Source organism: Bufo gargarizans, chromosome 1 (assembly GCF_014858855.1).
Source record: "Bufo gargarizans isolate SCDJY-AF-19 chromosome 1, ASM1485885v1, whole genome shotgun sequence".
In the NCBI taxonomy this organism is placed as follows: Eukaryota; Metazoa; Chordata; class Amphibia; order Anura; family Bufonidae; genus Bufo; species Bufo gargarizans.
The window spans coordinates 246311896-246383984 of NC_058080.1; positions in this window are offsets into that span (position 1 = coordinate 246311896).

The window sequence follows — 72089 nt, forward strand, 5'->3', positions numbered from 1 at the left end:
ATAAAGAAGGGAGTGATATTTATTTCTTAAATATCTGAATTTACATTTTAAAATTCTTACATTAACAAATGCTGGACAAAATAGCACAGCATGATGAATTATTTTTGTACAGTAAAATGTTGGGTCACTTGATGGAAACCCGAAGGACCCCATTAAAGTCAAAGGGGTCCATCAGGTGCCATTGAAATCTTGCTTGTGCTGTTTTGCAGTTCTTTTCCTTTAACGGAACCAAACAGCTTAAATAAGAATGCCGATGTTAGCCCGGTTTAAGGATAAAGCAAGGTGGAGAACATCTCACAGCATGAAAAGATATATATAATTTGTAGGAGGTATAAGGTGGAGAAAATCATAGCATCTCTTTCAGTATGAAAAGCCAGATGTGTGCATACCTAGAGCAGTAGGTGGCAGCAGAAGGCAGCATCAGAAAATCATGTCTGTCGAACACTCAAGAAAGAGACATGGGCAAAGGAGATGCCGCAGGCAGAAGTGGGACAAGTTGTACACCACAAGTCATATCATCTTATTGCTTATGGTGTATCGCAAGAATTGCATAGTACCGTGGGCCAGAAAAAACAATGTGACATTGATTACTTTTGTGTTAATAAATACAAAAGTATTAAGGGAGTGGTACCTTTATAGGCTAACCAGAGAAAAAACATATTGCAAGCTTTCAGAGCACAAAGGCTCCTTCTTCAGGCCTTATTACAGATATAAGACTGTATGTTACAGCAAAACATGTACATGGGGGTAGGGGGGATCCCTAATTAAGATAAGGCTGAGCAACAAGGGCATATGGTCAGTGGAGACAATGTAGATTAGGGATTGGGAGTCGAACTGAGGAAGGTGTAAATTTTGTCTAAATAGTGGGTCAAAACATTAGGGGTGAGATTTAGTCCATCGCTTAATGAGTGGAATGTAGTCATCATTTTAAATTCACAAGTTTTTCTGTCTGTATCATTTTTAAAATTCCCTTTGAGAATTAAAACCTTTAAGTCATCCATGAAGTGTCCAGAAAAATGGTTTCCCACAGTTGTATCAGCCTTGTGGTTTATCTTAAATCTGAGCGGGTTTATTCTGGATCACTGATTCTGTACAGTGTCCTCAATATAAGTTCCTCCATTAGGACACCTTGTACAGTGTATTATGTACACCACATTGGAGGATTCACATGAGAAGTTCTCCATAATCTTATAGGTCTGTTGGCTGTTGGACATGCGTTCTGTATTTGTGGATAAGACATGTGTACAGGTCTTACATTTTTTGTGGTTGCATGGAAAAGTGCCCATCTGTAATGGTGATGAGAAGATACTGTATTACATGCACTGTGTCTGGTTGTCCAGCAGGTGGCAGTTTATCTGGCAGAGACCCTTAGATAAAATGGAACTTACCATTCCATTCTTCCCCTTTTGGGCAGAAGTGGGCTAGTTCTTCTTCCTACCAACGAATGGGGTTGCAGGAAGCTATAGGCAGTTGATAGAAGAATTGGAAAGAGAGGAGACATGTCGCAGTGAGGGGAGCTCCCCTCCCTGCAGCAGGAGTCCTGGGAAGCATCTTGTAGAGTACCATGACTCCTTGCAGTTCATGGACTGATTATTGCAAGGGGGTCAAGAGCCAAAAGCACCCCACTCAAAGGTACCAGAACTGACATAAAGTCCAGTAACCAGACTGAAGCCAGAGATTAGCACAGCAGACAAATATAAAGCCAAATATTCTAGTTCACCTGTCAGTGCACACCAAAACCTGCTGGAACCAAGAGAAACATCAAGTGTTGTCTCGATGCAAGTTTATTCAAGTAAAACTGTTAAACTTTATCCTGGACTCTACTTATTCTCCACCAACTACAACTCACTTATTTGAATGCTACATAGCCTAACCCTGGGGAGCAATGGTATTCAGGTAGGAGCACCATGACACACGCAGAACAAGTAAGGTCGCAACATATCACTCGTAGAGTTGAGCGGACACCTGGATGTTCGGGTTCGAGAAGTTCGGCCGAACTTCCCGGAAATGTTCGGGTTCGGGATCCGAACCCGATCCGAACTTCGTCCCGAACCCGAACCCCATTGAAGTCAATGGGGACCCGAACTTTTTGGCACTAAAAAGGCTGTAAAACAGCCCAGGAAAGGGCTAGAGGGCTGCAAAAGGCAGCAACATGTAGGTAAATCCCATGCAAACAAATGTGGATAGGGAAATAAATAAAAATAAAATAAATAAAAATTAACCAATATCAATTGGAGAGAGGTCCCATAGCAGAGAATCTGGCTTCACGTCACCCACCACTGGAACAGTCCATTTTCAGATATTTAGACCCCGGCACCCAGGCAGAGGAGAGAGGTCCCGTAACAGAGAATCTGGCTTCATGTCAGCAGAGAATCAGTCTGCATGTCATAGCAGAGAATCAGGCTTCACGTCAGCCACCACTGCAACAGTCCATTGTCATATATTTAGGCCCAGCACCCAGGCAGAGGAGAGAGGTCCCGTAACAGAGAATCTGTCTTCATGTCAGCAGAGAATCAGTCTGCATGTCATAGCAGAGAATCAGGCTTCACGTCAGCCACCACTGCAACAGTCCATTGGCATATATTTAGGCCCAGCACCCAGGCAGAGGAGAGAGGTCCCGTAACAGAGGATCTGGCTTCATGTCAGCAGAGAATCAGTCTGCATGTCATAGCAGAGAATTAGGCTTTATGTCAGCCACCAGTGCAACAGTCCATTGGCATATATTTAGGCCCAGCACCCAGGCAGAGGAGAGAGGTCCCGTAACAGAGAATCTGTCTTCATGTCAGCAGAGAATTAGTCTGCATGTCATAGCAGAGAATCAGGCTTCACGTCACCCAACATTGGAACAGTCCATTGGCATATATTTAGGCCCAGCACCCAGGCAGAGGAGAGGTCCCGTAACAGAGAATCTGGCTTCATGTCAGCAGAGAATCAGTCTGCATGTCATAGCAGAGAATCAGGCTTCACGTCAGCCACCACTGTAACAGTCCATTGTCATATATTTAGGCCCAGAACCCAGGCAGAGGAGAGAGGTCCCGTAACAGAGAATCTGGCTTCATGTCAGCAGAGAATTAGTCTGCATGTCATAGCAGAGAATCAGGCTTCACGTCACCCAACATTGGAACAGTCCATTGGCATATATTTAGGCCCCGGCACCCAGACAGAGGAGAGGTTCATTCAACTTTGGGTAGCCTCGCAATATAATGGTAAAATGAAAATAAAAATAGGATTGAATGAGGAAGTGCCCTGGAGTACAATAATATATGGTTAAGGGGAGGTAGTTAATGTCTAATCTGCACAAGGGATGGACAGGTCCTGTGGGATCCATGCCTGGTTCATTTTTATGAACGTCAGCTTGTCCACATTGGCTGTAGACAGACGGCTGCGTTTGTCTGTAATGACGCCCCCTGCCGTGCTGAATACACGTTCAGACAAAACGCTGGCCGCCGGGCAGGCCAGCACCTCCAAGGCATAAAAGGCTAGCTCTGGCCACGTGGACAATTTAGAGACCCAGAAGTTGAATGGGGCCGAACCATCAGTCAGAACGTGAAGGGGTGTGCACACGTACTGTTCCACCATGTTAGTGAAATGTTGCCTCCTGCTAACATGTTGCGTATCAGGTGGTGGTGCAGTTAGCTGTGGCGTGTTGACAAAACTTTTCCACATCTCTGCCATGCAAACCCTGCCCTCAGAGGAGCTGGCCGTGACACAGCTGCCTTGGCGACCTCTTGCTCCTCCTCTGCCTTGGCCTTAGGCTTCCACTTGTTCCCCTGTGACATTTGGGAATGCTCTCAGTAGCGCGTCTACCAACGTGCGCTTGTACTCGCGCATCTTCCTATCACGCTCCAGTGCAGGAAGTAAGGTGGGCACATTGTCTTTGTAGCGTGGATCCAGCAGGGTGGCAACCCAGTAGTCCGCACAGGTTAAAATGTGGGCAACTCTGCTGTCGTTGCGCAGGCACTGCAGTATGTAGTCGCTCATGTGTGCCAGGCTGCCCAGGGGTAAGGACAAGCTGTCCTCTGTGGGAGGCGTATCGTCATCGTCCTCCCTTTCCCCCCAGCCACGCACCAGTGATGGGCCCGAGCTGCGTTGGGTGCCACCTCGCTGTGACCATGCTTCATCCTCATCCTCCTCCACCTCCTCCTCATCCTCGTCCTCCTCGTCCTCCAGTAGTGGGCCCTGGCTGGCCACATTTGTACCTGGCCTCTGCTGTTGCAAAAAACCTCCCTCTGAGTCACTTCGAAGAGACTGGCCTGAAAGTGCTAAAAATTACCCCTCTTCCTCCTCCTCCTCCTGAGCCACCTCCTCTTCCATCATCGCCCTAAGTGTTTTCTCAAGGAGACATAGAAGTGGTATTGTAACGCTGATAACGGCGTCATCGCCACTGGCCATGTTGGTGGAGTACTCGAAACAGCGCAACAGGGCACACAGGTCTCGCATGGAGGCCCAGTCATTGGTGGTGAAGTGGTGCTGTTCCGCAGTGCGACTGACCCGTGCGTGCTGCAGCTGAAACTCCACTATGGCCTGCTGCTGCTCGCACAGTCTGTCCATCATGTGCAAGGTGGAGTTCCACCTGGTGGACACGTCGCATATGAGGCGGTGAGCGGGAAGGCGAGCAGCGGCAGGATGTGAACGCTGGAAGCACGAACAGACGGCCTGCACTTTATGCAGCAGCTCTGACATGTCGGGGTAGTTGTGAATGAACTTCTGCACCACCAAATTCAGCACATGCGCCAGGCAAGGGATGTGCGTCAAACCGGCTAGTCCCAGAGCTGCAACGAGATTTCGCCCATTATCGCACACCACCAGGCCGGGCTTGAGGCTCACCGGCAGCAACCACTCGTCGGTCTGTTGTTCTATACCATGCCACAACTCCTGTGCGGTGTGGGGCCTGTCCCCCAAACATATGAGTTTCAGAATGGCCTGCTGACGTTTACCCCGGGCTGTGCTGAAGTTGGTGGTGAAGGTGTGTGGCTGACTGGATGAGCAGGTGGAAGAAGAGGAGGAGGAAGCCGAGAAGGAGGAGGTGGCAACAGGAGGCAAAGAATGTTGCCCTGCGATCCTTAGCGGCGGAAGGACGTGCGCCAAACAGCTCTCCGCCTGGGGCCCAGCTGCCACTACATTTACCCAGTGTGCAGTTAGGGAGATATAGCGTCCCTGGCCGTGCTTACTGGTCCACGTATCTGTGGTTAGGTGGACCTTGCTACAGATGGCGTTGCGCAGTGCACACTTGATTTTATCGGATACTTGGTTGTGCAGGGAAGTCACGGCTCTCTTGGAGAAGTAGTGGCGGCTGGGAACAACATACTGTGGGACAGCAAGCGACATGAGCTGTTTGAAGCTGTCTGTGTCCACCAGCCTGAATGACAGCATTTCATAGGCCAGTAGTTTAGAAATGCTGGCATTCAGGGCCAGGGATCGAGGGTTGCTAGGTGGGAATTTACGCTTTTTCTCAAATGTTTGTGAGATGGAGAGCTGAACGCTGCCGTGTGACATGGTTGAGATGCTTGGTGACGGAGGTGGTGGTGGTGTTGGTGGTACATCCCCTGTTTGCTGGGCAGCAGGTGCCAACGTTCCTCCAGAGGTGGAGGAAGAGGCCGAGGCGGCAGCAGCAGAAGAGGCCGAGGCGGCAGCAGCAGAAGTGGCAGAGGCGACAGCAGCAGAAGAGGCCGAGGCGGCAGGAGCAGAAGAGGTAGCAGGGGGAGCCTGAGTGACTTCCTTGTTTTTAAGGTGTTTACTCAACTGCAGTTCATGCTTTGCATGCAGGTGCCTGGTCATGCAGGTTGTGCTAAGGTTCAGAACGTTAATGCCTCGCTTCAGGCTCTGATGGCACAGCGTGCAAACCACTCGGGTCTTGTCGTCAGCACATTGTTTGAAGAAGTGCCATGCCAGGGAACTCCTTGAAGCTGCCTTTGGGGTGCTCGGTCCCAGATGGCGGCGGTCAGTAGCAGGCGGAGTCTCTTGGCGGCGGGTGTTCTGCTTTTGCCCACTGCTCCCTCTTTTGCTATGCTGTTGGCTCGGTCTCACCACTGCCTCTTCCTCCGAACTGTGAAAGTCAGTGGCCCGACCTTCATTCCATGTGGGGTCTAGGACCTCATCGTCCCCTGCATCGTCTTCCACCCAGTCTTGATCCCTGACCTCCTGTTCAGTCTGCACACTGCAGAAAGACGCAGCAGTTGGCACCTGTGTTTCGTCATCATCAGAGACTTGCTGAGGTGGTATTCCCATGTCCTCATCATCAGGAAACATAAGTGGTTGTGCGTCAGTGCATTCTATGTCTTCCACCGCTGGGGAAGGGCTAGGTGGATGCCCTTGGGAAACCCTGCCAGCAGAGTCTTCAAACAGCATAAGAGACTGCTGCATAACTTGAGAATCAGACAGTTTCCCTGATATGCATGGGGGTGATGTGACAGACTGATGGGGTTGGTTTTCAGGCGCCATCTGTGCGCTTTCTGCAGAAGACTGGGTGGGAGATAATGTGAACGTGCTGGATCCACTGTCGGCCACCCAATTGACTAATGCCTGTACCTGCTCAGGCCTTACCATCCTTAGAACGGCATTGGGCCCCACCATATATCGCTGTAATTTCTGGCGGCTACTGGGACCTGAGGTAGTTGGTACACTAGGACGTGTGGATGTGGCAGAACGGCCACGTCCTCTCCATGCACCAGAGGGTCCACTAACACCACCACGACCATGTCCACATCCGCGTCCCTTACTAGATGTTTTCCTCATTGTTATCGTTCACCACAACAACAAAAATATTATTTGGCCCAATGTATTGAATTCAAATTCAGGCCATTTTTTACAGACACCTAACACTTTCTGGCTATCTATTTAGGTACCGTATTACACTAATACAGGCACAGCAGTAACCACAGATTTAGCTGACTATGAATTTGAGGCCTAGTATTTAGGCGCTGGGTGACAGGTATACGTTTTACGGACAGAATTAGACTGGGATATGCACAGTAGCGTGTGTGTGAAGTTATTCAGAATGACCCTATGTGCACCTTGAATCTGATATACCCTTTTAGGGATAAATTTAAAGTAGGCCTGATACAGCAGAAACCAGTAAATTAAATTGGGAATTGTATTTCAACCCAGAACAAAAAATGTGCTTTGACGGACACTAAATAACTTGCCCAGCCACAACAGTACAGCAGTAACGACAGATTTAGCTGGATATAAATTTGAGGCCTAGTATTTAGGCGCTGGGTGACAGGTATAGGTTTACTGACAGAATTAGACTTGGAAATGCACAGTAGCGTATGTGTGAAGTAATTCAGAATGACCCTATGTGCACCTTGAATATTATATACCCTTTTAGGGATAGATTTCAAATAGCTCGGATACAGCAGAAACCACTAAATTAGGAAATTGCTAAATTGGGAATTGTATTTTAACCCAGAACAAAAAATGTGCTTTGACGGACACTAAATAACTTGCCCAGCCACAACAGTACAGCAGTAACGACAGATTTAGCTGGATATAAATTTGAGGCCTAGTATTTAGGCGCTGGGTGACAGGTATAGATTTACTGACAAAATTAAACTTGGAAATGCACAGTAGCGTGTGTGTGAAGTTATTCAGAATGACCCTATGTGCACCTTGAATATTATATTCCCTTTTAGGGATAGATTTCCAATAGCTCTGATACAGCAGAAACCACTAAATTAGGAAATTGCTAAATTGGGAATTGTATTTCAACCCAGAACAAAAAATGTGCTTTGACGGACACTAAATAACTTGCCTAGCCACAACAGTACAGCAGTAACGACAGATTTAGCTGAATATAAATTTGAGGCCTAGTATTTAGGCGCTTGGTGACAGGTATAGGTTTACTGACAGAATTAGACTTGGAAATGCACAGTAGTGTGTGTGTGAAGTTATTCAGAATGACCCTATGTGCACCTTGAATCTGATATACCCTTTTAGGGATAGATTTAAAATAGCTCTGATACAGCAGAAACCACTAAATTAGGAAATTGCTAAATTGGGAATTGTATTTCAACCCAGAACAAAAAATGTGCTTTGACGGACACTAAATAACTTGCCCAGCCACAACAGTACAGCAGTAACGACAGATTTAGCTGGATATAAATTTGAGGCCTAGTATTTAGGCGCTGGGTGACAGGTATAGGTTTACTGACAGAATTAGACTTGGAAATGCACAGTAGCGTGTGTGTGAAGTTATTCAGAATGACCCTATATGCACCTTGAATATTATATACCCTTTTAGGGATAGATTTCAAATAGCTCTGATACAGCAGAAACCACTAAATTAGGAAATTGCTAAATTGGGAATTGTATTTCAACCCAGAACAAAAAATGTGCTTTGACGGACACTAAATAACTTGCCCAGCCACAACAGTACAGCAGTAACGACAGATTTAGCTGAATATAAATTTGAGGCCTAGTATTTAGGCGCTGGGTGACAGGTATAGATTTACTGACAGAATTAGACTTGGAAATGCACAGTAGCGTGTGTGTGAAGTTATTCAGAATGACCCTATGTGCACCTTGAATCTGATATACCCTTTTAGGGATAGATTTAAAATAGCTCTGATACAGCAGAAACCACTAAATTAGGAAATTGCTAAATTGGGAATTGTATTTCAACCCAGAACAAAAAATGTGCTTTGACGGACACTAAATAACTTGCCCAGCCACAACAGTACAGCAGTAACGACAGATTTAGCTGAATATAAATTTGAGGCCTAGTATTTAGGTGCTGGGTGACAGGTATAGATTTACTGACAAAATTAAACTTGGAAATGCACAGTAGCGTGTGTGTGAAGTTATTCAGAATGACCCTATGTGCACCTTGAATATTATATACCCTTTTAGGGATAGATTTCCAATAGCTCTGATACAGCAGAAACCACTAAATTAGGAAATTGCTAAATTGGGAATTGTATTTCAACCCAGAACAAAAACTGTGCTTTGACGGACACTAAATAACTTGACCAGCCACACCAGTAACGACAGATTTAGCTGGATATAAACTTGAGGCCTAGTATTTAGGCGCTGGGTGACAGGTATACGTTTACTGACAAAATTAGACTGGGATATGGTCAAAAAATAACCACACTATTGATGGTTAAATGCACTTGGTGTGACAGCTTGACCAACCACACTACTGAGGGTTAAATGCACTTGGTGACAGGCACAGCTTGCCCCTGATGTAGTATATGGCCAAAAAATAAACAGACTATTGCTGGTTAAATGCACTTGGTGTGACAGCTTCACCCTGATGTAGGATTTAGCCAAAAAACAACCACACCATTGAGGGTTAAATGCACTTGGTGACAGGCGCAGCTTGCCCCTGATGTAGTATATGGCCAAAAAATAAACAGACTATTGCTGGTTAAATGCACTTGGTGTGACAGCTTGACCCTGATGTAGGCTTTAGCCAAAAAACAACCACACCATTGAGGGTTAAATGCACTTGGTGGCAGCTTGTGCTGGCGCAACACAAGACACAAAATGGCCGCCGATCACCCCAGAAAAAAGTGACTGAAAAACGCTCTGGGCAGCCTAAAAACAGAGCAATTCAATAGCAGCTGTAGATCGATCACTGGATGGAGTCTTTTGGAGGAGTTAATCAGCCTAATATCGCCCTACTGTCGCAGCTGCAACCTCTCCCTACGCTAATCAGAGCAGAGTGACGGGCGGCGCTATGTGACTCCAGCTTAATCAGAGGCTGGGTCACATGGTGCTCTGGCCAATCACAGCCATGCCAATAGTAGGCATGGCTGTGACGGCCTCTTGGGGCAAGTAGTATGACGCTTGTTGATTGGCTGCTTTGCAGCCTTTCAAAAAGCGCCAAGAAAGCGACGAACACCGAACCCGAACCCAGACTTTTACGAAAATGTCTGGGTTCGGGTCCGTGTCACGGACACCCCAAAATTCGGTACGAACCCGAACTATACAGTTCAGGTTTTCTCATCCCTAATCACTCGCATTCTTACACACTGGGACCCCCGATCATACCCTAGGGGTGGCACGTAGCACATTGTGCCAGCTCGTTCGTGCAGCGGCTGCCATAGCAGTCAGTTGCCGTCGGGCAGCAGAGTTGAAGATAGGTTGAAAGGGTATGAGAGTACTAGATGGAAGGCCACAGAGGAGAATGTTGCATTAGTCTATGCGGGAGATGATAAGGGCATGTACAAGCATTTTCGCAGATTCAAAGTTATGGAAAGCACGGATGTAGGAGATGTTTTTGAGTTAGAGGCGGCAGGTGGTGGAAAGGGCTTGGATGTGCGGTCGGAAGGAGAGGGCAGAATCCAAGGTCACTCCAAGGCAGTGGACTTGGTTGATGGGGATAGTGTGCAGCCATTGATCATGATAGATTGGTCTGAGGGTTGAGCAAGATGGGGGAAAGATGATGAATTCTGTTTCATTCATGTTAAGTTTTAGAAAGTGAAAGGAGAAGAAGGATGATATTGAAGATATACATTGTGGGATTCTGGATAGTAAGGTGGTGATTTCTGGACCAGAGAGGTAGATTTGTGTGTCATCAGCATAAGCGTGCTACTGAAAGCCATGGGAATCTATGAGCTGTCCCAGGTCAAAAGTGTAGCTAGAGAAGAGCAAGGGTCCTAGGACAGAGCCTTGCAGGACACCAACAGAGAGGGAATGAGACGAGGAGGTGGTGCGACAGTGGAAGACGCTAAACGTCCGGTCTGTGAGGTATAATGTGATCCAGGAGAGGGCCAGGTCAGTGATGCCAAGAGATGAGAGAGTTTGCAACAGAAGGGAGTGGTCAACAGTGTCGAAGGCAGAAAACAGGTCAAGGAGAAGGAGGACAGAGTAATGTTTTTTGGTTTTGGCTGTTAGTAGGTCATTTGTGACTATGGTAAGGGCAGTCTCAGTCGAGTGGTGGGGTCGGAAGCCAGATTGTAGCCGGTCAAAGAGGGAGCATGAGGAGAGGTGAGAGAACAGTTCCGAATGGACATGTTGTTCAAGTAGCTTTGAAGCATACGGAAGAAGTGATATGGGGCGATAACTGGACAAAGAAGATGGGTCAAGTGAAGGCTTTTTGAGGATGGGTGTAATGGTAGCATATTTAAAAGTAGAGGGGAAGACACCAGAAGTTAGTGATAGGTTGAAGAGATGAGTTAGGGCTGGGATAATCACTGTTGTGAGGTTAGGGATGAGGTGGGATGGGATTGGGTCAAGTGCACAGGTGGTGAGATATGATCTGGAGAGTAGAGTGGAGAGTTTTTCTTCTGTAATGGTGGTGGAGAAGAGGACCTAGCATCTGTGTAGAGGCTCTGTAGAGACTTTGTACTGAAGCTTTCTCTGATGTTGACTATCTTTTGTTTGAAGTATTTGGCAAAGTCCTCAGCTGAGATGAGAGGAGAGGGTGGGGGCGCTGGGGGAGGGAGAAGGGAGTTAAAAGTGTTAAAAAGTTGTTTAGGGCTGTGGACCAGGGAAAATATGAGAGATGAGAAGTAGGCCTGTTTTGCATCAGCGAGTGAGGATTTGAATATGAGGAGGGATTGCTTGTTTGCGGTGAATTGATCTTAAGAATGGGATTTCTTCCATCGTCGCTCAGCAGCCCTGGAAGCTTGTCTGAGTTTTTTGGTCAGGTTGGTGTGCCAGGGTTGTCTGTTAATTTTGGGGTTTTGTTGTGTGTGAGGGGGGCAACAGTGTCCAGAGCTGTACTTATTGTGGTGTTATATAGGGTGGTGGCTGTATCTGGTTCTTGGAGGGAACAGATGGTAGAGAGTGGGAGAAGAGAGTCAGAAAGCAAGCAAAAGTCAAGATGTTTAAGGTTCCTGAGGGGGTGTGCTAGTGTGTGGACCGGGGGAGCAGCAGAAGAGACCATTGAAGAGAAGATGAGTAGGTTGTGGTCGGATAGGGGGAGAGGCGAATTAGAAAGGTTAGATAGGGAGCAGAAGCGGGTAAAGATAAGATCCAGAGTATGACTATCTCTGTGGGTGGGAGCTGAAGACCACCGTGAGGAGGAAGAGAGTGATAGGAGTTTAGAGGCAGCCGAGTGGCAGGTGTCAATAGGGATGTTGAAGTCACCCATGATAATAGTGGGGATGTCGGTAAAAAGAAAATGTAGTAGCCAGGTGTTAAAGTGGTCAAGAAAGATGGTGGTTGGGCCTGGGGGGGGGGCGGTAAATGACAGCTACTTGAAGGTTGGAGGGAGAGTAGATGCAAATGAATTGTGATTGTCCTTATTGCTTCCTCTTCTGGCTTGATTCATTTTTCCATTACATTACACACTATAGCAAAAAGCCCCGGCCTCTCTGGTGGGATGGCACATAGGCTAGTGCTTTTTCCTATAGTGTGCAAGCACGACCACCGCTTCTGGAAGTCCAAATGGAGTCCAAAGGATTCATCTATGGACTCTGTTTTACCTGATTTCAGTTCATTGGTCTTTTTGTTTACTGGACAGAATAATGTGGTAGGCTATGCTATTCTGTTTGGAAAAAAAGATGGACAAGAACAGAAAGCAGGTAAAAACAGAATCCTTTGGACTCCATTTGCCTTATTGAAGTAAATACATTTTTTCGTTTATTCAAACATACAAGCTGAGGGCTAAAACCCAGCTTAAACTGTCGACTTATCTAAGCCTAATAAATAACTATGGGGGACAAAAATTGTGATAACAATATTATAATTTTATCCCCTATATATTTCTCTTTTTAATATTTATTTTTACTTTCTTGGTATTAGGGTCAGTGGTATGGATGTGTAGTATCCCAAACCTGGGGGTACTACAAATTGTGTTTTGTTATGCATTGCATTTCATTGTTTGTTCTTGGCCGTTACAACCAGCAAGGAAGGGATGGCAAAGGTTGACAGAAACAGTGTTAGGCCTCCTGCAAACGAACGTGTGCACCCCGTTGCTGTGCCGCGGCCCGCAATGCACGAACACTGACCGTGGGGCAGCCGCAGTGGATCGCGGACCAATTCACTTTAATGGGGTCGCGATCCGCTCGTTCCGCAAAAAGATAGGACATGTTCTATCTTTTTGCGGAACTGAAGTACGGGACGAAACCCCACGAAAGCACTCTGTAGTGCTGCCATAGGGTTCCATTCCGTGCTTCTGTTCCACACCATTCCACATTTCTGGATTTGCGGACCCATTCAAATCAATAGGTCTGCATCCGTGATGTAAAATGCACACAAAACGGTGCCCATGTATTGCGGATCCGCATGTGCGGTCCGCAATACGGTAACGGAACACCTACGGTCATGTGCAATAGGTATTAACCACCCTGTTCCTCTCCTCTTAGTAGGAGTTGGGTTGCTCTTGCTTCCTGCCAAGAGAAGGGGATCTCTTTGTAGCTACAGTGTGGAGACAGATCACAAAGACTGCAGTGCTTCTACTCTTGGTAAAGATTTCTCCAGACAGAACCATTCCAAATTTGTTCTCAAATATAGTCTTGAGAGGATAAAAGACAGCAGAGTGAACTGCTATTTTCAGCTTCAACAGACACTGCTGTAAGGTGAGGAAATACAGCTAAGACACCCATCATCAGATTACCACTAGGCCAGTATCACCTAGGTGCTGAATTTCTACCAACCAACCTGCCTCCATATCCTTGATGTGCCAGAGAATAATTGCACTAAAGCCTGCTGCTACTGTATGTATTGCAAGTTCTAAGTTGCACTTAGTAAAAAGGACTTTGTTGCGTTCAACTCAGGCCTCATTCTTCCGTGCTATAACTTTCAGTGCAATTGACCCCTGGGAGCAACGGCCTGAGGTAGGACACCATGACACAACTACCACTACCACTCCCCTCCTCTACACCAGCTCCCAAGGGGACTTGCTACAGATATTGCTATTATCATTTTTCAAACATTACTTAGGGGTTGCTCCTATCAGTCTTATAATGCAACCCTGAAAGGTTGTACTGTATAAGAGACATTTTGCATATAGGTGCATTAGAGGTATAGATGAGCGAATCGAAGCTGACGAAGTGGAATTTGTAACGAATTTCAGGAAAAATTCAATTTGCACCAAATGCGAATTTCCTTGCACTTCTTAGTAACGAATCGCATTTTTCCTAAAATGGCTGCTGCACGTGTGAGGACATGGAGAAAGGAAATCTGGGAAGGCCGGATCACCCATACTGACATGCATGCAGCCAATTAGCAGCCAGCCAGCCCTGTAATGTCACAGCCATATAAATATGGCAGCCATCTTAGATTCTGCCATTCACCAGCGTACTTAGTTCAGGGAGAGACGTCTGGAGGCACTAGGGACAGTGATAGAAAAATCGTCATTGTGCTTAAAAAAAAGATTTACAAGTGCAGGGAAAGATTATTCAAGGTGTAGGGAAAGGATAGAAAGGAATCATTCCACAGCATTTCTGTTGAACAGAGTTCAGTCGGGGAGGTTACAGCCTGGGTAATAGGAACAATCCGATTACACTTTGCTGCACTGACTGGCGATACAAATTGCCATTATACAGCTCTGTAATTCCAGCAAACCGTTCTTATTAGGGTGTAAGTGTTGTTTGATACAGGCAAAATATCTCTGCCGCCTAGCGGTGCACTTATCTGTTTTAAAGCCCTTTTTTGCGTGTATTAGTGGAAAAAGGAATAATCTCTTTGCCGCTCAGTGGTGCAGTTATCTGTTTTAAAGCCCTTGTTTGCTTGTATTAGTGGAAAAATATCTCTGCCGCCTAGCGGTGCAGTTATCCTATTTAAAGCCCTTTTTTGAGTGTATTAGTGGAAAAAGGAAAAATATCTTTGCCGCTCAGCGGTGCAGTTAGATATTTTACAGCCCAGTTTGCTGTGTATTAGTGGCGAAATACAAATATATTCACTGTACATAGTTGTACTTATCTGTTGAAAAGCCTTTTGTGTAAAAATAGAAAAAAATTAGGGCCTAATTGCCGTTCAGTGGTGCAGTTAGATATTTTACAGCCCAATTTGCCGTGTATTACTGGTGAAATACAAATATATTCACCGTACATAGTTGTACTTATCTGTTGAAAAGTCTTTTGTGTAAAAATCTAAAAAAATTAGGGCCTAATTGCCGTTCAGTGGTGCAGTGAGATATTTTACAGCCCAGTTTGCCATGTATTACTGGCGAAATACTACTATAGTCGCCTTTCATTGTTGCACTTTTCTGTTTAAAAGCCTTTTGTGTAAAAAATAGATAAAAATTAGGGCCTATTTGCTGTTTAGCGGTGCAGTGATATCTTCTAAAGCCCTGTTTGCTGTGTATTAGTGGTGAAATGTCTGTCCTTCCCATCATCTGACAGTCCTGATGCTTCTGATCCTCCTCGTCCAACTCCTCGCCACGCATTTCGTCAGCAATCGATCACCAAAGCAAAAAGACAACTGTATGCGTGGACACTTATCCAACGGCGCAGAAGCTGAATTTGCTTCTGTCCAAGTTGCTGGTGCTGCAGTCCCTCCCTCCAAGTGGTGGACTCTGCACCTTTCTGAGAACTGATGGCTTGTGCTGAGCCGAGGTGGAGAGTCCCAAGCCGTCATTTCTTTGCCAAAAAGGCAGTACCAGCCCTGCACAAATATATAGAACAGAAGGTAGGCCAGTACTTGAGCCTGTTGGTGTCTGCCAAAGTGCAGAGCAGCACCGACATGTGGAGCTGTAACTACATCAGGGACAATACATGTCCTTTATGGGAGATTCAGCCCGCACAACCCCTAGCAGGTGCAGATTGCTATGGCAAAATACAGATACAAACGTAAAAACACAAAATGCAATCGCACACTGCAACCAGCACTCTGCCCTGCCTTTATGCTGGATGTTGAATAAGGCATTGGTGTACATTTTGGCCAAAGCGTAATAAGCCACTCACCACGTCAAGGTCGCCTTCATGAGTGGTCCCTAACACTAGTTCCTACCTTTTATGGGCCATGACAGCCACATAAAGTCCAGGGAGCACAGGTACAGCATGCACGCCAAGCACACTCTGCTTTTAACCCCATCCGGTGCCATTACAGCTTTCATCGGATCCAGGGATGCAAGTACCAACATGCATGCTGAGCCCACTATATACTTCTCCTGGAGCCTAATGGCTACTGGTAGGTGCTATATAAGCAGACTCCGTTTTATACTGACTTTAAAACTAGCCTCCAGGGGGCAGATTAACTGGACAGGTGTGCATGACTGCATGGAGATCACCACGCCTCCAATATATACTACAAAGAAAAAATATGGGGGATTCAGCCCGCACAACCCCTAGCAGGTGCAGATTGCTATGGCAAAATACAGATACAAACGTAAAAACACAAAATGCAATCGCACACTGCAACCAGCACTCTGCCCTGCCTTTATGCTGGATGTTGAATAAGGCATTGGTGTACATTTTGGCCAAAGCGTAATAAGCCACTCACCACGTCAAGGTCGCCTTCATGAGTGGTCCCTAACACTAGTTCCTACCTTTTATGGGCCATGACAGCCACATAAAGTCCAGGGAGCGCAGGTACAGCATGCACGCCAAGCACACTCTGCTTTTAACCCCGTCCGGTGCCATTACAGCTTTCATCGGATCCAGGGATGCAAGTACCAACATGCATGCTGAGCCCACTATATACTTCTCCTGGAGCCTAATGGCTACTGGTAGGTGCTATATAAGCAGACTCAGTTTTATACTGACTTTAAAACCAGCCTCCAGGGGGCATTAGGCTCCAGGAGAAGTATATAGTGGGCTCAGCATGCATGTTGGTACTTGCATCCCTGGATCCGATGAAAGCTGTAATGGCACCGGACGGGGTTAAAAGCAGAGTGTGCTTGGCGTGCATGCTGTACCTGTGCTCCCTGGACTTTATGTGGCTGTCATGGCCCATAAAAGGTAGGAACTAGTGTTAGGGACCACTCATGAAGGCGACCTTGACGTGGTGAGTGGCTTATTACGCTTTGGCCAAAATGTACACCAATGCCTTATTCAACATCCAGCATAAAGGCAGGGCAGAGTGCTGGTTGCAGTGTGCGATTGCATTTTGTGTTTTTACATGTCCTTTATGGCCCACTAGGTGAATGTAGTTCCTGCACACCAGCACCTCAGCCAGGTGACGCCGCTTCCGCCTCCACGTTGCCGTGCCGTTGATCCAGTGACAATGTCCACCTCTGCCTCCTCATCCTCCACCGTGTCCTCAGCCTCCACTGCAAGGACAATGCACAGTGCCCCTCCAGCATACCACATGTGCAGGGCACGGCGGTGTCACGCTGTTCTGCACCTCGTTTGCCTGGGCGAACGGAATCACACAGGGGAGGAACTGCTTCATTTCTTTCAGCAAGAAATCAAATCCATAGTGACCGACAATGAGAAGAACATTGTGTTGGCGCTGCGTCAAGGAGGGATGAGCCATGCGCCCTGCATGGCACACGTGTTCAATCTGGCTGCCAAGCAGTTCCTGAAGTCTTCCACCCATCTGAAAGACATCCTAAAAATGGCCAGGAAACTTTGCATGCACTTTAGCCACTCGTACACCGCAAAGAACACCCTCCTTGAGCTGCAGCGGCAGAACGGCATCCCCCAACATAGGCTGATATGTGACTTTTCCACCCGTTAGAATTCCACCCTCCATATGTTGGACCAACTGTACGAACAGAGAAAGGCCATCAACGATTTCCTGATGATCCAAGCGGACAGGAGTACTCCCCTGTGTAACTTCGATGTCAGCCAGTGGCAACTCATGTGTGACACCTGCCGTTTGCTCAGGCCCTTTGAGGCGGCCACGTTATTTGTCAGTCGCCAGGACTACGGGATGAACAACGTCATTCCACTGCTTCATGTCCTGGAACAGATGCTGGTAAATCTGGCTGGCTGGTTAGGGGACTGGAGACGTGGCACCTAGATCTCACGGCCACATGAGCCCTGTGGGTTCTGAACTGGAGGAGGAGTAGGACATTGGAGCACAAGCAATGTCTAGCGAAATGGGTGGTTTTGCTACACAGGTGACAGGAGAGGAGGATCAGGAGGAGAAAGAGGGAGATGAGGAAGACGAGGCAGAAGACCCAGACACATTGTGGCAGTATGCAGTGGAGATGGAGGCAGGAGTCCCTCCGAGTCATTTCCATAAATGGCGCGCTGCATGCTCAATTGCTTGGGTAGTGAGAGCCGAATTGTCACCATTCGGCAAAGGGATGACTTCTGGCTCTCCACTTTGTTGGACCCTCGCTACAGGTCCAAAATGGGGGCCTTTTTTATACCCGCTGAGAGGGAGGACAAACTGAACTACTATAGAGACATCCTATGTAGTCAATTGGCCGCTGCCTATCTGCACCATGGTCCATCCTCTTGCAGGTCTGACCAGGGGGGCCCTCTGTGCTCACGTTCTACTGCTATGGCTGCTGGGGAGGGGTGGGGTGGCAGGAGCACTACCAGCTCCATCAGCAGCAGCCTGAGTATACAGTCGCTGATAAGCAGCTTTCTTCACCCGCATAGTGAAGAAACATTCACCGGCAGCTAGACGTAGAGCAGAACCTGAACCAGCAGGTGGCGACATATTTGGAGTGCACCCTGCCAACCGACCTTGAAGATCCGCTGGACTACTGGGCAGTCAAACTGGATTTGTGGCCGCAACTGGCCGAGTTTGCCCTGCAAAAGCTGTCCTGCCCGGCCAGTAGTGTGGCATCAGATCGGGTGTTTAGTGTGGCTGGGGCCATAGTTACCCCAAGAATAACTCGCCTGTCTACCCAAAACGTGGAGAGATTGACCTTTGTCAAGATTAATCAGGCGTGGATCAGCCAGGGTTTCCACCCACCAATTCCTGATGCATCAGACTAGATCATCCATGGTGCCACACCAACACTTTGACAAAAGAGAATGGTTTCTTCTGGCTACCTGCCTCAGCTACTATTCTGATGCTGCCACCTGTATGATGCCACACATCTGATGCCAAGTGCTCCTTCTTTCACCCACCATCTTCAGCGGGTACTGGTATTGCCACCCACCTCCACACTATGTCACCTTGCCACTCTGTGGCCTCCTGATGCTGCCGCCACCTCCACACTCTGTCATTGTTCCACACTGTGGCCTCCTGATGCTGCCGCCACCTCCAAAATATGTCACCTTGCCACTCTGTGGCCTCCTCTTGCTGCTCCTACCTCCACTCTATGTCACCTTGCCACTCTGTGGCCTTCTGATGCTGCTGCCACCACCACACTATGTCACCTAGCCACTCTGTGGCCTCCTGATGCTGCCACTACCACCACACTGTCACCTTGGCACTCTGTGGCCTCCTCTTGCTGCTCCTAGCTCTACTCTATGTCACCTTGCCTCCCAATGCTGCCGCCACCTCCACACTCTGTCACTGTGCCACTCTGTGGCCTCCTGATGCTGCCGCCACCTCCAGACTCTGTCATTGGGCCACTCTGTGGTCTCCTTATGCTGCTTTCACCTCACCACTATGTCACCTTGCCACTCTGTGGTCTTCTCATGCTGCCGCCGCCTACACACTCTGTCATTGTGCTACTCTGTGGCCTCATGATGCTACCGCCACCTCCACACTCTGTCATTGTGCCACTCTGCAGCCTCCTGATGTTGCCGCCACCTACAGACTCTGTCATTAGGCAACTCTGTGGTCTCCTCATGCTGCTTTCATCTCACCACAATGTCATAGGGCCACTCTGTGGACTTCTCGTGCTGTTCTCACCCTCCCTACTTCATTGCTGGACCACTATTTAGCCTTTTTGGCTTGGCTGACATCATCATTTATTTGACCCTTCCTCTGATCTGTCAGAAGGAAGGTAAAATGAGACGCACAACGGATCCTGTCTGTGTAGAAGCTGTAAGGCCTGTATCGTCCCATCAGAATTGGCTTGTAATTTGGTAGCTAAAAGCAGGAGTGGGTACAAAACACAGAGGACTTGCAAATATTCAGTTCACGTGTCATCTGTTTTGGATCCACTCCTGTTTTTTGGGGCATTAGCAATACTGATGGATTACTGACCAAATGCTGACCGAGTGAAGGCGGATGCTCCACAGACAGGATCCGTTTTTTGTAGGTTAATGTTCTGACAGATTAGAGGAAGGGCAAAATAATCAGTGACGTCCACACACACTTACTGCTGACACCCTCTCCACTCTGTCGAGGGGCTCTACTTGTATAAGCGTTTAATAGAACAGGTTCTGTAGACATCTATGTGGAATCCGCTGATAACGGTGTAAAAGGAGTGCGCTTCTTCTTGGCACTAACATCGACCTGTAAGGCTGAGTTCATACTTTTGGCCCTGTGACTGCCCAAATAAGTGAAGTGTGCAGTGATTCTAAGTTTGACGCCTGTCATCTACATGTCATACGGACTCACAGTATTATTTCACTACTACAGCAGAATCCCTATGCATGTTACTGCAAGGCACAGTGTTCTACACCCCTATAAAGGCTCTGTGCAGCCAGGAAATAGCCGTTTTTTAACGTAATTTGCCGCAAATTTATTCAAATCGAACCGAATTTTCCCCAAAAAATTTGGCGAACCAGTGAATCGATTTTTTGAAAAATTGGCTCATCTCTCAATTATAAGCGTTCTAATTTTTCCACTGAACAGATTTAAATTCTGTGCTCTGTACAATGTACCATAGTAAAAGTTCCTTTATGTTACCATACTATAATACTATCTGTAGTAGAAGACATCTTTATAAAATACATTGAAATTATTAACTACTGTTCTTTCTCTTGGGGCATTAGTCAAGGCTATTTCTTTAAGTTAAACATTAACTCCATAAAAGTGTTACATAAATGTAAATGAAGACCAACAACATAAAGTTGAAACGGTTCCAACAGAAGTTAATTTTTAACGTGTTTTGACAAACCTTGAAAAAGAAGCAAATCCAATAGAAGGCATTTTTTTTCTTTTGAAGGATATCTGGTTGTCATGGCGCTTATCACGAAGTGTTAATTTGTATTTTAAAGCCTTTCTGTTCCATTCTACTAAACAGTCATGTGCATCATTGCATATTGTAAAACTGTAACAATAATTTTGCTTGACCTGTAAAGGGCTTTACAGGTCAACTGTTATATAGGGCAAGCATGTAAAATGTGCTCACCTGCATAATCCAAGCCTATAAAACACAGGACAATTGAGGTTCATATGTGCAAAAACAAGATTTTATGGAGTTTAGGTACATATTTAAACCTAACACATTTGCCTAGAAATGCTACTTCAGCCTTCCTACACCACCCCTCCTCAATACGAATGATTTTCCTACTTTTTGGGGCTTTTAAAAAAAAAATCCCAGTGATTAATCTGGCATGACACTAATAAACATACCTAATCAAATACCCAACTAATATCATATCTAACTCACTAAAACAGTTCAAGAGAGACTGGATGTATTTCTGGAGGGTAATAATATTACAGGTTATAGTTTGGAGACAGGAAGGAATTTTTCCCTTAGGGCTCATGCACACAAACGTATGTATTTTGCGCAAAACACGGATCCGCAAACAAAACGGATGACATCAGTGTTACATCTGGTTTTTTTATGACTCAGTATAACAATGCCTGTCCTTGTTTGCAAAACGGACAGGAATAGGACATGTTCTAGTTTTTTGCAAAACGGACTTGCAGACATGCGGATATGGAATGCAGACGGAGTCATTTATTTTTTATTTTTTTTGTGTGGCCCCATTGAAAGGAATGGTTCTGCGTATGAGCCTAAAAAAAAACTACACAGACAAAAAATACGTTTGTGTGCGTGAGCCCTTTAAAATGAGGAAAATTGGCTTCTACCTCACAACGGTTTTTTGCCTTCCTCTAGATCAACTTTCTAGGAGAACAGGCTTAACTTAATGGACATATACCTTTTTTCAGCCTTATAAACTATGCTACAATGTAACCACAACATTTTTTCCCCACACACGTTACAAAAGTGGTAAGGGTGGCGTAAAATAGCAAAAAGTTACACATTTGAGAAAGTCATATCATGGACCATGTCCATTTTCCATCCAAGACAAAAAACAAAACAAAAGAAGCAACACACTTGGATGCAATACTGATGTCTTCATGGTATGACGTGCATCCGCTTTTTCTAAATGTAATCAGAATGTCCATGTAAATGACTGTAGTGTTTATGAGCTAAAAGAGCCTCTATTTGGCTATATTTTTTATGCAAAGTAATCCAGACAATGTAGCTCATGGGCATGCTAGAAAATATAGCATATGCCTTTTGTAAAATAAAACATAGTTCTAAAGATGAGTACTGTGGGGATTCGCTCTGGTAGTTAGGATAAGCGGGCGCAATACAGAGGCAAAATGCAAGTTCTTAATTCAAACTTCAGTGTTTATTCACAAATGGTGCCAAAAACAAAATGTTATGTTTGCAGTGTTGGTGTTAATTCACACCCAATGGCAAGCTAATATAACAAAAAGTCACCTTGGTGTCAGTTCTGCCTCAGAAAGTCCAAATACAGGCTTTAGGCGGCCTGTTCCCCTGACACACGGGTCTCAGCTCTCCAGCCCAGCACAGGCCTCAGATCCCAGCTCATAGACATCTCTACTGAGCCCAGCTGCCTATTTAAAGGGGTTGTCCAGGTTCAGAGCTGAACCTGGACATCCCTCCATTTTCACCCCGGCAGCCCCCCTGACATGAGCATCTGAGCAGTTCATGCTCCGATGCTCTTCTTTGCCCTGCGCTAAATCGCGCAGGGCAAAGGCATTTTTCTGAGTTCCGGTGACATACCGGGCTCTCTATGGGGCTGACAGGCAGCCCGGTGACGTCACCGGCACTGATGGGCGGGATTTGGCTCTGCCCTAGCCAGTAAAACGGCTAGGGCAGAGCTAAAGCCCGCCCCTCAGAGCCGGTGACGTCACCGAACACACTGCTGGGCGGAAGTTACCGCCCGGTAGTGTGTTATTGAAAACACAAGAGCCTGTGCCCTGCGCGATCTAGCGCAGGGCACGGGAGCGCATCGGAGCATGAGATGCTCCGATGCCAGGCTCAGGAGGGCTGCCGGGGTGAAAATAAGGGTATGTCCGGGTTCAGCTCTGAACCCGGACAACCCCTTTAAGGATAGCCATGTGCTGCAAAAACCTGGCACTTAAACTCTGGTCCGGTATTTGACCTCACCTGACTGGAAACCAGCCCAGCCGCACATGCTGGGAGGAAAATACCTGCCTTGCCAGACACAACCCCTCACTGTGTCACAGTACATAGTAGATATTTGACATTTTCTCATGGACTGACTGAAACCTACTCATTGTGGAAGTTTTATGTAAGCGTCTTCTAATGCTGTGCATTGAATGTCATTTTTCTAAATCAGTGCGTGGTGTGAACATCAAATTTCCTCAATGTACTATAGCCAGGGTAAAACCTTCAACTAGGCATAGCATTTCCATGCAGGAGTCCCTGCAGGAAGGGCATCTGGGCATATTATATGTCATGTAGTGGGAGTTAATGCAGTAGTCTCCATACAATACATCTTCTAGTACAAGCAGTGCAACTCAGCTAGAAGAATATATTGTTCTATTCCACAGAGCTGGTATAAGTCCAGGCATTCATAGGGTGTTCATCATGTGTGTTAGAAGATAAGAGCTTAAAACAGCCTTGCTGGACTCATACAAGAAGAAGCTTATCCTTTAACTGTTCTGTTCTGTTGGTATGGGTTATTGTTGATCCTGTTTTAGTGGCAGTACCACCCAAGGTAAACTTTCAGACTGTTCAGAACAGTTTCTAGGACCATTGTAGCTCTTCACTTACAATGCACTTGGAAAGTCTTAATTTTTTTTCCGCATTTTATGTTGCAGGCTTTTGCTCAAATAAAAAAAGATCAAGCTTTTGCCCATCGATCTGCACTCAATACCCCATAATGAGAAAATTAAAATATTTTGCAAACATGGATTAAAAAGGAAAAACTAAAACCTCATATGGACATACAGTTGTGTTCAAAATAATAGCAGTGTGTTTAAAAAGGTGAATAAAGCGTAAAATCCTTCTAATAGCTTTTATTTCCATACACACAAATGCATTGGGAACACTACACATTCTATTCCAAATCAAAACATGAAGAAAAATACAAACCGGATTCCAAAAAAGTTGGGACACTATACAAATCGTGAATAAAAACTGAATGCAATGATGTGGAGGTGCCAACTTCTAATATTTTATTCAGAATAGAACATAAATCATGGAACAAAAGTTTAAACTGAGAAAATGTACCATTTTAAGGGAAAAATATGTTGAATCAGAATTTCATGGTGTCAACAAATCCCCAAAAAGTTGGGACAAGGCCATTTTCACCACTGTGTGGCATCTCCCCTTCTTCTGACAACACTCAACAGACGTCTGGGGACCGAGGAGACCAGTTTCTCAAGTTTAGAAATAGGAATGCTCTCCCATTCTTGTCTAATACAGGCCTCTAACTGTTCAATCGTCTTGGGCCTTCTTTGTTGCACCTTCCTCTTTATGATGCGCCAAATGTTCTCTATAGGTGAAAGATCTGGACTGCAGACTGGCCATTTCAGTACACGAATCCTTCTCCTACGCAGCCATGATGTTGTGATTGATGCAGAATGTGGTCTGGCATTATCTTGTTGAAAAATGCAGGGTCTTCCCTGAAAGAGATGACGTCTGGATGGGAGCATATGTTGTTCTAGAACCTGAATATATTTTTCTGCATTGATGGTGCCTTTCCAGACATGCAAGCTGCCCATGCCACACGCACTCATGCAACCCCATATACATCAGAGATGCAGGCTTCTGAACTGAGCGTTGATAACAACTTGGGTTGTCCTTGTCCTCTTTGGTCCGGATGACATGGCGTCCCAGATTTCCAAAAAGAACTTCGAATCGTGACTCGTCTGACCACAGAACAGTCTTCCATTTTGCCACACTCCATTTTAAATGATCCCTGGCCCAGTGAAAACGCCTGAGCTTGTGGATCTTGCTTAGAAATGGCTTCTTCTTTGCACTGTAGAGTTTCAGCTGGCAACGGCGAATGGCACGGTGGATTGTGTTCACTGACAATGGTTTCTGGAAGTATTCCTGAGCCCATTCTGTGATTTCCTTTACAGTAGCATTCCTGTTTGTGGTGCAGTGTCATTTAAGGGCCCGGAGATCACAGGCATCCAGTATGATTTTACGGCCTTGACCCTTACGCACAGAGATTGTTCCAGATTCTCTGAATCTTCGGATGATGTTATGCACAGTTGATGATGATAGATGCAAAGTCTTTGCAATTTTTCGCTGGGTAGCACCTTTCTGATATTGCTCCACTATCTTTCTGCGCAACATTGTGGGAATTGGTGATCCTCTACCCATCTTGGCTTCTGAGAGACACTGCCACCTTGAGAAGCTCTTTTTATACCCAATCATGTTGCCAATTGACCTAATTAGTGTTAATTGGTCTTCCAGCTCTTCGTTATGCTCAAATTTACTTTTTCCAGCCTCTTATTGCTACTTGTCCCAACTTTTTTGGGATTTGTTGACACATTTGAATCAACGTATTTTTCCTTTAAAATGATACGTTTACTCAGATTAAACGTTTGATCTGTCATCTACGTTCTATTACAAATAAAATATTGACATTTGCCATCTCCACATCATTGCATTCAGTTTTTATTCACAATTTGTTTAGTGTCCCAACTTTTTTGGAATCCGGTTTGTATACAATTCGAATAGGGGGTCACTCAATATTTAGGCAAACATACGGAGGTGAGTATCCACATAAATTTTATAGGTTTGAAAGTTGACCAATGATGAATGACAGTGAGGGACTACTAGGAAGAAGCATCTACAATCGTATTGTCACACGATTGTGGAATAAACTATCTACGCTAAAGAAATTTGAAAACCCCGCCTGGAACTACAGATCACCTGACCGCCCAGTAAACCACGTGGGACGCCACACAGGTCCTGGAAGGTCAGAGCGGTAATACTAAGCGGCACCGCCACAACGACCATCCAGGAGCGTGGGGAACTCTATACACAGATTTTATCCACAGTTCACACCAGAGCACGCCACTTGAGAAACTTGGCGCACAAGCGGACTAACTACAGGAGTGGTAAAGTACCCTTTTTTAATGTGGATATATCAATGACTTTCTAATAACTGTGGGAGTCACTACCATAACCGTCTCTGGACTATAGCACTTGGAGCTATCTGACAACAGGAATAGCCTATCCAAGTGTTCCAGTGCTATTGAAAAATAGCCCCTCTCAGGGATTTTTAGCACTATTGAATTGCAGGTTTTAGTGCTAATGACCTTTGTGCGGTATTATTATATGTTATATTTTTTAATTGTTTTTTATGAGATGTTTTATATGTAATATTGTAGTGTGTCAACTTTCAAACCTATAAAATTTATGTGGATACTCACCTCCGTGTGTTTGCCCAAATATTGAGTGACCCCCTATTCGAATTTTATAACTACTAAAAAGTACCTTAGATGTATTCACTTACTGGTGTGACAGATGGTTACCTCATAATATACACACAAAGATGCCGCATGCCATAAGCTAATGAGCTGATTCGAGTCCGGCGTGATGTCATTGAGTCCAGAGTATATTTAATTCAGAGCTATAGACACTCCCCTGCCCACCTGCTGCTGATTCATATGGAAAAAAACTGTCATTCAGCAGCAGGTGGGCGGGGAGAGTCAGGACCTCATGAATATTCATGACTCATCATTATCAGCTGGAGCTTTTCAATACAAGATGTTGGCAGATTGACTGGGACAATTAAAGAAAGTGACCCAGCATTTTGCTAAGCGAATCAATCACTTATTTATGTTGCCCTTAGTTAGGACACCATAAAACTGGTGACAGGTTCCCTTTAACTAATATTTCAAAAGTTTCTGAGAACTGCTGTATATCTGTGTTGCATGGAGTCAACCAACTGCTGGCACCTGTGAACAGGTATTCCAGCCCAGGATGATTGGACTACATTCCACAGTTCTCTATTTCTTGGTTTTGCCTCAGAAACTGCATTTTTTGTCACCCTACAAGTTTTCTATTGGATTAAGATCCGGGGATTGGGCTGGCCACTCCATAACGTCAATCTTGTTGGTCTGGAACCAAGATATTTCACGTTTACTGGTGTGTTTGGGGTCGTCATCTTGTTGGAACACCCATTTCAAGGGCATTTCCTCTTCAGCATAAGGCAGCATGACCTCTTCAAGTATTCTGATGTATTCAAACTGATCCATGATCCCTGGTATGCTATAAATAGGTCCAACACCGTAGTATGAGAAACATCTCCATATCATGATGCTTGCGCCACCATGCTTCACTGTCTTCACAGTGTACTGTGGCTTGAATTCAGTGTTTGGGGGTCGTCTGACAAACTGTCTCCGGCCACTAGACCCAAAAAGAACAATCTTACTTTCATCATAAGATATACATGTCTTTTTTTCAACAGTGGAACTTTGCGGGGGCTTCTTGCAGATAGGCTTGGCTTCACATAGGCGTCTTCTAATTGTAACAGTACTCACAAGTAACTCTAGACCTTCTTTGATCTTCCCGGAGCTGATTGTTGAGTCCTTGACATTTTGGCTATTCTTCTATCCATTCGAATGGTAGTTTTTCACTTTCTTCCACGTCTTTCAGGTTTTGGTTGCCATAGCTGAAAAGTCTATTATTTTCTGCACTTCTTTATATGTTTTCCCCTCTCCAAAAAACTTTTTAATCAAGGTATGCTGTTTTTCTGAAGAATGTCTCGAATGACTCATTTTCCTCAGAATTTCAGAGAGAAATGCACTATAACCAGCATGTACAACATTTGCTGCCTTCCTTCCTTAAATAAGGGCAATAATTGCCAACGGTTTTTCAAAAATTGACTGACCTCACTAATTGAACTCCACACTGCTATTATTTTGAACATGCCCCTTTCAATAAGTGATTGAATTACAGAGAATCAGTAGCACGCATGTCACGACTGTTGGGTCTTTTGGGTTTCTATTACTTTAATACACCTGCTAGTAAATTATTTGCTATGTAGAAGTATCATTTCCACCAAAAACAGTGATTGATCAGGTTAGTGATGTCTGACTGATATTATTTTGAACACAACTGTAAGTGTCTAGACCAGGCATCCACAAACTGCGGCCCTCCAGCTGTTGTAAAAGTACAACTCCCACAATGCCCTGCTGTAGGCTGATACCTGTAGGCTGTTCGGGCATGCTGGGAGTTGTAGTTTTGCAACAGCTAGAGGGCCGCAGTTTAAGGATGCCTGGTCTAGACCCTCCCCTCTCTCTAGATCATCTTTGAGATGTTTCTACACCTTGATTTGAGTTCATCTGGGGTAAATTCTGTTAATTTGAAATAATTTAGAAAGATACACCCCTGTCTATATAAGGCTTCACAGCTCAAAATCATATTGAAAAATCAAGCCGATGGGAGGAAAGAACTGCCTGGATGCACAGATATGGAGAAAGGCACAAAACATTGCTGCCACACTGAAAGTTCCCAAGAGCAGAGTGGCCTCCATAATTCTTAAATAGAAGTATTTTTTTTTGAACAAACAGTACTCTTCACTCTTCCTAGAGCTGTCCCACCAAACTAAGTAATTGGGGGTAAGAACTGGGGTAAGAGAGGTGACCTAGAACCTAATGGTCACTCTGGTTGAGCTTCAAAGATTTTGTGTGGGGAAATCAACCATCACTTTAGCATTCCACCAAGGTGGGCATTATGGCAGAGTGACCAGAAAGAAGCCTCTCATCAGTAAAAACTACATGAAAGTCTATCTGGAGTTTGCAATAGAAGCACCAATTCTGAGACTGTGGCAAACAAGATTATCTGGTCTTATGAAACCAAGATTGAAGTTTTTTTGGTCTCAGACTAGTTCTAAGCATCATGTCTGAAGGAAACTGCTCATCACCTGCCCAACACCATCTCTACAGTGAAGCATGGTGGTGGCAGCATGGGGGTGTTTTTTAGCAGCTGGGACAGGGAGACTGGTCAGGGTTAAGTGAAAATGGAGCAAAGTACAGAGATATTCTTTATTAAAACTTTATCCAGAGTTCTATGGACCTTGGAGACGGAGATAAAAATTAGTTGGAAACATGCACTAGATGACAAGTTTAGGGGCTACAACAGATGATCTGTTGACAGAATTTATACAGGGAAAAAGAACGTAACCGGTAAATTAAGTATATTAGTAAGTTGTAACTATTGTAGGAAAGCGCAAGGGGCCGTCGTTGACGGAAGATATGTGTCACCAAGGTTCCTGGCCTCCGTAAGGTAAGAGTCGGTAATTTTAAGTGTCAGCGGCAGCTAGTGCTGACTGACGCTATTGGTTATTTAGTGTGGCTGTAAAGCTGATTCGGGCCGGCTCTTACTGGGAGATGCCAAAGTGCAGGGTGGGTGGCTGTTCCCCACGTTCCAGGCCGGGTTTTGGTTAGGGATATAAAACCCAGCCAGCAGTCTCAGGTGGTGTGGATTATCCTCCATCTGACAGTGGAGCTTTGCCAGTCTCTGTGTTGGAGCCTGAGAGTGTGGGTCGGGATTAAGGCCTGCTATCTTGTTTGGATGAAAGCACATGGACTTCTGTTTCACCCAAGGACTTATGTGTTGCTGCCTGGTGTGAACAAACACCAGACTCAAGGTGACAGTTTTTTCCTTGAAACTGACTTTTTGTTGTCACTTTACTTATGTGTGAATAAAACACTGAACTGTTTAAGTTAAAGACGTTGTCGTTACCTCCATACTGCGTCTGCAAGCCTGTCTACCAGAGCAAATCCCCACACTATGCACTGACACTGTCTAGAAGGGAAAAAAAAGTTTAGTTACTCTTTAACTTTTATGTGAAATCCAACAGAAAAAAATACTTGTATACCTCTTGATTAAATTAGAGGCATGCAGAAATACTGCAGGGCACCATAGACTTCTACAGGTGATGTATTATAGCGCCATAGAAGTAGAGGTTGTACAGAGCAGTAATGTATTTGTGGGCGGGATATTTAGGGCTCTGGTTTATGGTTTACTCAGGGTTAATAAATGCATGGCTCAGATCATAGTACATAACTATGATAAGCACCACACAGTGTAACATGACCTTGACTCTGACTGTATACATTGAATGTAAGCAGGAGTTTACAAATCAGTGCTTAGGGTACTTTCACACTAGCACTATTCTTTTCCGGTATTGAAATTAGGTAAAGGGTCTCAATACCAGAAAAAACGCATCAGTTTTGTCCTAATGCATTCTGAATGGAAAGCAATCCATTCAGTATGCATCAGGATGTCTTCCGTTCTGTCCCTTGTACGGTATTTGACCAGACAAAATACCGCAGCATGCTGCAGTATTTTTTCCGGCCCAAATCCCGAAACAATACCGCAATTGCCGGATAGGCATTAATTTCCACAGAGATGTATTAATGCAGCGGGCTTTTGATCTTTGTAAAAATTTAAATACCGGATCCGTTATTCCAAAATCCTGAAACAATACCGAAATTGCCAGATCCGGCATTAATTTCCATAGAGATGTATTAATGCCATATTCGGTACCAAGTGGTCCGAAAAATTGCCACATCGCCGGATCCGGTTTTCCGGTCTGCGCATGCGCCGGACTTTTGAGCTTTGCAAAAATTTCAATATCGGATCCATTATTCCAAAATCCCAAAACAATACCGCACTTGCCGGGCATTAATTTCCATAGAGATATACTAACGAGACGTCTAACGATCCGGGAAAAAAAGCTATCCGATTGTACACGGCTTGCCGGATCCGGCAGGCAGTTCCATTGCCGACACTGCCTGCCAGATTCTAACAACGCTAGTGTGAAAGTGCCCTTAGTTTTCTCTTTTTATTAGGTTTAGATTGATTTTCTTTTTCAACAAACAATTAAAGACTTTACAGTTGATTTGTTACATTTCTGGGCAGATTTTTCATTACAGTCAAGTAGCAATGAGAGACTTAATCTTTCCACAAAATAAAGTCATATAAACATTAAACTTTGTTGGGAAAGAAAATAATCTGAAAGATAGCGAGAGAGAGAGAGAGAGAGAGAGAGAGAGAGAGAGAGAGAGAGATGAAATGCACAAAAATATAGATAACTCAGAGACAACAGTTTAACAGATAACCTATTGCGCTCCATTAACCAGAAAACGTATTGCAACCAAGTTCAATTATCTACCAATGAGATATGTCTTATCAGTTGTATTATTGCTTCTGTCAATCATCTTCTCAAAGCTACAATTGGTGCTCGCCTTCCTTAATATTTGGGATATAGAGGGGATTCAAGATTTTCCGTTTTGCGCTATACTTTGAGTATTTCGTTTTCAATAGTGAGCAGCTTTTTTACATTCTTACCACTTATCACTTAGTTTCCATTATCTGTGATAGAACAATTAGGTGGTGTGATGCCTTATCCCACGATTAATGTAAAAAATGGAAAACATGATGATCAAAGTACATGTCAATACCTTTCTAACAAAGCTAGAACCAGCCCTGTACCTCACATGTAACCAGAGATCTCCCCATTCAATGCTCTGCTAGATTTCTTTCAGGCTGTCAGCTTAGGAAGTATGTCCTTTTTGCTACAGCTCTCTCCCTGCCACAACTCAAGAGGTGTGTCCTTTCTGCTACAGCTGTCTCCCTGCCACAACTCAAGAGGTGTGTCCTTTCTGCTACAGCTCTCTCCCTATCACAACTCAAGAGGTGTGTCCTTTCTGCTACAGTGCTCTCCCTATCACAACTCAAGAGGTGTGTCCTTTCTGCTACAGCTCTCTCCCTGCCACAACTCAAGAGGTGTGTCCTTTCTGATACAGCTTTCTCCCTATCACAACTCAAGAGGTGTGTCCTTTCTGCTACAGCTCTCTCCCTATCACAACTCAAGAGGTGTGTCCTTTCTGCTACAGCGCTCTCCCTATCACAACTCAAGAGGTGTGTCCTTTCTGCTACAGCTCTCTCCCTATCACAACTCAAGAGGTGTGTCCTTTCTGATACAGCTTTCTCCCTGCCATAACTCAAGAGGTGTGTCCTTTCTGCTACAGCTCTCTCCCTGTCCCAACTCAAAAGGTGTGTCCTTTCTGCTACAGCTCTCTCCCTGTCACAGCTCAAGAGGTGTGTCCTTTCTGCTACAACTCTCTCCCTGCCACAGCTCAAGAGGTGTGTCCTTTCTGCTACAGCTCTCTCCCTGCCACAGCTCAAGAGGTGTGTCCTTTCTGCTACAGCTCTCTCCCTATCACAACTCAAGAGGTGTGTCCTTTCTGCTACAGCTCTCTCCCTATCACAACTCAAGAGGTGTGTCCTTTCTGATACAGCTTTCTCCCTATCACAGCTCGGGAGGCATATCCTTTCTGCTGCAGCTTCTTGGACAAGTCCTTTCTCAGGAGGTGTTTCCTTTCTGCTGCAGCTCACTGCCTATAACTGTCAATGCTACTAGAAGTATACATGGTTGGTAGCTGTTAAAAGATGGAACGGAGTATGTGAGTCCACAAAGAAATAAGGAAAAGTACAAATTGGAGGTCGAACTACATTTTATTGAATTACTCAGTGGCTATACAAAATGTTTAATGATATGCTATTATAGTGCAAAAGTATTCAGATTCTGTAAATGGACGACTACTGTAGTCGAGTAATTCTGGGATTCCCATAGAGATAAATGAAGCAGCAGTGCGCATGCTTGCAGGCCCGGTGCTATAATAAGGCAGAACAAGCGGCTGCCTTAGAATGTCGGTACCATCAGGAATGGGGAAGGGATTAACTCCGTCCTTCTTCTGGCCCTGCATACCAATCCCATAAAAAACCCTTCAATAATGACACTGACACCGTTCATCTTTTAACCCTTTTATTTGTTGGGTGGTAATCGGCCACAGCTTAATTATTCAAACGGCAAAACCATAAACCTTGAACCGTGCTCTCCGCCAGCTGCTGGTCTCCCAGCGTGCAGATCCGCCCATTTTCCTCCAACACCTTTACGATGTAATAACTTGCCGCCAGCTGTGACTTAGAAAATTCCAACGAGGCACCTTGCCTATTTAAACGTTCCACTGAACCACGTATAAATTCACCATTTGAAACGAAGAATCAAACTGCCAACACACAAGGGAGGGAGGGAGGGACAAAGCGCTTCCACTCAAAGAGGGAGAGGAGAGGCGGGACAGTGGCTTATATGCCCTGCTGGACGCCCGCCTCCTCCCCTAAAACCGGATCCCTGCATTAACCCTTAACTGCCTAAGCAAACGGGGCCAAGGAAGAACCAATGCAAAAGAGGGAATAAAAAGGGGGGGGGACCACAAGTCCCTCCCACCCTCCCTAAACCGTCGGGTGGCCACTAGGGCGCAGAGACAAGGGGGGCGGAAAAATGAAACTTTTTTTTTTTAAATAAATCATTTGCGCCGACAGCCGCCCAGCCTCTGTGAACAGTTACGCCGTTCCACCAGCCCTGGCCCCGCCTCCACCCATCCCATCTCGGCGCTGCTTTCTTGCTGTGATCTCACGGGATCATGCGACGCACGCCGGAAGACGGGATTGTGGGAGGCTGCGAGCGAGAACAAGACGGTGGGAGCGGAGCAGTCTCACTCTCAGAGCGAGGTAAGCATTTTTTTTTTATATATGCACACCGCTGCCTGGCTTCATAACTCACACAGGGGAGAACCGCACCTAGCATGGCACTATATGGCAGGCACCAGCAAATCCTTCACAGGGGATCGGCATCGGGGGAAAAAAATATATGGCACTGGCAATAAGTTAACTAAGCAAAAAATAAAAAATAAATAATAGATACAGAGGGGGCAGAAATGGAATATATACACAGGGGACAAATGATTATGGAATATAAACAGAGGGGGCAAAATGGATATATACAGGGCCCCTGTATATATATCAATTTTGCCCCTCTGTATATATTCAATTTTGCTCCCTGTATATATATATATATATATATATCCATTTGCTCCCTCTATATATATTCCATTTTGCCCCCTCTGTATATATTCCATTTTGCCCCTGTATATATATCCATGGCAAAATTTTGATTTGCTTGTGTTGGCAAAAATCCTTGCACCAGCCCTGCATGCTTGTCCTGTCACTGCTTCATTTCAGCCCGTTATCGTGATTGTTGGGTCTCCTAGTTGTAGGACCACCACCCATCAAACAGTTATCCTCTAATTTGCTACAAATGGAATACCCCTGTGCAAATAAATTGCATACAATAGTCAAGACACAAACAATTTGCAATCTAATATATAAAACTAAGTGCATGTATGTGTGTGTGTCCGCTAAAGGATTCCACACCGTCGCATTTACAATCACAAAATTTGGCACACAGGTACATCAAGTACCCGGGAAGGTTTTAGACTGGGTCTCAGCTCTCTAGGATGTACCGTTCCTGAGATATTCCCCCCAAAAAAATGCAAATATGGCACATCACATGACCTACATTAGCCAATAGTAGCCTGCAGGTCTTTCTCTTCATATCCCAACTGCCATACACATGGTCACATGTCCCTTATCAGCCAATAGAAGCTCGCAGACCCTTAGTCTCCACATACACACAGTTTTACACCAGGTTTCCATAACTACCCAGCCATTTTTCTTCACTGCTGTAGGTCAGCTTTAAAGGGGCAGGACGCTGTGGATAACACTGTTAAGGGAGTGGAATGCTGTGGAGGTCACAGAAAAGGGGATAGGTAGGGTGGCAATTTAGGCCATACTCAAAAGATGGACTTAAAAGCCCCACCCCCAGGTCCCACTAAGCCACTCCCTTACCAAGTTAGACCACACCCCTTCCCACTCCGCAGCTTACAGGGATTGAAAAAATGAAGGTAAGAATCAACTTCTGTCAGCTGCAGGGGTGGGAGGAAGGGTGACTTTTTTTTTCCCTGCAGCTCACACTCAGACTGCACAGTGCTGCTGTCTGAGATTGAGCTGTTCAAAAGGACATCCCTGTGTCTGTCCAGGCTCTACACCGGACAGAGTACAGGCAGTCTGAAAGCTGGACAGTCCGGCCTAAAACCGGACCTCTGGTCACCCTAGGGGCAAGCTGCTGTGGAGGTCACAGTTAAGGGGACAATCCGCTATGGAGGTGAGTGTTAAGAGTCAGAGTTCTGTAGAGGCGACTGTTAAGAGGACAGGGTGTTGTGGAAATCACTGTTAAGGAAATGGTGTACTGTGGAGGTCACTAATAAAGGGCACAATTCACTTAAAAAAAATGCACCAAAATGATACGTAACTGACAATACTAGCTAATTCCTCAGGCCGATAATAAAAGCTGAGAACTTTGCCAATATCTTCCAGTCAGGAACATATCGGAGCCCCTCATGCGCCACGTCACAGTATCTCAGCAAACACGGGGTCCTACCACTAAACTGCCCGTGGTGTGTGAACAGGGTCTGAACAAATGCTAGAAACCAACTCACAGCCAGACCTCACATGCCTCCATAGTGGTATCACCAATGCACTGTGAGGTAGGATAAAGCTGTGAGCCGCACCCACAACAGACCATGTGACACAGAAGCTGCCAGGTGCAAAAGAACGTTACCAACCTTATGTGTATGGAATGTGCCACTTCATTTTGTTGGTAACGTTCTTTTGCACCTGGCGGCTTCTGTGTCACATGGTCTGTTGTGGGTGCGGCTCACAGCTTTATCCTACCTCACAGTGCAGTGGTGATACCACTATGGAGGCATGTGAGGTCTGGCTGTGAGTTGGTTTCTAGCATTTGTTCAGACCCTGTTCACACACCACGGGCAGTTTAGTGGTAGGACCCCATGCGTGCTGAGACACCGTGACGTGGTGCATGAGGGGCTCCGATATGTTCCTGACTGGAAGATATTGGCAAAATTCTCAGCTTTTAACATCGGCCTGGGGAATTAGCTAGTATTGTCAGTTGTGTATCATTTTGGTGCATTTTCTACAGTGATTTGTGTGTATATATATTTTTTCATCTGCACATTGCATCATTTTGTGTAAGATGTCCTTGTGGTGCATGTGGTCCGCACCGGCATCCTCCATTGTACGCATTTTTTGCTGGGGATTGCCGTTATCTGCGGACCGCATGTGGAGGAATTGCTTCCCCGGTTATAGACACGCTACAGTGTCTGGGTTTGGAGCATTTCCACCCGTTTAGGCCACTTTTTTCAATGAGTTTTTGTCACTAATAAAGGGGCAGCCACTGTGGAGGTCACAGTTAAAGGGGAGGACTGCTGTGGAGGTTAATGTTAAGGAGGAGGGATACTGTGGAGGTCACTGTTAGGGGGGTGGGGTACTATAGATGTCACTGTTATAGTGGATACTGTCGATATCTCTTAACGACACACACAAACATTAAATGAAATAGATGAACTATACCTGTGTAAAGCCGGGTTCTTCTGCTAGAACAAAAATAAAAAAAAGATACAGAAGAGCATCCTAGGCACCAAACCACTGGACTACATGAGCCTTTTGCAGAAGCCACAAAAGCATTGGATGTCACTTTTCACTGTCACAGTAGGAAACAGTACTGTGCTGCTTATGTTTTCATTTTTCCTAGACCATAATGATCTCTACATCTAATCTGTCAGCAGATTTGTACCTATGAAACTGGCTGACCAGTTATATGTGCGCTTGGCAGCTGAAGACATCTGTGTTGGTCCCATGTTCATATGTGCCCGCATTGCTGAGAATAATGCTGTTTTAACATATGCGAATGAGCCTCTAGGAGCAACTGGGGCGCTGTTATTACACCTAGAGGCTCTAGTCTCTCTGCAACTGCCATGTCCTCTGCACTTTGATTGACACGGCCAGGCCGTATAAACAGGGCTCCCATCAGGGCAATACTGGTGGTACTGTTGTCAGGGACCAGCGATCATGCTCTTTTAGGGGGGCCTGGAGGAGGCGTTGGATCTCTATCACTATTACTAAGTGACTAAGTAATGTACTCGGGCCTGGCGGCCAAGTCAGTCAGAGCGGATGTCAAGTCACGCCAGCCCGCACTTACCCAGTACAGCAGGGAGGCTGCTGCCCTCTCTAAAAATGTCCCGCAGTAATATTTCATGCAGCGTCTGACGTCACAACCTTACTGCCCGGTTAGACTTCCTTTTCCGTGCACCGAGTCACAAGTCACAAGGTTGCGGCGACTGAGACAGAGGCAGACAGCGGCAGGAGATTCCTGAGGAAAAAAAAATACACCCCACACAGGCTTGTATCATATTCATATATCATTGGGGGTTAGAGTGGGGGTGGGGCCAAAGGTGGAGGTGGAGCTGTAGGTGGAGGGATTGAGCCTCAGGGGGGCCCCACAAAATTTGCCTGTATGGGGCCCTGAAATTTCTGATGGCAGCTCTGCGTGTAAACATCATCACAGCATTTGGCGATATGCTTTAGAGCAACCACCATGGGCCGTAGACAAACTGAGAAGGGGACCTTATTGACTTCTAAGGGAGAGTTTTCTACGAATGCTCTATGACCTGTGCAGAGGCCATTGTGCCGATAAGTACTAGATAAGACCGTATGAAATACAAAAGATTTTTATTACATACAATAAATTACATCACAAAACAAAAACTAGTGCAAGGGCAAGGCGACATCCCAGAGGGAGAACACGCTAGTGATATCCTCACTGCTCCACAAGTTAATAGGTAAAGTGCAAGTGCAAATATACAAATAATACAAATATCAAAGGCAGGACATATTACTCATGCTGTGTTTCTCCGGGATGGAGCCAACCCCGACGCGCGTTTCGGCAAACCTTCGCCTGGGGGTTGTGATGTTATTTATTGTATGTAATAAAAATCTTTTGTATTTCATGCGGGCTGGTAACTTTTTTGTATGTTATATGTATTGTATTTTCACCATAGGCAAGGGTTTAACTAGATAAAAGAAATAGGTTTTTTGGTTGCGGTATTGGGCCTTCATTATTGGTATAGTCTAAGTACTAGATACGCTGCAACATAATATATAGGTGTTTTCTGTCATTGTAATGATGATTGTCTTTATAATGAGATGACTAATGAAAAGTGATCCCTACAGAAAAGGAATTATCATGGTATTATTAGGCTCAGCAGCAAGTGTGAAAACTGCAGGATTTTGAGATACAGAATGTGACATGTAAAAAGTTAAAAATCTTAAAACCTTTATTAAAAAATATGTTTAAAGGGGTTGTGCAAGCAGTATTTATTTATGACCTATCCTCAGGATAGTAGAGAAAAGGGTGTTAGGAGCAGCACTTCATTCGGCTTGTGCAAAGCTGTGATGGTATAATGCAGCAGCTGGGCAAAAGACCCCAGATCCAAGGCGGTCCAAAAACAGGCAATAAAAGAGAAGGGCCACAGCAGCATGTCCATCCAATTCTTCTTTTTTGTGCAAAACGCCAAGGCACAGTGTACAAAAATAGCAACATTTCGGCTAAGTATAGCCTTTCTCAAGCATATGTTACAAGGGTACATATTCACATATAAATAGTAAAAATTGAACACTCCCACATTAATGATAGCCCAATGGGCAAATCAGTTGGCGAACCCACAGCGAATCAAAGAGGAATCTCACAGCTATTTCTAATCAGTGAGCATACGCCCGTCTACCTCACCTGTATCTGATGATCCATGACACACAGTGTTCCGTTATGGCAACTGCGCATGTCTGCACACGACTTTCAGCCGCGACTGCACATGCCCACGCACGTCATTCAGCCGCGACCGTGACATCATTCAGCCGCGACCGTGACGAGTATAGCAAAATAGCGCGAGACTACACTAGCGGCGCCACAACCAATCAGGACTGCCTGCACCGACGGCATCCTGGCCGGCGTGCAAGTCATGTGATCAAAAAAAAACCTCACATGACCGCTATAATAAATATGTTGTGAGTCGCTCTGTGTTGCTAAAGCAAAGCAGTACCTGATGGATATGATGTATAGGTCTCCAATATGAATCAAGGTATACAGGGAGGTGCATCCATCACAAAAGTAGGCGGTGCTCACACAATAGGAGACGCTCACTGTTACAAACCTACAGTCATGGAAAAAATCCCAAAACTGTAGGTACAATTGCATATATGTGTCACCACTATAAAAAAATATTTTACAAAGGGGGGTGCATACAAAACTCCAATCATAAAAACATATATAGACATACATATAACGGACGAGAATCTAGCTGATCCCTGCCACATTAAACTCAAGTTTGAGTCCAAAGGGCTGTAAGGACCTCAGCGTATATATCCACTTTAATTCTTTCTTTCTCAGTACAGCATCCTTATCTCCGGCCCTGCATAGGATGCCCACACTGTCAATCACCCTAAACCGCAGCTGGTTGATAGAGTGTCCGGCCTCCACAAAATGTTTGGCTGCAGGTTTGTCCATGTTTGCCTTGCGAATTGTGCTTTTATGTTTATTAATCCGTTCACAGATTTCCATTGTAGTCTCACCCACATAGATGAGACTACAGGGGCATTGAATGACATACACCACATCACGTGATCTACAAGTATAGTAGCCATTGATCTTGTATTTTTTGCCACTATAGGGGTGAGAAAAATGACCCCCTTTCAAAATATTGCCACAATTGCAGCAAGACAAACATGGAAAAGTGCCACTTCTGCGTGGGGCAAGGAACCTCTGTGTATCCAAAGCACGGCCACCAACATCAGATTTGACCAACCTGTCACGTAGGCTAGGGTTCCTTCTGTAAGCCATCATCGGCGGGGACTTAAACTCTTCAATATCTGGCAGACCTCTTTGTAGTATATGCCATTCCTTCCTAAGAATATGGGCAATGTCGCCACTGTCCCTGCCAAAGAAGGATACAAAGGGAACCCTAGCCATGGACCTGGCCTTTATGGGTTTTTGGAGTGCGGACTCTCTATCAACCAAAGCCACCCTTTTCTTTGTTCTGCTTAACAGTGTCCTGGGATAGCCACGCTCAATAAAACGATCACACATGACGTCCACCCTCTGTATAAAGTTAGGGTCATCAGATACAATCCTCCTGACCCTCAATAACTGGCTCCAGGGTATGGAGTCCAACATTCGTCGCGGATGGTAACTGTCATGTGTGAGAAGAGTGTTTCTATCTGTGGGTTTCTGATAGAGGTCTGTTCCAATTTGACCCTCAACTACATAGACTCGTACATCCAAGAACTGCAATTCACTATTAGAAAACGTAACCGTGAATTGCAATCCTGGTACGCCAGCATTCAAATGTGAGTGGAATTCCTCCAACTCATCGACCGTACCCGTCCAGATCATGAAGATGTCGTCGATGTAGCGCCACCAACATAGGACTCTCCCAAAAAACTTGGGATTGGTATACCAGTCTGTCCTCCACCTCGGCCATGAAGATGTTAGCATAGGTGGGGGCCACATTTGACCCCATGGCCACACCCCGCTTCTGCTGGTAGAAGGTGTCCCCAAAGAGAAAATAATTTCTCCTCAGGACCACCTCCAAAAGTCGGAGGACAAACCGGCACACCCCTGGGGAGAGTCCCATGTCGGCCAGGGCCACATCGACGACACCAAGCCCATACGCATGATTAATGGACATTTACAAAAACACAACATCAAAGCTAACTAATAAAAAATTGAGCTGGCAATTGTAGTTCACGTAGCTTTGACAAAAAGTGGCCAGTGTCCTTTACATAGGATGGGGCGGAGGTCGCCCCCGGATCTGCAATAGCCTGTCAAGAAATATAGACAATGGGTTGGAGACCGAGTCCCTACCAGAAACGATAGGCCGGCCCGGTGGATCATCCAACCTCTTATGTATTTTAGGGAGTATGTATAACATCGGGGTGACCGAGTGAAGCACTGTAAGATATTGATATAGCCCATCATCAATGATGGAATTTTGTAGTGCCTCCCCTAATATCACACCGATGTCGCGCATAATGTCCCATTTAGGGTCTCCCGGAAGTTGTACATAAACTTCAAGATCCTGTAATTGTCTATTAATTTCCCTGACATACATCGCAGTACCCATGACGACCACCGCCCCACCCTTATCAGCCGGTGATGCGGGCATCCTTTTTCAATGACACTATAGCTTGGCGTTCTAACTTGGATAAATTGTTTCTACCCTGACAGGTGGGTTTCAGAGTTTCAATCTGTTTATGCACAATTTGTATATAGGACTCAATCACATGGTTGGTGTGTGAGGAGGCGAAAAATTACTTGGTTTCTTTAGATCAAACTTATTACATGTCAACTTATTTTTACATATTTTAGATACCCTGTTATCAGTATTCCTTAAAACAAAAAAACTTTTCAGGCGTAGGTTCCTAAAGAACCGTTGCAAATCTAATTCAAGGGTAAACCAGTCCCTTTCAATTGTGGGGGAGAAAGTAGGGCACGCCAAAGTACCTTGGTTTGTTCCGGGGTAAGTTGTACTGATGAAATGTTCACTACCAGGTGTGTCATCTCCTGGGGTTGCGTCTCGTCGTTCTCATTGGCATCCCCCTGTTCTTTCCCAGATTCGGTGGTAGCATGCCTTTTGTGGGGTCGATGGTGCTTCCTTCCGCCCCTGTGGCATCTCCGCCGCCTTGCTGGCCTAAAAAAGCAACAGATGTAGAAGCTTTGTCTGTAGAATCAGAATCAAATGTGGAGAACCCGAAATGTCCGTGGTCAAACCGACGGTTGAGTCTTTCTTGGTCTATTCTGAGGTTGTGGGTTATGCCAATTATAGACTTTTCCCAGCTGGTGGTCCTCAAGATCCCTATGCCACTTATCTCGTTTAACTCTTTCGGTCTCACATTTATGGCGTTGCATGTGTTGCGCAATTTTGTCAGTATGCATCGTGAAGTCATCAACACTAGTAAGACCTTGGATTTGTATATTTAAATCCGTAATAATTTTCTTGATATTCTCTACTTCTTTGCATAGAAAGTCAATGTTTAACAACATCAAATCGAAGGAGTATTTGTTACTCACTGCCTCAAACTTGGCACAGAAGTCCGTATCATTTGGGAACAAATTTGGCCGTAAATGGGATATTAGACCCCTCGGGATACGTTGGTTTTTATAATATTCCCTCAAAGTGCTTAGATGGAGTTCCATAGTGATGAGCTTTTTAGATTCCTGTTTGCACTTGCGTCTAAGCAGATCGACAGAGGGTGTGCTGAGAAAGGATACATCACCAGAATCTGTTCCAATTAGAGTTGAGCGAACACCTGGATGTTCGGGTTCGAGAAGTTCGGCCGAACTTCCCGAAAATGTTCGGGATCTGAACTCGACCCGAACTTCGCCCCGAACCCCATTGAAGCCAATGGGGACCCGAACTTTTCGGCACTAAAAAGGCTGTAAAACAGCCCAGGAAAGGGCTTGAGGGCTGCAAAAGGCAGCAAAATGTAGGTAAATCCTCTGCAAACAAATGTGGATATGGAAATGAATCGAAATAAAAATAAAATAAATAAAAGTTAACCAATATCAATTGGAGAGAGGTCCCATAGCAGAGAATCGGGCTTCATGTCACCCACCACTGGAACAGGCCACTGTCAGATATTTAGGCCCCGGCACCCAGACAGAGGAGAGAGGTCCCATTGCAGAGAATCAGGCTTCATGTCATAGCAGAGAATCAGGCTTCACGTCACCCACCACTGGAACAGGCCATTGTCAGATATTTAGGCCCCGGCACCGAGACAGAAGAGAGAGGTCCCATTGCAGAGAATAAGGCTTCATGTCATAGCAGAGAATCAGGCTTCACGTCACCCACCATTGGAACAGGCCATTGTCAGATATTTAGGCCCCGGCACCCAGACAGAGGAGAGGGTCCCATAGCAGAGAATCAGGCTTCATGTCATAGCAGAGAATCAGGCTTCATGTCACCCAACACTGGAACAGGCCACTGTCAGATATTTTTAGGCCCTGGCACCCAGACAGAGGAGAGGTTCATTCAACTTTGGGTTGCCCCGCAATATAATGGTAAAATGAAAATAAAAATAGGATTGAATGAGGAAGTGCCCTGGAGTACAATAATATATGGTTAAGGGGAGGCAGTTATAAATATCTAATCTGCACAAGGGATGGACAGGTCCTATGGGATCCATGCCTGGTTCATTTTTATGAACGTCAGCTTGTCCACATTGGCTGTAGACAGGCGGCTGCGTTTGTCTGTAATGACGCCCCCTGCCGTGCTGAATACACGTTCAGACAAAACGCTGGCCGTCGGGCAGGCCAGCACCTCCAAGGCATAAAAGACTAGCTCTGGCCACGTGGGAATTGCTAAGTTGGGAATTGTATTTCAACCCAGAACAAAAACTGTGCTTTGACGGACACTAAATAACTTGACCAGCCACAGCAATAACCACAGATTTAGCTGAATATAAATTGTAGGCCTAGTATTTAGGCCCTGGATGACAGCTATCCCTTTTACGGACAGAATTAGACTTGGAAATGCACGGTAGCATGTGAAGTTATTGAGGATGACCCTATCAGCACCTTCAATGTAATATACCCTTTTATGGATAGATTTAAACTTGGCCTGATACAGCAGAAACCACTGATTTAGGGAATTGCTAAGTTGGGAATTGTATTTCAACCCAGAACAAAAACTGTGCTTTGACGGACACTAAATAACTTGACCAGCCACAGCAATAAACACAGATTTAGCTGAATATAAATTTTAGGCCTATTATTTAGGCCCTGGATGACAGGTATCCCTTTTATGGACAGAATTAGACTTGGAAATGCACGGTAGCGTGTGAAGTTATTGAGGATGACCCTATCCGCACCTTCAATCTAATATACCCTTTTATGGATAGATTTAAACTTGGCCTGATACAGCAGAAACCACTGATTTAGGGAATTGCTAAGTTGAGAATTGTATTTCAACCCAGAACAAAAATATATCCTTTGCCAGACAGCAGACAGTATTACAATTGGCTAGCCACAGCTGAAACACCAGATTTAGGGTACTGCTATTTTGGAAATTGTATTTAATCCCTCAATAAAATAGCAAGCACAGCCAAGCACCTGATGTAGGATATAGCAACAAAAAAAAACACACTATTGATGGTTAAATGTATTTGGTGGCAGCTTGTGCTGGCGCACCACAAGACACAAAATGGCCGCCGATCACCCTTATAAAAAAGTGACAGAAAAAAGCTCTGGGCAGCCTTCAAACAGTGAGCAATTAAATAGCAGAGGTTGAATGATACACAGCTGTACATCGATCACTTCAGTAATTGTTTTTGAAGACTAAATCACTGCCTAATCTCGCCCTAACAGCAGCAGCTGCATCCTATCCCTACACTGATGAGAGCTGAGTGACGTGCGGCGCTACGTGACTCCAGCTTAAATAGAGCCTGGGTCACATGCTGCACTGGCCAATCACAGCCATGCCAATAGTAGGCATGGCTGTGATGGCCTCTTGGGGCAAGTAGTATGACGCTTGTTGATTGGCTGCTTTGCAGCCTTTAAAAGCGCCAAGAAAGCGCCGAACACCGAACTTTTACGAAAATGTTCGGGTCCGTGTCACGGACACCCCAAAATTCGGTACGAACCCGAACTATACAGTTCGGGTTCGCTCATCCTTAGTTCCAATCAATCTCTGGATATCCTCATCCGTATACATATACACTGTATCACTTAGAGTTTCAGTGCTCTTACCGGAGCCTGGGAGTGTATCCATTTTCACAATATCATGCGTATTGGCATACAGACTTCCCAGTGCCCGCTCCTCAGATCAAGGTAGTAGAGAAAAGGATGTTAGGAGCAGCACTTCATTCGGCTTGTGCAGAGCTGTGATGGTATAATGCAGCAGCTGGGCAAAAGACCCCAGATCCAAGGCGGTCCAAAAACAGGCAATAAAAGAGAAGGGCCACAGCAGCATGTCCATCCAATTCTTCTTTATTGTGCAAAACTCCAAGGCACAGTGTACAAAAATAGCAATGTTTCGACTAAGTATAGCCATTATGGCAACTGCGCATGTCCGCATGCGTCTTTCAGCCACGAATGCGCATGCCCACGCACGTCATTCAGCAGTCGCGGCTGGAAGACGCGTGCGGACATGCACAGTTGCCATAATGGAACGCTGTGTGTCATGGATCATCGGATACAGGTGAGGTAGACGGGCGTATGCTCACTGATTAGAAATAGCTGTGAGATTCCTCTGTGATTCGCTGTGGGTTCGCCGACTGATTAATGTGGGAGTGTTCAATTTTTACTATTCATATGTGAATATGTACCCTTGTAACATATGCTTGAGAAAGGCTATACTTAGCCGAAACATTGCTATTTTTGTACACTGTGCCTTGGAGTTTTGCACAATAAAGAAGAATTGGATGGACATGCTGCGCTGCTTCCTCTTCATTACACTGCCTGTCATCTCGCTTGCAGCACCTGCACATTGTAATTACAAGTACCTGCTCCATTCAAGTGAACAGCCTCCTCTTCAAACAGCTGATCCTGGGTGTCAGACTCCTGCCAATCAGATATGACCTGCCATTAGGAATAGGTCATCAATATAAAGTGCACACACAACCCCTCTAACATAAAAACTTGATTTAAACAATAGATCATTTTCTGGTGATAAATTCCCCTTGTCTTCCACCAGCTTAGCTTCAGAAGAAACGTATTGATTTCCACAGCTGACATTTGGATCCATTGTATCGTTACATTCTTTATTATACAGTAGCTGCTGATACCGTTCTTCTGAAATAAAGAGGTTGTCCAGCAAATTCTATTTTTTAAATGATCAGGTGTAAAATAATAAAATAAGTCATGCTCACTTTCCTGATCCTTCTCTGCTTCTGTGGCCACATGAACAGCAGCCTGGCCTCCCATTGAAAACAATGTGAGACCTATCCTGAGCGGCCGTGTGCAGAATCCACACCAAATTTCTGACTTTAAAAGACACTGTGTAAATGGGGCCCTAACCAGATGGCTGGACCAAAAAATACATGTTGTTTTAATATGGAAATCTTCTGGTTTTACAGAAGTGAGCTGTTGTTTAACACAAGACTCAGTTACAAGTAAGAACTGGTATTTTTTCTCCAAGTCATGAGTTGAATGTATCATTTGATAAACATGTGATCCACCCCTGAACTTTCAGTAAAATAGAGATATTGTAATCAACTTCAGACTTAAAGGGATTCTACACTTTTTTTATTTATTACTGATGCTCTATCTTTTGAATAGATCACCCACATCTGATCGGCGAGGGTTCGACACCTGGGATCCCCGGCGATCAGCTTTTTGAGAAGGCAGCGGCGCTCACAGGAGCCTGTTTCCCTCAGGCCCGGTGTCCTCACGACTATTATTACTGACCTGGGCGAGCGGGAGCAGAGTATGGGAGTGGTAGTGGCTCTGATGAGATGTTGTAATATCACGGTGTCATACCTCAGGCTGTTGCTCCCTGGGGTCAGTGCAGTCAAGGAGGGACAACCGATATTCGCCTGGGCACTCACTTTAGTTGTAGACTCCCTGTTGATGGTACAGTAGCTTGGGGTGCTTTTGATGTTAATGTCCAAGTGGGTGCAGGGCAGGGCTCTTAGGTAAGGCAGTAGCCAGCGTGTGGTGTTAGGAGAGTCAGTAACCAGGCCAGATTAAACGTAAACAAACTGAGATTAATGGCGTGGTGTTAAACAGGCAGGAAGTGCTCAACCCCATGCAGTTGTGCATATATATATATACAGGGGAGCAAATCCTGCACTTGTGGCCCGTTGCTAATGGCGATCCCCAGCAAAAATGCATACAATGGAGGATGCCTGCAGCAGACCACAAGTACCACAATAGACATCCTACACAAGATAGCAATTATGTGGAAGTGATAACCAATATAAAAATATAATAATAGCAAAGACATGTGTACTCTGCGGTCTTACTAAACCCTTCTTGTGTAGGATGTTTATTGTGGTACTTGTGGTCCGCTTCGGGCATCCTCCACTGTATTCATTTTTGCTGGGGATCGCCATTAGCAATGGGCCACAAGTGCAGGATTTACTCCCCTGTATATATATATGCACAACTGCATATGGGTTTGAGCACTTCTCATTTATTTCACTTTGTTTGTATATAGAGATGCCTGGAGGTGTATAAACTCCAATTTAAATAAGCCTGTTTTCCATCCACAGGACACATTTAGGTGCACATCCGAGGCCTGGGCCATATCAGCCAGACTTGAGTGGGACTCGCAGACTCCTCCCTCCTCCCATTGCTAGCATGGTTACATGCTGTAGGTAACTGGTGATTTGGCTATGAGTCGGACCTTAATCTCCTGTAATTCGCCCACTGGCCCCTGGTATTGCCCATACGGCATAGGTAAGTGAGTATTAGGACCCAAGCTACTTGAGAAACCTTGGCGCGATGCTCGGGCTCAGACATGTCCTCCACAGTAGGACATGTTGGCTAATCTCTCAATTTTAACATCAGTTTGAGGGTTTAGTAAGACCGCAGGGTGCACCTGTCTTTGCTATTATTATATTGTCAAATTAAACGTAACCAAAGTCTCTCTTTACTGTGCACCAAAGAGGAGTTATAGTACATTCAAGGGGTCATTTATTTAGACTCTCGTCTTAATAACCCCTATAGCTGGCAGTGGATCCGCTGAAGTTATGAAGAGGTGCTGGCCTCTCCATATCTTCAGCACATCCACCACCAGTCTAACTGTAAGCAAGCTGCCTTACATGTATAAAATGACGAATAAAACAGGCCAGGGATAAGTCACAAATTGCAGTTCAACAAACCGTTGTGCTGCAATCTGCACCAGAAATATGCCTACTATAGGCGTATTTCTGGAAAATAAATGACCCCCTCAGTCTTTATCTATCCTGCTAAAGTCTCCAATCCTGGGATTTCCAGCTAAGAACAGCAATTTATCACAATGTCTGCAATTAGCATTTCCTATAATATGACTGGCCAAAATTGTACCGTAAGTGTGCAGGGTGTCTTTAACACGTTTTCCTTCCACTGCGAACCTGAGGCAGTGGCAGGCAGAGTGTGTTTACCCCATTTTCCCTCCACTGCAGCAAGGCCTGTAATGCTTGATGTTTATTATCTTGCTGACTCTCACATTGTAGTTTTAGAATTCGACTTTATCTTCTCTCTCTTCCTGTAGAAGTGGCAGAGGACACACAGGGAACTGTTAGGCCCCTTTCACACGGGAGAGTTTTCCGCGCGGGTGCAATGCGTGAGTTGAACGCATTGCACCCACACTGAATCAGGACCCATTCATTTCTATGGGGCTGTTCACATGAGCGGTGATTTTCACGTATCACTTGTGCGTTGCGTGAAAATCGCAGCAAGCTCTATTCCGTGCGTTTTTCACAAAACGCAGGCCCCATGGAAGTGAATGGGGCTGCGTGAAAATTGCAAGCATCCGCAAGCACGGTTGCTAGGAGACGATCGGGATGGGGACCCGATCATTATTATTTTCCCTTATAACATGGTTATAAGGGAAAATAATAGCATTCTGGATACAGAATGCATAGTACAATAGCGCTGGAGGGGTTAGAATAAAATAAAAAAATAATTTAACTCACCTTAATCCACTTGATCGCGCAGCCTGGCTTCTCTTCTGTCTTCTTATTTGCTGTGTGCAGGAAAAGGACCTGTGGTGACGTCACTCCGGTCATCACATGGTCCGTCACATGATCCATCACCATGGTAAAAGATCATGTGACGGACCATGTGATGACCAGATTGACGTCACCACAGGTCCTTTTCCTGCACACAGCTAATAAGAAGACAGAAGAGAAGCCGAGCTGCGCGATCAAGTGGATTAAGGTGAGTTAAATTATTTTTATTTATTTATTTATCCCTCCAGCGCTATTGTACTATGCATTCTGTATTCAGAATGCTATTATTTCCCCTTATAACCATGTTATAAGGGAAAATAATGCAATCTACAGAACACCGATCCCAAGCCCGAACTTCTGTGAAGAAGTTCGGGTTTGGGTACCAAACATGCCGATTTTTCTCACGCGCGTACAAAACTCATTACAATGTTTTGCACGTGCGCGGAAAAATCGTGCATCTTCCCGCAACGCACCCGCACCTTTTCCCGCAAACCCCGTGTGAAAGAGGCCTAAGGCTTCTAGCCGAATGCCTGGGGACAGGAATGCTTGCAGTGCTCTCCTTCTTCCAGGAGCCATCTTGGGTGCTTACTCCTAGAACACTAGCATCTTCTCCTGAAGTCAAGGGGAAGGGTCAGCCCCCGTCCTGAGCTCCAGAGGGCTGAGCCAGAATAGTTAACTCCGGCCATACTGTACGCGAATCCTGCTCGAACATTCAGGCTGTGTGTTACATAGAAGCATATTACATGACATTAAATTCAGCACATTACAACAGTGCAACAACAAAGAATTGCAGATACACTATTTGGGGTTCTGTACATGCTCCATGCATGGCACACACCATTAACCTAGTCACACAACGCTTAAAAAAAAAAAGGACACTGGCTTGCGCAAGGTGCTAGTGATGTCCAAGAGACTATCCTCGCATTTAAGCCTTTTTTACGTCCTGGACTGGCAGCGACAGAACTGCATGATGCTACACCGCTTAATCCATGACATTTCAACTGACTGGAATTCGACATTGCACAAGCTAGAGCATCTGTACGAGAAGGAGAAAGCCATGAACGATTTTGTAATGTACCAGACCGCCTGAGCAGAGAGCATGTGTTGTATTGAAATCAGAGAGTGGCAGCTCATCCTAGACGCCTGTTGGGTGCTGAAGCCCTGCAAAGAGGCCAGAGACAACTGCGGCATGAATGATCTCATCCTTCTCATATTTATCTTAGAACACATGCCAACACTTATGCAGCAAGGGATGATGGTGGAAGAAGAATAGCTGACATATCTTACTGTTTTCCCTGTAGCTGTTGGGGACCAACAAGGGGAAACTTTCATGGAGAAGGATGAGGAGCTGCCACTGGAGGAGAAGGAGCAGTTGGAGGTGGAGGAGCAAGAGGATGATGATGACAATAGCACCGCCCATGACACCCAATCGTTTCAGTAGGTGCAGAGCTGGAAAGAACTGTCTCAATGGGCACACTGGCCAGTATAGCGATCTGTATGTTTGCCTGCTTATGCACTGACAGGTGTATCATTGACATTGAACAGTCTGATGATTACTGGATAGTCATGCTTTTAGACCCTCGCTATCAAAGCAAAATGGGGGAATGTTTTCCTCCCACTGAAAGGGTGGACAAATTACATTATTACTAGGAAACACTGTGTATGCAGCTTGCTGCAGCTTTCAGCGAGCAGATGCCTACTGCCAGCATTTCTGAAAAGGAGGCCCCTCTCTGCAGAGTCACCCACCTCCCACTGCCACAAACTGCAGAAGCCACAGCCCTCTGGCCTATCTCCAGCACAAACCCTGTTCCCTGACCCCATGGGTTTCTGGGGAGGCAGAGAGACTGGGACAGTGAAACAAACTGGCACAGTATGCTCTCTTTCTTCTTTCTTGCCCAGCCTCCAGTGTCATATCGTAGAGGGTTTTCAGTGCTGGAGGAGGCGTGGTGACACCCAAACAGAACAAGTTGTACTCCGCCAATATCCAAAATATCACTTTTGTCAAAATGAACCAAGCCTGGATTTGGGAGGATTTCAAACTCCTCCGGCTGAGCCTGATGAGTAGATCTGGCCTAGCTGACAGTGCCCTATCAAGTCACTGTTGCTGTCTGATTGCCTTCCTGTCTACCATCATATCTCGTTTGGCTGTTGCTGCTGCCTCCAACATGCAACCACCGCCATCATGCCAATGCTGCTGCCTACCTACCATCATGCTCCATGAGGCTGCTGCCTCCATCATACCACTGCCACCATCATGCCACTGATGCTGCCTGCCTACCAACATGTTCTGTAAGGCTACTGCTGCTACCATCATGCCTCTGCCATGCTGGTGCCTGCATCCATCATGCTACTGCCTGCCTGCCAACATGTACCATATGGCTGCTGCTGCCACCACCACCTCAGCTGCTACTCCTTAATGCTGAGCCCCTACTGCCACTACTATTAACACTATGCATTTGCCACTACTACCACTACTACTACTACTACTACTAGCATTACTACAAGTACTTCCACCTCCCATATACAGACAATATAATGCCTTGTATGTTCCTTGCTATGCTGATTCTGCTGTCCTTACTACTGTGGCCATGTGCCTCTAATACCCTACTTTTTCCACATCCACACTGTACTGCTGCTACTCCCAATTAGAAGGGAAAACTTATATAGGCTCTTTCACAACAAGCCACTTTTTCTTCTGACAATTAACACTTGTGCGTGTTGTATGGGCAGGCATTCTGACCCTGACAAGGCATAATTTTTGGACGCTTGGTCCCCTAACACTGTGTGTTTAAACACCATCTGCCCCTGATAACAAACAATTTTTGGAAGCTCTGAAATATATAAAAAAGCATAACACATGGCACAGTGTGGTATATTTTAAAACACGCTGTTTGTTAACGACGTCAAACATACGCTTAAATATTTATGTAAGTCAGTGTCATTCAGACATGATTTACTATTGCTGTCATTGCATTCAAGAGCTTAGTGGGGGGTGAGTGAAAAAGTAAAAATTCATTAAAAAATGAACAAAAAAATATTAAATGTTTCCTAAAAATTCTGAGTCCTAGGAGACTAGAGGGTGTTATATACTAATTTCCGGGACACACTGTCACATCACTGACTGGCAAGAACACACCCTATCCTAAATATGCTACCCCACCCCAGATAGGCAACACAATTTCTTTGCACTTCTATAATAATATATAATAAATATCTAATCTCCATAGTAAGTGGTCATGGTATCTGCGCAACCTCACAGAACTATGAGCTGAAAGTGTGCTATTGTCCCAAAAAACGTCTCAAATGTTTATAAAATGGTCCTTTTTATGACCCTTCATATCCATGTCCCAGTGTTCATGTCATCAAGCTACAGTTCTACTGGGTCACACAAGATCTCATGGAGAACAAACAGTCCACAGTATCTCCAGTAACAGACAGTATGTCCTCTCCTCATATCTATTCATACCCATTAGATGGGATGTATAAACTCAATTTTGTCAAGGTGGTGGTTCGAGACACATGCACGTACAATGTACAGGCGTGCATTACATTGGAATGTTAAAGCCACTATTGCTAGTGTCTACATGAACCTGGGCACACGGCAAATGCAAATGCCTTTAAAATACAATTGGGGGCATTTAATAAAGATTAAATATTACAATAGGAAAATGTACTCTCTTAAATGTGTAAAGTGTAATCTAGTAGCAAGTAAAGTGAAAAGCTATGAGGTCAAAGCGCAAATGCCAGAAAAATAATATTCTAGTAATCTTTATGGACACATCATTAAAAACTAGTAGAATATAAATCAAATGGAGGGTAGGGGGTGGGGTGGGCTTATCCAAAGGAGAGGAGATTTACAGGCAACAATTTTTTTTTAGAATTTATGATTACTGCATCAATAAAGTTTTTATCGGGAATGTTTCCAACTCCAGTAAAAAAGACTGTAACCAGCGCACTGCTTTATGTCTCACATACTTTTCATACTTCATGGTTCTGGCTCAATCTGGTGTTTAATTTCAACAAGAATATTGTCATAAATGCATTGTGATAGTAGGGTGACCACTTTCATAACCCAGAAATTGAGGACAGTGAGTGATAATAAAACACACAGAAGGGAAACCGTAATCTATATATCAGATTTAGAGGATATTACAGGAAGGAGGTATGGTATAAGAGGAGAGGACTACAACTCCCAGCGTGTATGGGTGGTTATCATGGGATATCAGAGGACATTTCATGGAGGAGGCATAAGATGAGATCATTACAACTCCCAGCATTTCCAGGCTGATATAATGTTATAGTAAAGTACCCCAGACCTGGGGGTATCTGCAAATTGTTTGCTGTTGATGGTTTATGATGTTATGTATAATTCATGTTAATTTGGCCATAGATTCCAATAGGATGGATGGTTCCTCCCCTCTTGCTAGTGCGATGCACGGCAGCGGCAAGGGGTCCCTTTAAGAGGAAAAAAGTACTTGTTTTTGTGACGCTAGTTGCAGTGAAGCAACAAGGGCGCAGGGCCCCTTTTTAGTCATACTGTAGATGGTACAGAGGTGTAAGAATGTCAGAGTGGGGTAGGGTGGCCTAAATGTCCCTTAATGTTGGTGCACGTGTCACGGTGCTCCTACCTGGATATGTTGGACCCCAGATGTTCTTGTCCGAAGCAGAGCAAGGGGGTAGGTGATGAAGGGGATGAAGAAATAAATCGAGTCCAGACCTTGTGATGAAGTTGATAACAGCTTTACTTGAATAAACATTTCTCCAAACAGACTCAGGCTTTGTCTTAGTTCCAGCAGGCTTTGGCATTACCTGTGGCAGGCAAACTCCTCTCTGCTATGTCTGTTACTCTTTGGCTCTGCTGTACTATCAGGCTGGGTGCATAACTTAGTTTTCTCTGGGTGCTGCAACTTCTCTCTGTAGTCTGACTCTAAACTGGTCTAGGGGACTTTACTCCTGGCTTCAGAGGCTTCCAGCTTCTGCCTCCATATCCAGCTGAGCTGAAGGTGCTCCAGCTGGCCTGGGCAAGGCCACGTCCAGCAGGGACATGCACCTGCTTTCTTCCCCTAACAGGGGATAAACTAGACTGATTCTAAACTAAACTCCTCCCTCCCTGCAGCAAGTGGGAAAATGCCACCACACCACAGAAGGGGGTGTTAGAATGGAAGGAAGTTTCCACTCTAGGTATGTGTAGAGCTGCCATTTATGCTTCCGCCTGCTGGTGAACCAGGTATATTACACTTAAACATAACAGTTGCAAAATAGAGAATGCACATAGTGAAGAACCTGCAATAAATACGTATGATGACATTAGATTAACAATAGGAGATAGTAGTGAGGTGCAGAAGTGGTAATGCCACTCTGGGGTGTTACACTAGAAGTGTGCTAGTCCCAATTCCTGCCAGGGGGGAGTTGCTGTGTAGACAGAAAAGGGAGAGGAAGTACACTTCAGAGGTTCTGCTCCTGGTAAACATTGTAAACAGGGGTCGAGTTTTTTCATGGCAGGAACGCCGTTCCCTTTCAGGGCAAAAGGACCAGGAGGGGAAGCGGTGAAATCAGATTTTACAGGGGGCGGAGCGCAGTGCAGTTTCTAGGTAAAATTTCTCTCAGGGCGAGTGTCAAAAAAACTGTAAAAAATGTGTAACCACATTGCACGGACGGTCACAGTGACGCACCTAGTGACCCACTGTCCCATAGACTTAGGCTCTCACTCACAGCAGGCTTCTTTCTCAGCACTGCTCCGGGCGGGCGGTAACAGGCAGGTAGTGTGGGTGGCGGTGCTCACCTCACTCACTGTACGTCACGCGGCACATGACGTACAGTGAGTGAGCGCCGCCGCCCGCACTGCCTGCCTGTGGGGGGACATTATTTTTAATAAGGATCACTATGGACATTATTTAGAATGGAGTCTGCTGTGGATGTCATTATAACTGTATAATGTCTGATAGGCCTAGTCCTGAGTTATATTACCCTGCCCTGTATAATAATGTACCCTGATACCCCTTAGTTATATTACTCCAGCGGGGTAATATAACTAAGGGGTATCAGGGATGGGTACATTATTATACAGGGCATGGGCAGGGTAATATAACTCAGCTCAGGACTAGGCCTATCAGACATTATACAGTTATAATGAGTAATGGCCCACAGCAGCCTCCATTCTAAATAATGTCCATAGTGATCCTTATTAAACTTAATGTCCCCCACAGTGACAGTGGCCCCCATTTTCATGTCTCCCACAGTGGCCCCCCCCATTGTAATTAATGCCCCCCCCCCCCCCATTGTAATTAATGCCCCCCCAGACCATCACTCGCCTCACAGCAGGCATCAGCACTGCTCAGGGGCTCAGGGCGGGCGGTAACAGGCAGGCAGTGCGGCGCTCACTCACTCACTGTATGTCACGCGCCTGCGCCGCCTAGTGGGAGGAGCAGGCGAGTGACGTCAGTAAGTGCCGCCCGCACTGTCTGAAAAGGACTCGGCACTCGGGCGCAGGGCAGGCGAGATGTCAGAGGGAGGGAGCCAGGTCGCACGGCCGAGAAAGACAAGAGGGCGCCCCTGCCGGCGCCCCCCCTTCTGACAGCGCCCCGGGCGGCCGCCCGTCCCGCCCGCCCCTAGAAACAGCCCTGGCGGAGCAGAGGCGAGGCCCTGCATGACTCGCACTGTGCAGGGCAGGCTAAGTGAGGAGGGAGGGGGAGCAGCTTCAGTTGAGGAGGGAACTGGGAAGAGGAAGCTGTGTGCAGCGGTGCTGGGCTGGCTGTGAGTGCCTCACTGACTGACCCCCCCCCACCCCCCACTTCTGGCTGAGAGCGCCCCTTCTCCTATCCTGAGCCTGCGACTGCCTGACTGTCTGCTGAGGTGAGCGTGGCTGGACCATCCGACCGGACCGGGGTCCTGGTGGTCCGGTCCAGACCAGTCTAAGTGTCTGTGACTGTCCCTGAGTGAGTCCGGGGGCCCTAACCCGCCTGGTGGGAGCACCGGTGGCCAGCAGCCCCAGACCAGACCAGTCAATACCCCCTCCTTTATCTCAGTCAGTACTCTCATCAGATGTGACTGCAGGCAGCACAGCAGCAGGCCAGAAGCGATCGATCAGCCAGGATTAATGTGCACAGCCTGGGTGGGAGGCCCCCCTTACCCTGGCCTTAGGCAAGTGACAAACTGCCCCCCCCCCTCTCAATCTTAGGCAAGTGACAAACTCAGCTCTACTACATCTACAATGAGCAACTACAACAAATGTAATGCCAAACTGCAGTTCGTCTATGTGATGCCTTGGATAGCTTCCACTGGACCCACAGGCTGTGTGTCCAGTGGAAGCTATCCAAGGCATCACAATCACATAGAGGAACTGCAGTTTGGCATTACATTTGTTGTAGTTGCTCATTGTAGATGTAGCAATGCTGAGTTTGTCACTTGCCTAAGAATGAGGGGGGCAGTTTGTCACTTGCCTAAGGGAGGCCTCCCACTGTGCACATTAATCCTGGCTGATCGATCGCTGCTGCTCTCACATCTGATGAGAGATTTCCTAAGGGGGTATTGACCGGCATTAGGGACGGGCTGGTGGATGAGGGCAGCCACCTGGTCCTGCCTATGGATCACCCAGTTTTCACTTAGCTATGCCCAGGGGGTCCCTGATGTATTAACTGACCAATAACATGGAGATCCCAGTGCCAGCTGCCTTGCTGGTGGACGATTGGCATATACTTATGCTGGGCCACAGCAGAAGTATATGCCAATCATCCACCAGCAAGGCAGCTGGCACTGGGATCTCCATGTTTATTTCATGTTGATTTTGCAGTTGTTTGTGTAAACTGGCACTTTACAATAAATGTTGCACTGAATTTTCAGCGAAATATTTTTTTTTGGGGGGGGGGGGGGTTTGCAGTGGATCTTGGGTGAGTTCCCACACTTTTTTTCCCAGGACTTGACCCCTCATTGTAAACTAGTAGAGGTAAACTTGAGTGAGCATCAAGAAAAGCACTTGAAAAGCAAGACAGCAGAGTGAACAGCAGAAAACTATATTTCAGACACTGCTGTAAGGTGAGAGTCTAAGGTTCAGACATCACGCAAACTACCACTAGGCCAGATACATTTCTGAACCTGAGAGTGGACACTTATATCATCATCTGCAGTCATGCAGCCTGCCTCCATACCTCCTTAACTGGTGCCAGAAACTGCATTTTAAATCTTCTGCTGTTTGATGCACCATAAGTATATTTTGCACTTAGTAAAAAGAGACTTTTCTACGTGCACCCTCATTCTTCAAATTACTGAACCGATCCCAGGGAGCGAAGGCCTGAGAGAGCACATCATGGCACAACATCTCATCAGGCCACTACTACTCCTATCTTATGCACCAGCTCCTCAGTGGCTCACTGAAATAGCAGAGCACATTACAGAACTGAGGTATAAGAGGAGAGGACTACAACTCCCAACATTTCCAGGCTGATATTATGGGGTATCTTAGGAAGCGAGGTGTTATAAGAGGAGAGAACTAGAACTCCCAGCATGTCCAGGCATATATAATGTTACATCAGAGGACATCACAGGGATGAGGTAAGAGAGGAGAGAACTACAACCCCAGGCATTCCCAGGCCGTTATTATAGGATACCAGAAGACAATTCAGAGAAGGGATATGAGGAGAGTACTACAACCCCCAGCATGTCCAGGTCATTATTATGGGATATCAGAGGACAATTCATAGAGGGAGTATAAGAGGAGAGGATTACAACTCCCAGCATGTCCAGGCCATCATTATGGAATATCAGAGGACAATTCAGAGAGGGAGTATAAGAGGAGAGAACTACAACTCCCAGCATGCCCAGGCCATCATTATGGGATATCAGAGGACAATTCATAGAGGGAGTATAAGAGGAGAGGATTACAACTCCCAGCATGTCCAGGCCATCATTATGGAATATCAGAGGACAATTCAGAGAGGGAGTATAAGAGGAGAGAACTACAACTCCCAGCATGCCCAGGCCATCATTATGGGATATCAGAGGACAATTCAGAGAGGGAGTATAAGAGGAGAGAACTACAACTCCAAGCATGTGCAGGCCATCATTAGGTTATATCAGAGGACAATTCAGTGAGGGAGTATAAGGGCTCTTTCCCTTGCAGAAATCAAGCTCCGTGTGAGAGAGGGATCCTGCGTTCTAGACTTACAGAAATGCAGGGCATTATCATGTTTGATAATGCTGTGTGCCTCTGCATGACCTTTCTGTTACAGAATCATACTCACATAAAGCTGTAAAAAGTATGACACAACTGCATGCCTAGCAAGACATGGACCATGGTCAGTCTGGAGGGTCTGCAGAGATCCACGACTGAGGTGGGAGAATCTGTCCACAGGACAACTATTAGTCATGTAGTCCACAAATTCGGCCTTTATGGAAGAGAGGCATTTTTAAAAGCAAGCAATAAGAAGTCTCGTTTGCAGTTTGCCACAAGCCATGTAAGGACACATCAAACATATGGAAGAAGGTGCTCTGCTCAGATGAAACCAACGTTCAACTTTTTGGCCTAAATGCAAATCACTATGTATAGCAGGACACTTCACTGCACATCACCCTGAACACACCATGCCCACCGTGAAACATGGTGGTGGCAGCATCATGCCATTGGAAAGCTTTTCTTCAGCAGAGACAAGGAAGCTGGTCAGAGTTGAATGGAAGATGGATGGAGCTAAATACAGTGCAATCCTGGAGGAAAACCTGGTAGAGCAGGGGTCAGCAACCTTTGGCACTCCAGCTGCAGTGAAACTACAACTCCCAGCATGCACACTTGTTTAGCTGTTCTTGTAACTCCCATAGCCGTGAAAGAAGGATTCTGTGAGTTATAGTTTCAGAAGAGCTGGAGTGCCAGAGGTTGTTGATCCTTGTGGTAGAGGCTGCAAAAGACCTCTGACTGGGGCAGAGGTTCACCTTCCAGCAGGACAACAACCCTAATCATACAACCAGAGCTACAATGGAATAGTTTGGATCAAAACATATTCATGAATGGTCCAGTCAAAGTCCAGACCTATAACCCATTGAGAATCTGTTGCAAGACTTGAAAATTGCTGTTCACAGACTTCCCCCTATCCAATCTGACTGAGCTTGAGCTATTTTGCAAAGAAGAATGGGCAAACACTTCAGCCTCCAGATGTGCAGTCTCTATAGACATACCCCAAAAGACTTGCAGCTGTAATTGCAGCGAAAGGTGGTCCTGAAAAGTTTTGACTCAGGGGGACTGAATGCAAATGCATGGCATTTTTGAAAACCATGTATCATTTTCTTTTCACTTCACACAGACTTGCTACTTTGTGTTTGTCTATCACATAAAATCCCAATAAGATACATTTATGTTTGTGGGTGTAACGTGAAAAAATTTGGAAAAGTTCAAAGGGTATGAATACTCTTTTAAGGCACTGTAAATGAAGATAAATATGGAGGTGCCACCCTTTCCTGGTGCTGCCACTCCCTATTTTCGTGAAAAAATGATGTTACGGGGGCTTTTAAAAGTGATAAATCCACAAACCTGTGATGAAATGCTAGATGCCAGTTCTGTCACCTGATTATAGGTGGCTGGCCAGTAACCAAAGCTCTTTCACAAAAAAATCCTTTTGGAACCTAATGGTCTCCCGAATGATAATTCAATAATTACAAGGCCAATCTCTCTGTAAAGATGATATCTATAGCAAACTCTTGCTACATTGTTTTTTCTGTGCAAATTTGAAATCCATGTCAAGAGGTGAATTGTTGCTTAATGACTTGGATAGCACTGTGGGATTACCACATGCCGATTAACCCCAGGCTAATACATGTGTAGACCAACACCAGTTAAAACTGCAAATCTGCAGCAGAAATCTGAGTCACCCTTGGATTACTGCCTCAAATTCGGCATCTGAATTTTCCAGAAGATTGAGTTTGTCATCTCAAAATTACATTTATAAAGCAGTTAAGACGCAACAGTAGAGTGAGGGATTGCACAAGTAATCTTTTATGTATCGGATGTAAGACAGCAAGGATAGGTGACAAATCAAATATCTTTCCAGGAGTCAAGGACAAGACAGTATTATGGCATAAGTCTATAAGGTTATGCTTATGTCGTTGACATGTGGAACTTTAAGGAGAGTGAGAGGGGGCATACAAGCTATCTTTAGACTTAGTTCCTTTGAACTGCTTTAATATTTATTTGAAAGCAGTTGATAAGTACAAGAGAATGTGAGGGCACAGAAGAAAAGAAGCACCATATGGTTTTTGGAGGGCACTGTTTTTATTTCTTGTTTTTTACAATGTTCATCTGACAGGTTAGATCATGTGCTATTTTTATTTATGGTTAGGGCTAGGAGAACGTCGGCGTACGCAGAGGAGCCTGCCCTGAACATAGTGGCTGGATTATGCCGGGAGCCACGTGCGCGGGTACACCAATGAAAAAGGGGGCATACCTGGAGGAATCTGAGAAAAAGGGGCGGGAGGGAGGGGCGTGAGGCTCGGGCGCCTGGCAGAGCGGTAGCTGGGGGCATAAATAGCCAGACGCCCCTCCCACAAACGCAGGCTGTTAACAGCCTTACTATTTATGGTCAGGGCTAGGAGAACGTCGGCGTACGCAGAGGAGCCTGCCCTGAACATAGTGGCTGGATTGTGCCAGGAGCCACGTGCGCGGGTACACCAATGAAAAAGGGGGCAAAAAACAATAGTTAGGTACAACACTTTATTATAAGTTACAAAGCCAGAGAACGAAAGGCACGGGATATCTCTACTTGAGGATTGGGTATGTATCTAGTAAAACAGGAGGACCTCCACCGCCCCATGGACCGAATGACATGGGCTGGCACCTGATGCCGGGAGGCAGCGGAGGCAGCCCCTATGCGGAACGAATGCCCTGAAATTACCTTGGGGTCATAACCTAGACCCTGGGCGAGGGCACGGATGTAGGATATGAACTGAGAGGTGGTGAGAGGCTTGCCTGCGTGCGGCAGGAGCGGGCTATCTGGAGGTGACTCTCGGATCAGTGCTAGCAATTGATGCAGTACGTGAACTGGACACCAATTGTTCTATGTCGGATAGAAATTGATCTCCGTGGGGGGACCCGTCTGATTGGTTTTGGTGGAGGGTAGCAGGAGAGTGAAATGGCCCAGGCCCCATGACAAATGTTGCTTCAAAGGATGTCTTTGATGATTTGGGCTGGCCAGAACCTCCCCGGGCCTAAGGAACCCATAAAACGTGAGATACATGGCCGCTTTCAGAATCAGGCTAGTGAAGGGCCCAAAAGGATTACCATCCAAGGACGAGGAGAGATCTCTAAACAATTTGCCAGACACTGGTTGCCTGTGGCTCACGGACCCCTTACCCTCCTTTTGTATACCCCGAAGGGTGGCTTTAATGGCGTGAATGGAGAATAAGGACCTGCAATGAGGAGTGGCCAGCATGGCGTGATGTTGTAGTCCGGCTAAATAAAGTCTGATGGTGCTATACGACAGAGATAGATGTGAGTGACAATAGGCCAAAAAGGCCATGATGTAGGAGGTTTCGGAGTGTTGACCCCTCGGATGACTCTTGGAAAATTTGTCAAAGGCTCTTAAGCCGGCCTGATAGTTCCTTGCCGTATTGTGTGACAAAGATTTTGCAACCAGGCCCTTGGCCTCGTTTATGAGCGAGTTTAATCCAGAAAGAGAGTGCTGAATTGCGGCACGGGCGTGCCTGACTGATCCGCGTCGGGCATTTCCTGAAAAAAAATCGCAAAATTAGAACGGGAAAGAGCGTCCGCGGCCCTATTTTGCTCGCCTGAAATGTGGACGCAACGCATGTGGAAATTGTGGTGGAGGGATAACCAGACTAATTTGCGCAAAAAAGCCATGATCCTGGAGGACTGGGCCCTGCCCTTGTTGACAATATCCACCAAGGTCTGACTATCCGTAACGAACGTCACAGAAGTGTTAGACCAATGGTGACCCCAAACCTGGGCTGCTGCCATGATGGGATACAGTTCCAGAAGGGGGGAGGATTTGAGAGCTGCTGAGTCTGAGGCTAATTCCGGCGGCCATCCGGCAGCCAGCCAATGAGACCTGAAAATGGCGGCGAACCCGGAGGAACCAGCGGCGTCGGAGAAAACCATGGGAGAAGAAGAATCCCACTGCGGAATGAACAAAGAAATGCCATTCCAGTCAGAGAGAAAATTGTTCCACATGACAAGGTCTGCAATGGCTTGGCTGTCCAGATGGATGACGGAATCCTGCTCTGGGGCAGAGGGCAGGAGACATAACAACCTGGAGAGGAAGGCCCTGCCTTGAGGCATAATTCTGGTAGCGAAGTTGAGCATCCCCAGCAAGGATTGCAGCTCCACCTTGGTCAGGGAGTGAGACTGAACCGCCTGGAAAATAGCTGAGCGGATCCTAAGCAACTTCTCGCTGGGGAGGCTGGCCTCCATCTTGACGGTGTCTAATATGATGCCCAGGAAGGTGACTTTAGTGGCCGGACCCTCAGTCTTGGCCGTAGCCACAGGAACCTGAAGACGGGAAAAAATATCCAGGAGTGCGTGGGGGATGGACGGGGCCTGACTGGGCCTTTCAATGAGAAGAAAGTTGTCCAAGTAGTGGACGACCATGGGTAACCCCCCGTGATGGATGAGAATCCAATGCAGGGCCTTGGCCAGTTGTTCAAAAAGCCAAGGGCTGCTCTTGGACCCAAAAGTAAGCCGGTTGGCAAAGTAGAATTTATCTGCCCACTTGATGCCGTAGTACTTCCAAAGCTGCGGATGTATTGGAAGCAGCTTAAAAGCATCGGCGATGTCTACCTTGGCCAGCCAAGCCCCAACACCTGCTTGTAGAATATATTGAACGGCCTCATCAACTGAAGAATACTGCATAGAATATTCCTCAGAGGGGATGAGCGAGTTGAGACTGGGGATGGGGGACATATGAGGCGCGGAGAGGTCATAGATGAGACGCTTTTTATTGGAAGATAGTTTTGTGACAAGGCCAATAGGATTGATACGCCATGACTGAAATGGAATCTTAAGGAAGGGACCAATGACGAACCCCTTGTCGACTTCTGCCTGAATGAGGGTGGTCACCGCCTCAGGGTCACTGGAAGCGGAAAGCAGATTGGGGCCCACCCAGCAGCCCTGGGGGAGCGTGACAAGACCGGTGTGGAACCCTTCTCTGCACCCATCCAGCAAGAAGGCGACGAAGGGACGGTCGGGGTGGCCCTGCAGAAGCGTAGCCAGTAACTCCAAATTGAGGTCGGCTAGTCAGGAGTCCCTGGCTGTCTTCCTGGGACAGGAAGGACGGGGGTGGGCCCGAAAACAAAGGGAGCAAATGTGAAGCGCTCGGCAAGCATTGAAGGCGCAGCCCTTGGCATTAAAATTATTACATACCTGGCTACTGCCAAGGTACACAATTGGCCTGCCCAGCTTGTCTAAAGAAGAGGAAGACCTGGAGGACCCAGAAGGACCTGGCGTGGGTGCTGACTGCGGATCTTGCACCGGATTAGGGCACCATTCAGTAGAATGAAAAATGGATTGGCAGGTGGCACACAGGGGAGCTTTCAGACCCGCAAAGTGTCGGCAGAACAACTCCGCGATTAGGCTGAGCGGAGCACACCACGTCCCTGTAGAGGCTGAAGGCCAGAACAAACTCGGAAACAGACAATTTCCTATTTAGCCGAGCATCCTTGGCCTTCAAGACCACAGAAACCTCTCCGCAGTTGATGACTCGGTTCTCGGAAATATCCTGGGAGGCAATCAGAATGGATGCCAAATTTACATCCTTGCCTGCCAGGATATCCTTCTTGATATGCTCCGGAACAAAATGGGAAGAAGCAATTTGGGGGGTGGCAGAAGGCCTACCTGCAACGTCCTGAGGAATGGCAGGAATGACTGCCGAACCTGGATATTGCGGTGAGGCTGCTGGTCTGGTCTCCAAGACCGCTACCCTAGTCTGGATGTCCGTGACCGAACTAGCGAGTCCAGAAATGGAAGACTGGATCTGAGCCAACGCCAGCTGGATGGAGTCGATATTGGACTGCTCAGCTGATGGACCCGGAGCGGTCATTAGGAGGTGATATAACTCTGCCTTGCGAGCGGACGAGGGATGCCGAATCCCCCTGCGATTGAGCTCGGCAATCAACTTCGGCACTGTCCAATTTCTTAAAGAAGAGCTGCTGTTGAGCCCCGAGATGGAAGTTCCTGGCAGGGAGAGGTTATCATCCATATCGGACACGTGAGACATGTTTGACCTGAGAAAGAAAGGTGAATTATGGCTAACAATAGTTAGGTACAACACTTTATTATAAGTTACAAAGCCAGAGAACGAAAGGCACGGGATATCTCTACTTGAGGATTGGGTATGTATCTAGTAAAACAGGAGGACCTCCACCGCCCCATGGACCGAATGACATGGGCTGGCACCTGATGCCGGGAGGCAGCGGAGGCAGCCCCTATGCGGAACGAATGCCCTGAAATTACCTTGGGGTCATAACCTAGACCCTGGGCGAGGGCACGGATGTAGGATATGAACTGAGAGGTGGTGAGAGGCTTGCCTGCGTGCGGCAGGAGCGGGCTATCTGGAGGTGACTCTCGGATCAGTGCTAGCAATTGATGCAGTACGTGAACTGGACACCAATTGTTCTATGTCGGATAGAAATTGATCTCCGTGGGGGGACCCGTCTGATTGGTTTTGGTGGAGGGTAGCAGGAGAGTGAAATGGCCCAGGCCCCATGACAAATGTTGCTTCAAAGGATGTCTTTGATGATTTGGGCTGGCCAGAACCTCCCCGGGCCTAAGGAACCCATAAAACGTGAGATACATGGCCGCTTTCAGAATCAGGCTAGTGAAGGGCCCAAAAGGATTACCATCCAAGGACGAGGAGAGATCTCTAAACAATTTGCCAGACACTGGTTGCCTGTGGCTCACGGACCCCTTACCCTCCTTTTGTATACCCCGAAGGGTGGCTTTAATGGCGTGAATGGAGAATAAGGACCTGCAATGAGGAGTGGCCAGCATGGCGTGATGTTGTAGTCCGGCTAAATAAAGTCTGATGGTGCTATACGACAGAGATAGATGTGAGTGACAATAGGCCAAAAAGGCCATGATGTAGGAGGTTTCGGAGTGTTGACCCCTCGGATGACTCTTGGAAAATTTGTCAAAGGCTCTTAAGCCGGCCTGATAGTTCCTTGCCGTATTGTGTGACAAAGATTTTGCAACCAGGCCCTTGGCCTCGTTTATGAGCGAGTTTAATCCAGAAAGAGAGTGCTGAATTGCGGCACGGGCGTGCCTGACTGATCCGCGTCGGGCATTTCCTGAAAAAAAATCGCAAAATTAGAACGGGAAAGAGCGTCCGCGGCCCTATTTTGCTCGCCTGAAATGTGGACGCAACGCATGTGGAAATTGTGGTGGAGGGATAACCAGACTAATTTGCGCAAAAAAGCCATGATCCTGGAGGACTGGGCCCTGCCCTTGTTGACAATATCCACCAAGGTCTGACTATCCGTAACGAACGTCACAGAAGTGTTAGACCAATGGTGACCCCAAACCTGGGCTGCTGCCATGATGGGATACAGTTCCAGAAGGGGGGAGGATTTGAGAGCTGCTGAGTCTGAGGCTAATTCCGGCGGCCATCCGGCAGCCAGCCAATGAGACCTGAAAATGGCGGCGAACCCGGAGGAACCAGCGGCGTCGGAGAAAACCATGGGAGAAGAAGAATCCCACTGCGGAATGAACAAAGAAATGCCATTCCAGTCAGAGAGAAAATTGTTCCACATGACAAGGTCTGCAATGGCTTGGCTGTCCAGATGGATGACGGAATCCTGCTCTGGGGCAGAGGGCAGGAGACATAACAACCTGGAGAGGAAGGCCCTGCCTTGAGGCATAATTCTGGTAGCGAAGTTGAGCATCCCCAGCAAGGATTGCAGCTCCACCTTGGTCAGGGAGTGAGACTGAACCGCCTGGAAAATAGCTGAGCGGATCCTAAGCAACTTCTCGCTGGGGAGGCTGGCCTCCATCTTGACGGTGTCTAATATGATGCCCAGGAAGGTGACTTTAGTGGCCGGACCCTCAGTCTTGGCCGTAGCCACAGGAACCTGAAGACGGGAAAAAATATCCAGGAGTGCGTGGGGGATGGACGGGGCCTGACTGGGCCTTTCAATGAGAAGAAAGTTGTCCAAGTAGTGGACGACCATGGGTAACCCCCCGTGATGGATGAGAATCCAATGCAGGGCCTTGGCCAGTTGTTCAAAAAGCCAAGGGCTGCTCTTGGACCCAAAAGTAAGCCGGTTGGCAAAGTAGAATTTATCTGCCCACTTGATGCCGTAGTACTTCCAAAGCTGCGGATGTATTGGAAGCAGCTTAAAAGCATCGGCGATGTCTACCTTGGCCAGCCAAGCCCCAACACCTGCTTGTAGAATATATTGAACGGCCTCATCAACTGAAGAATACTGCATAGAATATTCCTCAGAGGGGATGAGCGAGTTGAGACTGGGGATGGGGGACATATGAGGCGCGGAGAGGTCATAGATGAGACGCTTTTTATTGGAAGATAGTTTTGTGACAAGGCCAATAGGATTGATACGCCATGACTGAAATGGAATCTTAAGGAAGGGACCAATGACGAACCCCTTGTCGACTTCTGCCTGAATGAGGGTGGTCACCGCCTCAGGGTCACTGGAAGCGGAAAGCAGATTGGGGCCCACCCAGCAGCCCTGGGGGAGCGTGACAAGACCGGTGTGGAACCCTTCTCTGCACCCATCCAGCAAGAAGGCGACGAAGGGACGGTCGGGGTGGCCCTGCAGAAGCGTAGCCAGTAACTCCAAATTGAGGTCGGCTAGTCAGGAGTCCCTGGCTGTCTTCCTGGGACAGGAAGGACGGGGGTGGGCCCGAAAACAAAGGGAGCAAATGTGAAGCGCTCGGCAAGCATTGAAGGCGCAGCCCTTGGCATTAAAATTATTACATACCTGGCTACTGCCAAGGTACACAATTGGCCTGCCCAGCTTGTCTAAAGAAGAGGAAGACCTGGAGGACCCAGAAGGACCTGGCGTGGGTGCTGACTGCGGATCTTGCACCGGATTAGGGCACCATTCAGTAGAATGAAAAATGGATTGGCAGGTGGCACACAGGGGAGCTTTCAGACCCGCAAAGTGTCGGCAGAACAACTCCGCGATTAGGCTGAGCGGAGCACACCACGTCCCTGTAGAGGCTGAAGGCCAGAACAAACTCGGAAACAGACAATTTCCTATTTAGCCGAGCATCCTTGGCCTTCAAGACCACAGAAACCTCTCCGCAGTTGATGACTCGGTTCTCGGAAATATCCTGGGAGGCAATCAGAATGGATGCCAAATTTACATCCTTGCCTGCCAGGATATCCTTCTTGATATGCTCCGGAACAAAATGGGAAGAAGCAATTTGGGGGGTGGCAGAAGGCCTACCTGCAACGTCCTGAGGAATGGCAGGAATGACTGCCGAACCTGGATATTGCGGTGAGGCTGCTGGTCTGGTCTCCAAGACCGCTACCCTAGTCTGGATGTCCGTGACCGAACTAGCGAGTCCAGAAATGGAAGACTGGATCTGAGCCAACGCCAGCTGGATGGAGTCGATATTGGACTGCTCAGCTGATGGACCCGGAGCGGTCATTAGGAGGTGATATAACTCTGCCTTGCGAGCGGACGAGGGATGCCGAATCCCCCTGCGATTGAGCTCGGCAATCAACTTCGGCACTGTCCAATTTCTTAAAGAAGAGCTGCTGTTGAGCCCCGAGATGGAAGTTCCTGGCAGGGAGAGGTTATCATCCATATCGGACACGTGAGACATGTTTGACCTGAGAAAGAAAGGTGAATTATGGCTACCTATAAAATGGAAAAAATAGGCACAGACGAAATGCGAAGAGAGCGACCGGGGGAATGTGAGAGACTGAAAACGTGTGAAAGTGACCAACGGATGAACCTACCTGACGGAATGGGAACGGGTTTGGAAGCACGGCTCCAAAACCTTGATCGTTTATGATGGAACTAATGAAAAAGAACGGACCTGAGTATCGGAACTGATGGTCGACCCTGCCCCAGAACCACCTGTGAACCGACTTACCTGGGAGTGCCTCGAAATTCCTAGATGAAGTGAAGGAAGAAGAAGAAAAATAACTACTGCCAATCTAAAGAAAGGAACCAAAGACATCAGAACAGATGTAATAACCCAAAAAAAACTAAGACGGACACCCTGGGCGATTCCGGAACATTGACAACCTTGGCGATCCAGGAACATTGACAACCTGGGCGATCCAGGAACATTGACAACCTGGGCGATCCAGGAACATTGACAACCTTGGCGATCCAGGAACATTGACAACCTGGGCGATCCAGGAACATTGACAACCTGGGCGATCCAGGAACATTGACAACCTGGGCGATCCAGGAACATTGACAACCTGGGCGATCCAGGAACATTGACAACCTGGGCGATCCAGGAACATTGACAACCTGGGCGATCCAGGAACATTGACAACCTGGGCGATCCAGGAACATTGACAACCTGGGCGATCCAGGAACATTGACAGCCTGGGCGATCCAGGAACATTGACAACCTGGGCGAACCAGGAACATTGACAACCTGGGCGAACCAGGAACATTGACAACCTGGTCGATCCAGGAATATTGACAACCTGGGCGATCCAGGAACGTGACAACCTGGGCGATCCAGGAACGTGACAACCTGGCCGATCCAGGAGGCACGGGACCCCGGATGATCCGACAGAACACAGAAACCGCTGGTGAAGCCGTAAAGTGAAATCTCCAACTACACATAAACCGCACATTCTGGTATTGTGATGCAAATGGCAGGGCTAGGCAGGCTTTCATCCCCTTTTTTTTTTTTTTTTTTGACCAGTGTCTTAACGCAAGGAACCGCGCCCCCCTAAAAACAGGGGCACTACTTGCATCACAGGACCAGAACTTGCCGATACCCCCTGTGCAGCAAAACCTTGGAGTGAATACTGAGATAACCGGTGAGTTCCTGAATGGTGCAAGTAAAGCGCAAACTGCCAACCTAAAATAACACTCAATTATGATCCCCCAAATCGTGCCGGCGTGTGACCGGCAGAACAGCTTAAACCAGATGGCGCTTCCCCCGACATGCGTGCGGATCATGTTGGGGGAGAGCGGCCTCTAACTTGAACCACCAGGGGGCCGGAGGCCAGGCGTGAGGCACAGCTAGAGCGGAGCCAGCTGTGCCCCTGATTACCTGATAGACTGGCGAGCGGCAGTCCGGACGTCGGCGGTGCGTGCGCACGAGATACCGGAAGCAAGGACTCGGGTCGGAAGTGGGAGGAAGGATCGCGATACCGCAGGTATGCGTGAGGCTCGGGCGCCTGGCAGAGAGGTAGCTGGGGGCATAAATAGCCAGACGCTCCTCCCACAAACGCAGGCTGTTAATAGCCTTACTATAGAGCAGGTTGTTACGGATGCGACAATACCAAATATGACATAAGCATTTTTGAAAAACATTTTTCTTTTAGGCCTCTTTCAGACGGGCGTTGCGGGAAAATGTGCGGGTGCGTTTTGGGAACATGCACGATTTTTCCGCGCGAGTGCAAAACATTGCAAACATTGCGTGAGAAAAATCGTGCATGTTTGGTACCCAAACCCAAACTTCTTCACAGAAGTTCGTGCTTGGGATCAGTGTTTTGTAGATTGTATTATTTTCCCTTATAACATGGTTATAAGGGAAGATAATAGCATTCTGAATACAGAATGCATAGTAAAATAGCGCTGGAAGGGTTAAAAAAAAATATATATTTTTTTAACCCCTCCAGCGCTATTGTACTATGCATTATGTATTCAGAATGCTATTATTTTCCCTTATAACCATGTTATAAGGGAAAATAATAATGATCAGGTCTCCATCCCGATCGTCTCCTAGCAACCGTGCGTGAAAATCGCACCACATCCGCACTTGCTTGCGGATGCTTGCAATTTTCACGCAACCCCATTCATTTCTATGGGGCCTGCGTTACATGAAAAATGCACAAAATAGAGCATGCTGAGATTTTCACGCAACGCACAAGTGATGCGTTAAAATCACCGCTCATGTGAACAGCCCCATAGAAATGAATGAGTCAGGATTCAGTGCGGGTGCAATGCGTTCAACTCACGCATTGCATCCGCGCGGAATAATCGCCCGTGTGAAAGGGGCCTTAGTGTCTCAATATTCTGAAAGTCGTTTATTTTTTATTTTTGGGGCGACTGTCTTATGTAGGGGCTCATTTTTTTCAGGGTGAGATTACAGTTAGAATGGTACTATTTTAGGCCTCTTGCACACAAACGTATTTTCTTTCCATGTCTGTTCCGGTTTTTTTTTCTGCAAGAAAAATGGAAGTTACTCATGTGCATTCATTTTTCGTATGTCCGTATTTCCGTTCCACCAAAAAATAGAACATGTCCTATTATTGTCCGCATTACGGACAAGGATAGTACTGTTTTATGAAGGGCCAAATAAAGGGCAAAATATGGAATGCACACGGATGTTATCCGTTTTTTTTGCGGATCCATTTTTTCTGACCACAAAATACATACGGTCGTGTGCATGAGGCCTTAGGGTGCATATAAATTTTTGATCGCTTGGTATTACACTTTTTGTGATGTAACGTGACAAAAAATTGCTTTTTTGACACAGTTTTTATTTATTAAATTTTTACTCTGTTCACCTGTGATATTTTTATACAGTGGGTTGTTACGGATGTGGAGATACCTAATATGTATATTTTTATTTATTGATTTAAGTTTTACACAATAAAAGCATTTTTGAAACAAATAAAATCATGTTTTAGTGTCTCCATGTTCTGAGAGCTATATTATTATTTTCTTTGCCCGATTGTCTATGTAGGGGCTCATTTTTTGCGGGATGAGGTGACGGTTTGATTGGTACTATTTTAGGGGGCATACACCTTTTTGATCGCATGGTGTTGCACTTTTTGTGATATAAGGTGACAAAAAAAATGGTTGTTTTAGCACACTTTTTATTTTATTTTTTCTACGGCGTTCAGATGAGGAGGTGGATTATGTGACATTTTATAGAGCCAGTCATTACGGACGCGGCAATACCCAATATGTCTGTTTTTATTTATTTTTATACTTTTTTTACAACTGTTTTATTTTGGGAAGGGGGCTTTTTTAAACTTTATTTTTTTTTATTATGAAAAACATTTTTTTTTTACTTTTTTTTTTGTCCCACTGTGGGACTTCAACTTCTGGGGTTGGATCCCCTCTGCAATGCATTACAATCCAATCTGTATTGTAATGCATTGCCTGTCAGCTGTTATGCTGACAGCCTGTCTGTGAGACCCAACTTAAGGGGCTGGATCTCACAGGCCTTTCATAGGCATCTGGCTACCTTCTCTGCCACTAGGGTGGCCAGACGTCCGGTTTTAGGCCGGACAGTCCGGTTCTCAGGCTCCCTGTCCTCCGTCCGGCGCAGTGCCTGGACGGACACAGGGATGTCCTTCTTTTCAGTAGCTCACGTCTCAGACAGCAGCATTGTGCTGTCTGAGCGTGAGCTGCAGCAACTGACCGAGGCTTCTCTCACCTCCAGTCAGTCACTAGAGCCGCAGACATGGCTCCCTGTGGATGACTGAGGGGAAGAGAAGCGCCCCAGCTGCCCCCGTTTACCTTCCATTCACAAAGTTCTTCCCTCTCCTGAGTCTCCTCCCCCGTGTTTTTTCCCCAGCCGACAGTGGGGGCGTGGCTTCCCGGGCGTGTGGGCGTGGCTTTATGTGGTTTGGGGCGTGGTTTGGGTCATTGTGGGAGTGGTTTGGGCGTTGTGGGTGTGGTTTGGGCCGGGCCGGCTTTCTAGGGTGAAGCCAGTGGCCACCCTATCTGCCACCCGATGGGGAAGCAGAGGGAACCCGTACCCTCTGCAAACCCTCTGCATGCTGCGGTCAGCTTTGACCGCGGCATACAAGGGGTTAACACGCCGGCATCAGTCTTTTCACCAATGCTGGCATATGCAGTAGGGGCCTGGCTGTCAGTGACTTCTCCTGCACCCGCCCGATGTACATGTACGGCGCTGGTCATTAAGTCACGTCCACCAGCGCCATACATGTACGAATATCCATCCTATCCTGCAGCCAGGATATGGTAGGCAGCGAGCTGCGCTCAAAAAAGTAGAAGGTATAGTGTCATTGTGGTTGTCCGGTCACACTACTCATGAGGTTGACCTGTTTCTTTGACCTGTGCATTTGATAGTCTGGGAGCTAGTGAACCTGGGAGAGAGGCTTCTGCAATGAGACTGCTGAAGTCTGGTAGTGAAAAGAGATCAAAATATTAAAATATGGGCCTTTAAAGAGCTGCGGAGATCAACTGAGAGTGTGACAGCTTTACCAAGGAAGAACTAGAAGATCCAGAGTAACATAGTAACATAGTATATAAGGCTGAAAAAAGACATTTGTCCATCCACTTCACCCTGTTATCCTGCAAGTTGATCCAGAGAAAGGCAAAAAAAAAACTGTGAGGTAGAAGCCAATTTTCCCCACTTAAGGGGAAAAAAATTCCTTCCCGACTCCATTCAGGCAATCAGATAACTACCTGGATCAACGACCCCTCTCTAGTAGCTATAGCCTGTAATATTATTACACTCCAGAAATACATCTGCAGTGACCAGGCTGCGGGTATACTAATGCCACTTTAATGCAGTGTGTCAGGATATGGGTATAATAGTCTATAGTTTGTTCGTGACGCCAATTGCAGCGTGCGCAGGGTATTGTAACAGGGCCCTTGAAAGTGTTATAACGCACGTCCCAGTTTAGGAATGCCAGAGTGGTGTAAT